Source organism: Varroa destructor, unplaced genomic scaffold (genome assembly GCF_002443255.2).
Source record: "Varroa destructor unplaced genomic scaffold, Vdes_3.0 BEIS01000001.1, whole genome shotgun sequence".
Lineage (NCBI taxonomy): Eukaryota > Metazoa > Arthropoda > Arachnida > Mesostigmata > Varroidae > Varroa > Varroa destructor.
Genome location: NW_019211454.1, coordinates 57,255,901 through 57,327,700, shown reverse-complemented (window position 1 = coordinate 57,327,700; position 71,800 = coordinate 57,255,901). Strand labels below are relative to the sequence as shown.

General features: G+C 40.8%; 4 protein-coding genes, 1 long non-coding RNA gene and 2 other non-coding genes across 17 annotated transcripts in view; 5 read left to right on the top strand and 2 right to left on the bottom strand.

Annotated features, from left to right (window-relative positions):
* Positions 1-7,106, bottom strand: part of LOC111243218 (actin-5C) — a 10,669-nt gene extending 3,563 nt beyond the window's left edge. The window contains exon 1 of one of the 3 annotated variants that reach the window (XM_022788437.2): positions 6,963-7,106. The gene's annotated coding sequence lies outside the window, so the exon portion shown is untranslated. Of the gene's footprint in view, positions 1-2,141; positions 2,291-6,828 lie in introns of those variants that run through there. The other 2 variants (XM_086978452.1, XM_086978453.1) reach the window with 2 other exon arrangements.
* A 14,511-nt stretch (positions 7,107-21,617) lies between these two features.
* LOC147758853 (uncharacterized) lies at positions 21,618-29,267 on the top strand. Its single transcript, XR_015323172.1, has 3 exons — positions 21,618-22,002; positions 23,101-23,199; positions 25,982-29,267. It is a non-coding gene; the product is annotated as an uncharacterized LOC147758853 (long non-coding RNA).
* A 788-nt stretch (positions 29,268-30,055) lies between these two features.
* Positions 30,056-62,750, bottom strand: LOC147758852 (uncharacterized). 3 transcript variants are annotated; one of them, XR_015323170.1, is made up of 7 exons: positions 62,683-62,750; positions 58,389-58,421; positions 45,216-45,247; positions 44,207-44,353; positions 42,365-42,614; positions 40,041-40,140; positions 30,056-30,383 (listed from the first exon to the last, which is right to left on the bottom strand). XR_015323170.1 is itself a non-coding variant. In XM_086982764.1 (7 exons), exons 1-6 carry the CDS (start codon positions 62,691-62,693, stop codon positions 40,071-40,073), a joined length of 402 nt encoding a protein of 133 aa, XP_086838890.1. In that variant the 5' UTR covers positions 62,694-62,750; the 3' UTR covers positions 30,056-30,383; positions 40,041-40,070. The 3 variants fall into 3 exon arrangements, 1 of the variants encoding a protein (XP_086838890.1); XR_015323169.1 differs by lacking the exons at positions 58,389-58,421; positions 62,683-62,750 and adding exons at positions 36,869-37,393; positions 50,933-51,347 and having other exon boundaries at positions 42,506-42,614; XM_086982764.1 differs by having other exon boundaries at positions 42,506-42,614.
* On the top strand, positions 38,158-38,229 carry TRNAA-UGC (transfer RNA alanine (anticodon UGC)). The gene has a single exon. It is a non-coding gene; the product is annotated as a tRNA-Ala (tRNA).
* Positions 38,667-62,712, top strand: LOC111255602 (uncharacterized). 6 transcript variants are annotated; one of them, XM_086982753.1, is made up of 6 exons: positions 50,070-50,186; positions 58,285-58,342; positions 58,908-58,986; positions 59,874-60,016; positions 60,643-60,735; positions 61,974-62,712. In XM_086982753.1, exons 1-5 carry the CDS (start codon positions 50,151-50,153, stop codon positions 60,651-60,653), a joined length of 327 nt encoding a protein of 108 aa, XP_086838879.1. In that variant the 5' UTR covers positions 50,070-50,150; the 3' UTR covers positions 60,654-60,735; positions 61,974-62,712. The 6 variants fall into 6 exon arrangements, with proteins under 6 accessions (XP_086838865.1, XP_086838872.1, XP_086838879.1 ...); XM_086982754.1 differs by lacking the exons at positions 50,070-50,186; positions 58,285-58,342 and adding exons at positions 52,185-55,572; positions 56,318-56,438; XM_086982739.1 differs by lacking the exons at positions 50,070-50,186; positions 58,285-58,342 and adding an exon at positions 38,667-38,841.
* Positions 38,857-38,928, top strand: TRNAA-CGC (transfer RNA alanine (anticodon CGC)). Its single transcript has one exon. It is a non-coding gene; the product is annotated as a tRNA-Ala (tRNA).
* Positions 62,751-65,655: 2,905 nt separating the features above from the next.
* On the top strand, positions 65,656-67,891 carry LOC111250498 (putative defense protein 3). 2 transcript variants are annotated; one of them, XM_022805867.2, is made up of 3 exons: positions 65,656-66,083; positions 66,609-66,761; positions 67,188-67,891. In XM_022805867.2, the coding sequence occupies exons 1-3, from the start codon at positions 65,796-65,798 to the stop codon at positions 67,464-67,466; spliced, it is 720 nt and encodes a 239-aa protein (XP_022661602.1). In that variant the 5' UTR covers positions 65,656-65,795; the 3' UTR covers positions 67,467-67,891. The 2 variants fall into 2 exon arrangements, with proteins under 2 accessions (XP_022661602.1, XP_086838859.1); XM_086982733.1 differs by having other exon boundaries at positions 67,157-67,891.
* Positions 67,892-71,800: the final 3,909 nt, after the last annotated feature.

Below are 71,800 nucleotides of genomic sequence, written 5' to 3'. Positions count from 1 at the left end.
CAGCACAGTTCATGCCCTACGCATGCCAACTATGTATGCCCCACATCCTACGATAGGTTGGCAGAAGCTTTAGAGCAGTGAAGGAAAGACGCCGCTTCTCCACACAAAATAAATAGCCCCCTTTCTGTGCCATGACGCGGTAAGATCGTATGAGTGGTAGATTTTCTAAAAGCAAAATGCTACTACTAAAAAGCCACGTACAACGAGTCGGCATTGATTTAGCACAGCAGCACTAAAATAGAAACTCTGCTGCTTCTGTCGCAGATCTAGGCTCTCCATCGCCGGACTAGCGCGTGCGGGTATACATCCGACTAAAACTAACAGTAAAAGCTTGGTTTTATGTGCTTTAGCTGATGTGATAATTTCACCGGTTTTTATCGAACGCTTTATTTTTGAACACGAACTGCCGGCCGAACTTGGCATACATGTCAACTTACTCCGAAGGTAAGTGATCCTAGCACTGTCTTTCGATGTTTTAGAGAGTCTTTGTTACGCAAAGACAAGCCGAAAATTAATTATCGTCACTAAGAAGAGAAATTGTTCTTCGAACTTGCTGATAAGAGCAACGGAAAAAAGCTATCAATTAAGATTGAACTATAGGATAGGTTTTAACGCACACGATAGTAACGTATAAATAAATTTGTTTGTGATTTAGAGTTATTTAACGGAGTGTTTAAACTGAACGTTTAGTATAAATAAAGGGAGAACGCTTTTCAGTTCCTCGTTTTTCCGTAGTACCGCGTCGTGCTCGATGGTAGATTAACACTTTCTCTAAGTCTTAATTTAATAAGCACAGCACATGGTAGACTACACTGCATTAACATATACCTATCCTTTGCGACAAATCCTGCGTCCCGCAGAAATTTTGCTATCTGATGTAGCACTGCCTGTAATTCAAATAAATAAACGAACAGTTTTTCCTTCCCTGCGGTGTCGACAACGATGATAGAATACTAAGCAGCTTCGCCTACAGTCACTTCCTTATGAAGGGCATTCGGCTCGTTTCGTCTAGTTCTTAGCAATTTTCAGCACCGCCAAGACAACACCCCACTGCAGCCGCTGCTGCTCTGGGGTCAACGATTAAGCCGGCAAACACCACCCTCAAGTAGCACAACTACAGGCTTCCAATTTCCCTCCTCCAAAGCAGCGCGAGTTTGCGACGCGCGCGTACGAGAGGGAAGCTAACTCGATAGCCCGATGGGTGTCGAGAGCGTCTGCAGCCGTTTGGCCGAATACCGGCCGGTACTCGGCTCGTGGCGGCTGCGACAGAAGTAGCGGCCGTTGCCCTTACCGGTGGTGCCGGCAACAGTCAGAACATCACCTACCGCGCCCACTCTGCCTCACAGCCGCTTCGTCCTATCCAGGCATTCCATTGAACCCCGCCCTAGGCCTGCACAGCCCTTGTTTCGGCTTCCGAAAGGAAACACCATTTGTATGCCCTCCCCACGCGCAGAGCCCAAAAGCAGAAGGCTCCCCCGCACACCTCCTGACTCAGAAACAGCACTAGCTAGACAGTGTGAGCGAACATTTTCTTTGCTCCAATATAGTGCGACCCCATGAGACCGCGCCCAATGGGCCAGGCACCCAAGCACTGAATAGGACGAACACGCCATGCAATAGTGCTGCATACAGATTGCAATTCACTATCGGGGACCGGTTGAATAGTAGGCCGAATCTTTCGCCCGGGGACGTTAGTAACGACGACAGCAGTTGTCCTACAAGCTAATCGCTTGTAACGCAAGGTGCACAGAACGGCCAACACCCCAACCCCAAGCAGACTCATTTGGCTCACATCTGAGAAATACAAGCTCCTGTAATATCACTCAAAAAGTATTTAAAAAGTATTTAAGCATTTACCAAAGACGCAGCATCATGTAACGAATCGATGGTAGCAGTTGTTGTCGCCCGTAAAGGTGACTTGTAATCAAGATCCAATAAAGACCATGATAGGTTCTTCATATTGGCGGCCCAACTGATTAACGAACACTACTTTTTACTTGATAGTGGCTATAGGGCGAGGACAGCAGGATCACCAAGTTGTGTAATATACTTCATAGTAATAGACAAGGAAAATTTATGTAACGCATATAATGGAAAGATAGTACGTTAAGGTAGCTCTATGAATAGGTAGGTCAACAGACCGATTCTTGTATGCCGTTTGTTGTTGAAAGCTAATCAAAGAGATCCTTCTAGAAGCAATGCTGAATGTTGTCGCACGCATTCACTGCTCCATTCAACAATGACCAATAACTGGGGAACACCGAAGGAACACCGCTGACGACTCACTGGCCTAAACAACGACTAGCAGCACGTGAGTACAATGCTACTCTACAAGCACCATAAGTCACTACACGCACTGGCAGCAGAACGCAGCACGATCCACTAATAACGACTGAATAAGCGACTAACGGCTGGCGCCGGTATTGTCGCCAGGGGACTTTGACACTTGACGTTTGTCGTCTGACACACACAGACCACTTGACCGCCGCGTTGTACATACACCAAGAGACTGATCAATAGTACCACTAACACAACGACGACGTGACGACAATGAACAGAAACATCACGGAATCTACCAACGCGCAAGAGCTGCGTACGAGACTCTTTCCAATGGCTACTGCCACAGCCGGCGGCGACAGCAACAGCGCTCTTTTACCGGGAAATGGACACTAGCTGTGGTTGCTTGCTCTTGTAACAGTGTTAGTAAGCAGTGGTAGATTGTTGGTAGCGTAGGAGATATTATTAGAGCTACGGATTGCAGCAGCAAATATGTCGACTTGTTTGGTGCCGTTGTCGCTTGCCGCCGCCGCCGCCGCCGCCGCAGCGGCGTTGGCTTTTTTGTTGCTGTTGTCTGCTTCAATTATGGCGTCGTTCCTCGTTTTGGAACCGCCGCGATTGTCTCCGTTGATGCTGATCTAAACAGCGATTCATACTCGTTCAGCAGATATTTGCCGTTGTTGCCGTAGTTTGTGATCCGCCAGGCAGCAGTCGCCGAAAATAAGCGCCGGAGCAGGTTCGACAAAATCGCTAACTGCGGACAATATCAATGAAGCTCGCAAAAGCCAAGTATATAAACATCACTATAATACTTGACGTATACAGATTTATGTGTATATATAAAGAATGCAAGTACGTTTACGTACGTTGTGTTGAAAACAAAATCGCTATGAGGATACTAACCGTACACCGTAAGCATCACAATTTGGGGACGACTGACCGAACAACCAACGCACACCCGGGTGCGTTTATAGCTAGACGATCTAACAAATTAACCGAGGAAGAAATTGGCAAGTGTATACAACTTTAGCTGCACTTGCTCTCTCGCCGCCAAAGTTTTGAAATGTTCGAATGTTGTCCCGTTATTGATGCTACCACTGCCGGTGATGTTAATGCGGTATCAAATCGAGAGAGGGCCGCCCCCCGTTCCACAGTCAAAGAACGGCAGCAACAGTTAAATGTTGGGGTCATCACAGGAAGATGAGACGCGAGTGGACGACAAATGCCATCACGCCAGATCCTCACGCACAACGATCGCTGCCGTCGATGGTGACAACTGAAAAGCGACAGAATCGAGACGAAAAACTGACGCTGCCGCAGTTCTGCTATGCGATCAGCGCCCCCTACGGTAACAGCGGCGCTCGCCGAAACGCCAATGAGCGTCCACCATCCACGAAGTGTACATGGCGTCACCATCTCCCAAGCAGCAACGGCAGAACTAAATCCGCAGAACTCAGAATCGTCGACGTTGACGCTGTCCTGGTTTTTCCGGCAGTGGCGGTGCTCTGAAGTTTCTGCTGCTACAACTTGTGCCACTAGCGAGCTTCCGAATACTCTTATTGTTACCACCAAGTCAGAAGTGGAAATGGAGCGGCAGTTGGGTGACTTTAGCTTCGCACGGTCAATTCTCCTGGTACTAAATGAGGCAATGATACTGCTTCGCATTGCCCTAACCGTAGATATCGAGAAATAATCAAGGTAAATCATGAATACAAGTGTTCATTACTACGACTACTACACAGACTAGTATGAATCTAATAAATATACTGCATCACACAACGATGCAAAATCACATTTTCTACTTGTTCATTTTTGGCTCTACATTCGCTCAGTTGCTCACCCAGCATTCAGCAAAACAAATGCAAAGGTCCTACAAAATAACACAAGTACGTAAACATATATGTAAATGAAAATATAAATATTAATGTTTGCTCCTTATATACGCGAAAAGCACCGACCAACGTGCTTTAAAGGCCAACCACGTCGTAATTATCGTATCTTTGGATATTTTGTTTGAGCAATAGAAATTCGGCTGATCTGGGAAGTCTCTATTATTTATGCTGCTGCTCTTAACTATTGCTCTAATATATTTTGTTTAATTATAAACAAAATATATATATGGATGAGCAATAAACAGTAAATTTTGTGAGCCACTATCAACTACTAGTAACAATCCCACAAAGTTCTATTTCTGTGGAACTAACAGTTCACCAAAAGAGCGAACATAGTATTCTTGGCGATGCGTCGCTTACTTCTCTATTGTCCTGACAAGTTCGTTAGTCATCGCTCCGGATCTCGTGTTCCCCCTATACTTGCAGCTATTTGTGTGCGTGTGTGTGTGTGTGTCTGTAAGCAAGTACTAATGTCTGGATCAACCGACAGCGTCCAGTTGCCATTCATTTACCCCTCAGGCAGACAGACAAACAGACGGAGACAAGCACTTTGCAAGCCAGACAGCACGCATTTAGGTAGCCAGTTCCTCAAGGAGTCGACCCAGAACACTCCTCACTAGGCAAAATCTCAGACGATTGCCGATAGCTGTCCCTTAGCCGCCCTGCCGCTGCGGCCATAACTGTTTCAAGCAATCTCAATGCTCGCTGCTGAGTAAGCAAGGGAGCACTGCTGTTCACGGCATCCCTGTCTGACTGATCCGTCCGCGACTAGTGGTCGAGCGTCTAAATGGGCAGAGGCCCACGGGACAACTAGGAAACAACAGCAACAGCAAGTGAGTAAGCTTATCTTGGCATTTGTTGGGACTGCAGTAAGTGTCGACACTTGCTTGCATCTGCGACGGAGCTCCAAAACGGTAGAAACGTTCGCGAGTTGATAACTCCGTACAACCGGCAGCCATACTAGAGCTCTAGCTAAGAGCTCGCATAGCCAATGAATAGTTAGCACGCGCCAGACGCCAAAAGCTATTAATCAATAAGCTGCTTAATGAATCCGATAGCACTATTAATATACAATGATTCATCATACGACTACGACTAGCAGAAATGCTGTGCAAAAGCCTGTAAAAAAAACTGATACTTGATAGGACAATGTTTTATAAAACATTTTGTTTGGCTCACTTATCATTTTGTACGCACAAAGGATTGCTTGAAATCTGCCTTCATACTCAGATGGAATAGACTACAACGGAAAGCAACAAAAACTATCCGTCTTAGATCCGCAAAAATTGTATAATAACACAGATTAGCCGAAAGCGGATGTATATTATCATTTTCAAAACTCATAATGCCGTTGTGGATGAAAATGCGAGATCCTATTGTCGACACCGCCTATAGGGAGTTTACAGGACAGCAGCGATGCTAGGCTAGCGGCAGCTGCAATAGCGGCATAAAATACATAGCGCAGCGCTACAGTATAGAGTCGGTGTCCTGTCTGGTTTAAGCAGCCATGCTCGAGGCACGCCCAGCCCACACCGGCGAAACCACCGGCAAAGCAAGGCAAACATGCGCCGGCCGGTACCGAATAGAGACAGCGGCGCTGCACCTTCCGACCTCCGTCAATGCTATCGCATTTTCAGCCGCTCTCATCGTTCGGCCGACATGAGCAGACACTCGACGCGGTAAGTAAATAGGCAACGAACCAGGCAAGCACTACGACGAAGGGGGCGACAAAACTCACTCAAGGCACCGAAAAAAAAATGACGAATTTGTCGAGTTATCCTACTTCTTCTAATATCAGCACACGCAGCAGCAATACTCGTTGCGGCCACCGTAATGAAATCACCTCGCCTGAATGTTTCAAACCACTAACTTTGATGGAACTGTGCATGAATCGAATGGGCGAGGAAAAAGAGAGAACGAAGTAGAAATGATTCGTCGTAAATTTGTCGTAGCAGATTTACACGTTACACCTCGAGTAAAACTAGCTGAGTAAGAATCGACCAGGGACCGTCAGAGGTTTCCAAAAACGTTAAACAAGACGCTTAGAAATTTCTAGGCGGTGACGCGTCGGGCATAAAGTGAAGCCATGAAGCCGGTAGGCGTCTTCAAAGGACGCGTTGCCGAAGCCGGTGCGGCTTCGACTTGAATGGGCCGCCATGCCACGCTTCAGGCAATCGCTACCAGCAGCCACAATGGCTGCTTGCTCATGTTCGTAACAATGGCATACACGCGTAACATCGGTAGCTCATCGTCGTACACTGTCACATATCGCCAAATGCGCGTCGCTCCGAAACGAAACGATGAAAATCCGCCAAAAACAGACAACAGTGAATATAATGAAAAGAATTCACGCACGCGCAGCACCAACATACACTAACTAGACGACAATGCGGTTGCTGCTGCTGGTCAAGCTATCCAGGGACGATAGCACCACACTAAGCCGGCATCGGGCGACCTGAGGCGCAGCCCACGCCTCACACGGTCAACGATTCCATGACCGGTATGAGAAGGCTCCACCACACGGCATGGTATGATGGATTTCCGGAAATTCTCCCGAAAAACCTGTCTAACGGCAATGGCCACACACGATGCCGGCTAGTTCGATTGGTGCACGATGACCCCTGCACTACACTCGTGTCGCTCACACTATTACAATTACCTCCGGCAGAAAACTTAGCAGCGGACGAGACGCTGAGGGGACGCCCTAAGGTAGCGATGGATCGGTTCTACTTTGTAGCCGACGTGTAGATTAGAATGGTAGCAATGATGTTGGTTTAGCTATAACGAACTTACACGAACAACGTCACAAAACTGATGCAGCTCCGTGTGCTGGCGACGACCAAATGACTGAAGCCTTATACTCCCTCCGAGCGAAGCTAGTCGCCGGCGTCAGTGACGTCGTCTCCAAATAAGGCGATCCGATTGGTTGAGGGCGAGCGGGGAGTCGGTTCGACCAATCAGCGTTCGGCAAGCGACTAGTGCCCATATATGGTATGATGTTGGAGCGGCGCGCGAAAATTTGAATGAGCGCTCCAACGCTGACAGGACCTGTCAAAAATTGGCGCCAATCAAGCCCAACCATGAGACGAAACCGCGCTTCAGCTAGTTAGATATTCTAGATGGACTAACAGCATAAACGTGATTTCTGTCACGTCCTATATTCGATATTTATTGCTAATATAGCTCTTATTATTATTGTCATATATCAGGGTGTCCAAGAGAATGTACGATGAACACATGCCTGCTATTGGCGCTGCTGCCGGCGCAACAACGGCGCCAAGATGGCGCCGTCTCTACAGCGTATACACAAGGAAGGGGTAAGCGCTCCAATAGGTGAACTCCGAAGCGAAGTGCCGGTCTCAGCAAATAGAAAATGTCATTCAGCCAAAATCGTGTTGTGCAGTAAAGAACCAGCAGATTAAAATAATGATGATAAACGCAATGTCAAAGCCAACTGAAAATTCAGTGCTTTCGGCTTACGCCGGAGACGGAGTAGGAGGGGAAGCCCAATGCAATTGGAACCGCTGTCTGACGGACTGGCGGGATCCGGGCGATAATGGCGGGATGGCGGGCAGTTTTGAACAGGTCGTTAGTGATTTCGGCGTGCACAAAGCGACAAGCAAACAAACCGGCAGATAGCTGTGTCGCCCAGGAGCCGTTTGTCTTCACGTGTGGCGACTAATCGTTAGAAGACAAGACCTTGGATCTATCGGTCCCGAACGATGCAGAGAGCCATTTGCGAAATCAACTAACGGTTCAAGAGCTTGTCGGCCACTCGGAAACCATCGTATGATGAAACCGACGAGTCAAGCTTCCATCTATCTAGAAGCAACCGATTACCGTACTAGCAGAGGTGCGGCAGCGACGAAACGAGCCACAGAGTTAAACCGCCGGAAATCTTCAGTGTCCGGTTGACGGACAGCTGCGGCCTCGATGCTGATAGTCATCGTAGCGGTCGCTGTCGCTGATTTTTATTAGATAACTGGAAAATAAGCCGGTGATTCTGAGCCATGCGTGACGTATTCGGGATAAAAAAAATTGTGGTTAAATAATTTAATGAGATAAAATATTGCAATCACAAATGCTAACTGTCTCCGTGATTTCGTTTCATTGTGAATAGAAAGAATTCAAAAGTAGATCAAGTTTGTGCTACACGACATCACAGTCTTATTCAGATAATATCCTGACAACCATTTTTCGTCGTTTCACTTTTAGAAGAACAATGTCTTCCAAAAATAAAGGCTATTTGCTTGCACGATGATGCCTGAACAATTTCTGTTTCAAAATCAAATCATGTGTAATATATGAACGTTTATATTTTATAAAAACAATTTTATTTTAATATGTCATGTAACGACAGAAGGGCCAATGATCGTCTAAACGAAATGCTGGTGTTTAAAGGTTAGCTTTACCATATTAAACAAAAATATACGATTTGGCGGATTATAATGGAAGAGTCAAAATGGAGGTTCTGTGAGGCTTGCAGTCTACTCTAAGAAAACTTCAATAACAGGATTCGACCTGTCCGGTTTTAAATTGTATACTAAATTCGACTTTATTAAATCAAATTCAGAGAATACGTGAGACTTGGCTTTCAACGTAGCTAAAAACACAACACCAAAATACTTTGTTCAAATTGTTTAAATTTACTTCTCGCTAGACTCTTGCCAGTATGTTATTTTTCATTACACACATTCGAACTGTGAACCAGGTCTCTTAAAAGCTGCCGTCTCCTAATCTATTAAATTTAACACCCTGTATAATTTAATTTAAAATTAAGTTGGAGAAATTATCAAACTTCACAGTCGTTACTATGATTAGTTTGGCGTATAGTAACAGACATATTGAAGTCGTTGATTTGACACGGTTCAAATGTACAGCGTGTTGGCTTTGGCCAATCTCTAATGTTTTTTTCAGTTGATTCGGTTCTGTTTCAACTTAGTGTAAGTTTAACGTAAGTAGAGTCTGGGCTCTTATTCATGTGTATAATAGTTTGAAGTTCGTTTCCTTCGATTTACTATCGATTTTGTTAGAAATGTATGCTACTATATAATATACTTACCTATTTTTTTTTCTTTAGACCCAGATTTATGTGTAAAAGGTGTAAAAGAGGTGCTCAACTCTGATGCACAACATATCTGAACGACCACGATCCGACTTTACTGGTTTGATCAATAAAGTTTTTCAAAAGTTAAGGGCATGTTAATACCACGTACGAGCCCCTTCTCACTATAGTCGAAACGTCCTAAGTTTAACATTGTCGGTGTTTTTATCAAAAATTATTACTTTTAATAAAAGGAACACTATTTTTGTTTTTCTAAGAATAAGTATTTGGTTTATTTATTCTATTCGATATGCCAAATATTTGTTCGACAAACTATGTCACTTCTGAAATATAAACATCACATGTGCTCTAATTTATTTTCTTTTTATAGCTAATTTATTTTTCGATAAGCGCAATATATACTTTTACAAATTCATATTTCGGCGAACAGCACATTGGTAAGTACCAGTTCCAGTAACACCGCTTAATGTTGCTATATTGAATCCGTACAGCGTCATCAACTAATGCTACGATAATGGAGTTCAATTAAACTATTTATTTGGTATCAACATTATCGCATTGCTATGATAATCATCAGTTACCTTACTATTTACAATTTGATGTCTAACTTGGCATTTTCTACTCAAGTGAATGAAAAATATTGTCTGAGCTTTACTGAGACCTCCGAGTGTATGATAAAGGTACACATGCAAACGAATTTCAGCAACAGAGCGCCTCTGTTCTATGTTCTAGTTTTTCGTATATTTGACAAACATATAAACTATAAACACTAAAGTTAATAACAGCAACCTAATTTGAACATCTACGCTATTTCCTGCGCCAGTTGGATAGTTGACAATAGACGCAGGCAGAAAAGCTAGTTTATTAGCTAACTGTTTGTTAACGTTGCAGATCCGGATATTGTCAGCATTATAAGCCTCGAAACAGGGCGCCCCGTTTCGTATCTCCTGGCAAATGATGGCTTAATGGCAGCGTCCGACTGGCGATTATTATGTATTCATATTACACGCTATTAATTAAACCGCATGACGACGATTAGAGTTTTGCACTCATTATGGAGTTCTCTCTACCTTGCAAAATCTTTGAGCGATTCCTTCAACGTATCCAGCTGTCTCCTCTTCACGTACCGCACCCCTACGATTAAATAGAGAAGCAAATCAGGACCCTTTTGCCCGTTCACTCAGCTATATGTATCTGTATATATATATCACGAACATGGTCCTAGCATGACAATGACGCACGAGAGTTAAGTAAGGCCAAAAAGGCATAATTAAACCTTCAAATAATTAATCTAATTTTTAATATATTATTGAAGTTTTTCAACCTTTTCTTTAAGTTGCGTCCCACGTCCATTGTTTCTGTTGCCGTCATTGCCGCCGGTTAGTAATTACACCGTCACAGTTTTCACCGTCACAGGAATAGGCAGGAAAGAAGTTCTAAATATGTATTTGGTAATACGTGCTGTCTTGCGTTCCGCGAGCGTTGTCTCTGGTATCCTGAGAGGTAAAAGACAGACAAGTGGTGCATACAGGGCGAAAGGTAGCTGGAAAGTAGTCCTAATTATTTTTTACTCTTTGCCTTTTTACCTTTTTCATTACGTTCGGTTCAGCAGTCAGCAGCAGCAGCAGCAGCAGCAGCAGCAGCAGTAGTTACAAAAGCAACGTCATTTCTGAAAATGCACCAGGCCAATCTGGTTTTTTCTAGCAGTCACTTACCCCTTTACCAATTAACGATAGACAAAGTCGCATAAACGTCAGGATCAGGATCTAGGCTTTCCAAAAAGGAGAAATGCACCAAAAGTACGAACTTAGATTAGTGTAACAACAAATAGCAGGTGAAAGTCAGAAGCGCTAAAACAAAAAGTAAAACGTTATTCATTGGCAAGCAACACTTATCTGAAAATATTTCGAAGCATTTATGAAATGCTCGATGATCGAGAGAATATAAACAGTTCCAGATAGTAAAAGAGGCAGGTTAGTATACGGCTGTTTTATATTAAATGACACTTCAACGTGGTTGCCATTAGAGACAGTTGTTAGAACGGTGCAACGACACCTATCAATATGATAATGGCTAATGACTTTGTAATAATGTTAATTAGAACTTAAAATAATGTTAATTTGTCTGGTGAAGAATGTACCAGGTAAAAACACGATACTGTAAGACAAGTCAAAAAGAAGTTTAAAGTTAACTAGTACGACTTAGCTGCATTCATAATGTAACTAGGTAGCCACGTAAGAGTGATAGTAGAGATAGTTATATATGGATCTATAAAAATTAATAATAATAATGTAAAATTTAAAATCTAACCCAAAACCTTTCAATTAGTAACGTATAGATACTTCGACGTATATCTTAACAACTCTTCTTAACGGTGTAAGCTCATCTAGTAATTATCGGGTCACGAGTCAGACCCGTATTTAACAGTGTATCGCCGCAACTAATTTGACTCAGCCAATTCGGCCTTATATATGATATGGATAGCTCAGAGATGCGCAATCAGAGGTTTTACGAAATGTTAGTGGCTGTAATAGGTGATAACAAAGGTCTCGCAAAGTAATCAGCTCAAGCACCGCGTTTAAGAGTCTACCTCATTTCTGATGGCGACTAGAGCTATTATGTATTATTTAATGATACTTCGGAGGTTCTGATCTGGCTTCTTATCTATTAGATATAGACCGAATAATCCTAAACGCCAGAATGATGCTTATAAAATGTGTACGCCACACTGTCTACTAAAAAGCGTAGGTACATAGCGTAGTGTTAGAAAAATCGGTAACTTGTTAAATGCTTTTTTTCTTCATCTCGAAATATTTCTGATGCGTAAATCGCAAGCGGTCAAGTCCTAATGTTGGAGTCGCCCTTTGTTTCTGATACGTGGTAAGCTTAAGACAAACTTATCACAGCACCAGGCGACAAGCCTCATTTCAGTGTGATCAACAGATTGACCGAATTCGTCAAATCATCAGCAATCTCAAGACCGGCCAACTCACACTTTCGAACCTCACCAAGATTATCACAGACCGCTCGCTTCAAAGGTTTTATTGTAATTATCGTTAGAGTCTTATAATCTATTGCTTTTCACCGGGTATCAGGCTCTGAGTGAGTAACAAGACGATCTGAGGGCGGTAAAGGGAAGAAATCTAAAGATGAAACCTTTGTTCACTTCGATCCAAGATTTTTGACCGCGAGTTGATATACAGTTGTGTGGCCGGTCAATTAATGGCGTTGGCGTCGCTCGCAAAGTCGTTCAGGGCGGAATATGAATTTTGAAGCTTAAAATTAATACAACACCGAGGATATATCTGAATGTTTGTTGAGTTGTGGATTAAAGCTCAGTGTGACGTAGAGTAGTAGATGGCTCATACGTACGATGAGGGTTATGGACGATTTACAAGAGTGGACTCATTTTGAAGTGCCTGAGGTGGCATACACTATAAATGATCTCTATTTAAGCGTTGCTTAAACGTGTGCCTTACCGTACGGAACAAACGTGGCTACTGTAGTATTCCTGAAAAAGTCTCAAGGACCCGATTAAATTGGAGCCGCTGTACGGACGATATACAGTACATCACCATATTTTCATCATGTGGAAATTCTCAATTTCAATACGTTAATTATTATGCATAATAAAGTGTTAAAATCGTAATAAAACGATCAACTCCTTATATTGCTTATAGTCAACTAAGTGTTTCAATCTTAAAGTCCGGTATTGCCTTGGGTATTGTTTCAGACGGCTGTCTCCTTCCAGCACGAGTCGAAATTTGTCAAACCTGGACTACCTTACTTGGCCCTTACGCCCCCATTGTAATTGTTCTGATTTTTCTTTAGCACTTTTTGCACAAATACAATAAACATAGGATAGATTCACAATTATTTTTACAGTAAAATCTTTGAAGATATTTGCTGCTTCGATACAAACCTATGGTCGAATCGTATTAAACGCGTACCCGTGATAACGTTACGATCAACGTGCTTGCCCAGCAAAATTAAAAACACATTGTAGTCAAGGCTTGAATCAGGCCGTAAACACAGAGAACTGGTTTCGTGCTAGAGGCTAGCCGTTCAATGTAATGTTAAACGGCGTAAGCAGCCGACGTGATAAACACTAAAGAAAAACAATATTAAGTCAGAGTAGTTTTCATTAGCAACGACACGCCATGCTTGAGACGAAAGCACGTAGTTTCATAAAGCATTATTTATTCTCCTGGATCACTTTTACAGCTATATTAGTTACTGATACTGTGGTTTAACACATGTGTTAACCCCGCTGTTCTGGGAGCGTCTTAGGAAACCCGTCGTGACTTTTGCTTTACGCTAAATACAGTTGATTCAGTCAGCGTGACTGTATAGACACGCCATAGCTGTGAGCGTCAACATCGTACTTATTCTATTACGATGCTCCTACGCGAAAAATAGTTGTACTTTTTGATAACTAAGGTTAATTAGTCTTCAGTGATCATTTCATTATCTTTGCGTCTCATCGCCTAACCTATATAAGTGAAGTACTGTAGAAATGTGACTTCATGCAATTGGACATGAGGAGTAATTTTAAACGTTTCGATAATCTACAATTATTTCAACTTGTTGTTTCATTTACAAAAGTAATGAGTACCCCTTATCGACTACCGCAAGATTACTGTGATTACGGTAAACGCTGAAGTCGGTAATTTAAGCTCGATACAATCGACTAGTTAACTTTGGGCAGCGGATTCGAAAAAAAAATCCTCAAACCTTTATTAGTCTGAGTGAATAGGCTGTTTTGTTTTCTGGTGTAGAATACTCTTTCAACTCTTGAAAAACGGTACACGTTTTAAAATGTATCGTCACAACATCTATCTATATTTGGAAACTAGGGGAGACATATTATGTAGGAAAGTGAAATCTGAGCAGAAGCCAAATGCTTTAGTTAAGCTCAAAGATCAAGTTATTGGTTAAATGTCTGTTCCTGTGTTTCGAATCGTAACTTTGTCTTTATTGAAATTTACAGATATTTGTGCGTGGGGTGTTGTACGCGATGCTTTTTACGTTACGTCAGCTGTAGGTTAATAGAAACAGTTTATTAACTAAAGATTTTGTTTCAGGCCCGACAAATGCTCCTTTGAGTATAGTTCAAAACCTGTACTAGCTGTGATTTTTTCGGCTGCACGTCTCCTGCCTGGCCTGATGTGAACTAGCCAGATAGTTTCATGGACGGCAAAAGCGTAACTTTCCATGACGTTATCTTATCATTCAATACTGCCTGCATTCTATGTAGGTAAGCCTTTGGAGTTTGCGATCTTATCGGTTGTGTGTTATCAATTACAAGAAAATTAACAGGTCAATAAAGCTGTAAATCGTGACACGCGTATGAGCAAGCAAGATCAGCCACACTGGGGTAAAATGTTAGCACATACGCAATACCACTTACATCATCTACAAATGTGGTCTAAGTTTGTCGATTGGTATCGAATCACTTGGTGGCATCAATTGCTTGCTATATGATTCTACAACAGCCGTTAATCCAACGTTTATTTAATGCACACGTCAAATAGCTCGCACGTTACACAACGTCGTTTAATTCATAAGGTTGTTTCAATAATTGACGAAGTTAACGTATTGGCCGATTCAGGCACAGTAACCTGTTTAGGCTACAAACTTAGATACTACAGGAATAACTCATAAACCCTATGGGGAAAAAGGCTTGGATTTTATCGATCGTTAATGATACTTCAATTTGACAAACTCGAAAGGGTAAACGTAAGCTACCCCCTAGACACTGAGACATTTTGTAGGTGTGCGCATATGCTCTACTGTATCACGACGGCAGAATATTAAAGAAAAACAAGTATTGGAAGAAAGCGCGTTTACACTATTTCTAGTATACAATATTATATATATATATATATAGCCGAAGAGGCTGTCGCGGCGGCGACTATTGACCCTCTATCTGTGTGTCTGCCTTTCTTAACTGTCGTTTATGCTGGCGCTGTTATTGCTGTTGATGTTGATCTGCCCTCTGCGTCTTCTGCGTTCTAATGGGTGTGTGCATGATTCTGATGTTGTATGGTGTGCTTATTGCTGTTCTCGTCGAGTGCTGCGTTGTGCCTTTCTCTAAAGAGAAGCTTCTGGCATTTCGACTCCTTGCATTCGATGTATATGATCCTGGTCATGTAATCGGTCGTTTACTATTGCCACAGTATCAATTCAGCACCGATTCAGCGGACCGCTGATGAAATACAGTCGCTGCTATTTTTAGTGAGTGCGAATAAACTGATGAGGCATTTTTTTTGGAGACAGAGGAAGTGGGTCTGAAGATGACATGATTTCGGTTTTTGAACCGCTACTGTCGGGCGTTGGGAATAATGTCGTAATAAACGAAAGCACACATGGCGATGCTCTAGTAAAAAGGAACAAAATAACGGGAAAAAAGACCTCAATCGGTAAGATCAAACAGAGGGCGCAACCTGAAAGTTCATTATCCTTGTAAATAACTAGAATAAAGAGCACAGTTGTGGCCGGAAGAATAAAAAGGATTATTTCGAATTTGCTTTTAAAGATGTGGTATTTCGTGGAAAGGCTGGAAGGATAAACGCTCTACAGGACAAGTAGAATGATAAGTGTGAATTAGTAGCAACGAACTATTTATGTCATGCACGTTAAAATGGTTTATGTCATGCAACGTCATGCACTTACTTGTTATAGCGGGAAACAGTCGTCTTGGCTGATACCAAGCGCGTTAAGGATTTTTTCAATCAGTGTAAGAGATAGAAGGAACTCAACGATTGCATTACCACTTACATGTAATGATGGAACGTGAATATGGATTGACTGCTAGGTACTAGTTTTGCTTGAACTGGCTTACATGATTATTTAATAGTTAGAGGTTAATTAATTAGCTTCACTGAGCTAGAATAGAAAAAAACAACGTTCCCTTATTCACACATTTGTGTTGATTATACTGCATTATATAGAAATCTCCGGAGAAGCTTTCCAAAGCTTTTCCGAATGTTTGTAAACCCGTCAACAAGCTGTGGTGGCACTTCTCGCGTTGACGCCCACACGTTTGTTTCTCAAGAACGCAGATTGGTCGGTCATTTTGCTGCACGCCCAGTTACTCAGTCACACAGTAGAAGCTTTGCTTGATTTGTGGAGGCACGACTTCTGCTGACAGGGCTACCGACGTTGTCCACTGCGTACTCCATGAGGATAAACAATCAAACATTGTACGCATAAGGCGATGCACAAATGGAAGCTACCACAATGTCACAATCCGTATTGGCGATCCTCTACCCCAAATCTGCTCATATTCATTAAAGTAAATATTTATCAATCTGTTTCATGCATAAAGCATCACTGTCCTTTTAATACTTACAATACATATCTGCATAAATATAGAGTTGCTGTAAATAAGAACTAATACTTCAATCCGGAAGACAAATAATAGCAGGACTGCCATTAGTTCAGGACTCATTTAACTCAATGCTGAGCCTGCGTTTCAACAATGGCATATACCATTCGTATGGTCCACATATTTTTTTGTTAGCATAAAGGCCCAGATATTGCTCAGGCCTATAAAAAAAAAAGAAAGAAAGAAATGGTTCAAAGACGATTTTTTTGTCTCGTTGTGGAAATTTTGATGTGAAAACGCCCTTCGTACTGTCAACTAATTACGAGAAAATTAGTAGAAATACGAGAGCGACACACGAATAGACATGACATCACCAGGGAACTAAGCATCCACCGCTATATACGAAATCGAATTTTTCGTAACTTTAAATGCGCTTGATCAGAAATAATAAAAAAAAAATGGGTAATGGACTGACGCCAAAAATGATGGTGTTGTATGTTTGAAAGAGGGTCGCGCACTGTGAGCTGCTGTCGACTGGCAAAACGATTGATCCAAACCTCTCCTGTCAACCACTAATAAGATTATAATAAGCCTTAAAGGTCGACTGGAACAGAAAGGTCTTTGTCTTCCCCAGTAACAGTGCCAGATTACATAAATTTTTAGTGACCTGGGAAAGAAAAATTGGGAGAACTTGTAGTGGAAATTTGAGTGCATTCGCCTCATAAGCCAGACCTTGCACCGTCATCAAACTATCATTTGTTTCAGTGTCGCTCAAGCTTTCTTAATGGTGTTAATTTAGTTCCTTTTTTTGTTTAGGTATCGCAAGAAATTACGGTGCTGCCAGGAACGTGGCAGAAGATCATGCTTGAAAGCAGCGCATATTGGCTTAGTAGTATTACCTTGAAATATAAATAATATTTGGCTACCTTTTTAAGCATGCTATACCTAATAGGTATCACGAAGTTTGTAAGCAGACTTATCAGCCGCAGCGAACCGATTAATTAATGTTGACAACTTTTCGAAATAAAGCATATTCTTCTATATGCGCGACCGGTTTAACACGTCACTTCCATGTAGATACCTGAGTGAAATAAAGTTGACTTTATGACTTTCATTACATGATTAGGATTTTATGCCGTTTTTCTTACCGAAAAGTGTTTAAACATTAGTTCCGGTTGATGTATTTTTATAAACGACATTCAATGCAACACAGCAGGTATACGTTGCTTTCGAATTATCGGTGAGCAAGACAAATCAGATCTGATTTTAAGACCTTCACCAAACATTTTTGTATCCTTAGGAAAAGGTTCGAAGCTACGATACTGAAACGATGTGTGTATCGTATATATATTTTTCAAAATATTTTGATGCCCTTAACATTCTCACAGCATCAAGGGCCAACGTTGGCGTGGCATGCACGCAAAGTCCACTGGTAGTTTTTTCCACAAACAGATCTTTATGATATTGTTCGTATGAATGAAGCGGACGTTTTTACGTTTCCGCTGAGTGGACTTCTGCCCTTCTACACAGAAACCCTTTAATTGTTTTCGTATTCATAGACGATGTGCGTACTGCGTTGATACGTCTATCGCATCTGTATTCAATTCAACTCCATAACTAACGGTCGCATCATTTTTACTCTAAAATAAACTTGTGATTTTAGCTGTTCGCCCGTTCACCATCGCTGTCCTTAGTCGCTATATTCGACTGACTCCTTACGATTTACGCTTAAGATGACGTGTAGATATAGCAAAAAGGGCGACACTGTCTATTGTTACGGCAATGAAGACTTCGGGGACAGTCTCTACGTCGGCAAGTGTGAACCACCATTGAACTGATTTGCGAGGCCAGTCTGTCTGGCCATTCGTAGATCCGACCGTCCCTTAGGGCTGCCCGTTGTTATTAATAACCGATATCTAGCCGTACCGCTGGCGAAACCTGTACGTGTGCTGGCACGCAGATACATGCGCGTTTCAGGTTTACATTGCATTTCAGTTAGTATCTCTAGAGGCCTGCCTATACGTATTCCAGTCTCATTTAGATCGCGTTAGTGGTTAGACCGGGGTAAATTGCAGCGTAACAGCACTTATATCGTCAAAAAGCGTTTGTTGATATTTGTCGCGCGCGGCAGTGGCGGTACTGTCTAGACTGTCTTTAATATCAACTGTATCTTCGCTTTAATCTACCTTAGTTGTAAGTCCATATAAATGTGAATCCATATACATACATATATTCACCGAGAACGGTGCCGGCATGTTTATCTTAGTTAGCGGCACCGAATTCTCGCCAGAATATACCACTACATAGAACTGATCTATCCGGGAATGATAATACTCCGTTAACCGCATGGCTCAACGACCACCACAAATTGATTTATTCTCTCGGCAATTGCCCTTGTTTACTATTGCCGCTGCCCGTCTGTCGTGACGTTGGTATCGCGCGCAGTGGAGTGTTCGATCGGTCAAGTGACGGCGTACATGTGTGAGCAAAATGAAACAGGAACTCTTCCCTGTTACCGACTGTCAGACAATAACGGTCAGGTAGCTCTGTGGCTGATTCCGTCTGACGCAAAATCGTTGACATGCCACTTGACAGCCGTAAGCGACAAAAAATGACAACTCAATAGTCAAGCACAGCGTCAAGAGAAATCAACTCTACAATGCAAGACGAGCTGATGACTGTGGTTCACACAATCGCTTTAGACTTTGTCTAAAAGTTGTGACAACGCTCGTGAAGTTGACAACCATCCCAACAGAAGCAAAAACAGATCCTAGATCTTCTTTGATTATTAAGTCCCTCTGTTGGCGCCGAAGTGAGACTTCAACATACGTATGGAATAATTATTTAAGAGATTGCCGCATAGATACCGCCAGAAGGCCATTGAAGTTTGATCAGAAGATTAATGGTTTCAAAAATTTTGGAAACTGCTTTTCTTTTTTTCTACCGTGGATCGTATTGTGACTTGACGTCACCTTATGTCTGTTTCAACATACAGACAAGTATTGAAAAATGTCACAGTCTGGGTAACAGCACTAACGAACACTCAACAAGGTTTAGTGTATAAGACAGCGTGTACTTCACCCCATGGCAGCAAAGAGCTCGGCTGTTTACCGCTATAAGGGCAAATTTGTTACGTTACGCCAAAGCGGTCTATAACGAAGAAAAGTACTGCGAGCTACTGTTGCAATAGATACTGATCTTGATTACGGACATAATTTTTATGGCAACATTTAAAAGCAAGCTAGTGACCATTGCTTCGACTAGCGTTTACGAGTCTCTTCTAAGCCAAACAGAGATGAAATTACGCAATTCCGATAAACTCAGCCAATTCGAAGCGGACGTTCCACTAAGAAACATACATGTGTATGTATATATTAGAAAGGTACGCGGTTCGTTTCACTCGAGCCCAAGCAACGCCGTTCGACTGCGTTCGAATAGAATGCGTTTCGAAGACGAAATGTACTATGACAAATGTGACCTATTCATTTTCAAAAAATATTCGATTTTAAAAAATTGACATATAGTAGTTAGAGTGCCTGGGTTCTTGTATATTTTTTTTATCTAATAATACCGTTTTTTTTTCTTGTCAAAATGTATCTGAAGCTAAGCAAAAACTAGCCCCCTTGTTCACGAACTGCTCGGTACATATATGAACCTGAAATCGTGGGTTCTGCCAAGTTCAGGCTCTGAGCATAGAAATGTATCTATAACTGGGCGGGCCATAATTTGCAGAAAATTTACTTTACTTATTGTTTGAAGTACTACTACTACCAGCACTACTACTACTACTACTACTGCTAAAGTAATATGAGTAAGGTTCAAGTAGACAATAACGACCCTGAACAACGGCATGGGAACGGTTGCTTGATGCCTAAAGCTAACGTGAAACCTTCTACAAATCCTATCCCCTGTTTGATAACTTTAAAGACACGAAACCTCTGATTGAAGTAGAATACTTTGTAGGACAGACACTTCGTAAGAAAGGGGAAAAGTCTTCCCTCTATGTAATGCTTCGAGATGCAGTGGACCCTGAAGTTCCATCGTATATTCTTGTTTCGTGCTCCGATAAACAGAAACAGATATTTAAATAGATCCAAATTATTATCTTTATTTTTAGTTCTACTCGAACATATTGCGTAAAGAATCAGCTAATCTCGTTATCTGAAAGGTCTCAATGATAGAGGCACTTGTGCGATAACTGGTTACCGTTAGAAAAATACAATTCAACTTAGGCCAACGAACTCAGCTACGAAGACCTAAATCATTAAATTACAGAAAAACAAGATCAACTATTTTTACTCATAAAATGAAGTATGCCACTCAGACTATATTCTGGTTGGCGTATTCTATTCTGCCTACTTGCGTCGGCTTGCTTGCTCCGACGATTTAGCCCAGTTTATGCGCATTGAATTGATATGAGATGCTTCAGCAAAGGCTCTTCATACGTTTTCTAAAAGTATATCGCATGTCGACCTTCATGCCAAGGCTCTCTTGGAAGCGACATCAGTTATCTGCTTTTAACACTATAACGAACACGTTCTCAAACTTATAGCAAGAACTTCTAGATAGAAATTTCATTTGGCGGTCATTTTTCACCCTCGGAACGCGGATCAGCCAGCTTCAGAATCAGTCTCCAGCCAACATCTGGATTGACGCAGGACTGCTGCATCCGCTAGTTAATAAATTTAAACAAACCTAACCTAGTTTAAATAAACTATAGAAAAATGTATCGCAAAAGCATCTTGTAGTAGCCTGAGTTCAGCGGACTCAACAGACCAATCATACCTTTCGTAATAAACAACATTATTTATTTAGATCTATTGATCGTTGAGCCCTTCCATGCTATCACAATAAGAAAAAAGCAAGCTTATTAGCACCACGAACTATTAGCCATTTTCCTTTTTTGTGAGCCTGATTTGATTCGTATCATTGTAGGTTTTGTGTAGCCAAAGCCTACGTCGCCTCCACATTGCGTCCAAACGGAAGTACGTAAGAAGGTGCTGAGATTGGCTAGTATGAGTCATATCCTTGGTAACGGCAACGGCCGGCCAGGCGGCCACTGCTGCTGCTGCTCTGACATCACTGAAACGACGTGTCAAACTAATAAAATAGCCACTAACTGTGACTGAGTGAGCGTCGCGGTGCCTACATTCGACAGTCGGAAGGCGTCGGATGTGGCTCCGTCGTTCACGAACGTACGCTTTCTCGCCATTCTGTTTAATGTTAGTCGATTAGAAGAGAAGATTTCGAGTCGATTTTCCCTGTCGTCCGCGATTCTTTTGCAATCCATTACTGCTGCTGCTGCAACTTTCCACAGGCAAACGAACGCTGTGAATCTGTACGGTAGAAACGAGTGTGTGCTACCATGTGATCACTAGTTGTTACAGAGTGATTATCCTGTCGAGTATTGACAGTTCGTCACCACCTTTAGATGCACGGTATGATTTGTACTTTACATTAAAATAGCTCTTCCCTATACAATGAAGCTAGACGATATCATTCATTTTAATTTGTCTCCTTTCGCTGGATTAAAGACGGACGAGATGTAGGGGTAAAATTTCTGCGATGAGAGAAAACGGGCTGGAAAAATTGAGCCAACCTCACCTTTTGCGTTCAACGAAAGTTCGAATTGTGTGAAAATAAATATGGTATGTTTGATCGCTTTTAGACTAGGCAAAAGTAAATAGAATGAGGAAAAGCAGATCTTTGCACAGCAGGACTAACTTACCAATTGCAAAAAACGACTCTTCAAGTTACGCGTCCGAAGTCTGAGCTACACGAAGGGTCATTTGTATCTCAACGAAATAGTGCCAGCCGTTACGGTTGTATATAAATGTTAATTTTGTCCGAACGGATGCCAGTGTTATTTTTGTGTCTTTTCCTAATAAAATCTTCGCAGTGTTTCTATACTTACAGATAGATAGATATATGACTACTTCTACGAACAACCAACAATATGCACCAAGCATCCCAGAAAGGCTCGTTGTTGGAAAATAGAGACAACAATATGTTTACGAGTTTTTGATGCTTTCCAGTCGCTCGTATAAATTGCACGGTAATAATCACTCACATATCGTTTATCGACGAATAGATAAGAGTTTATCACTTAACAACCGTTATATAGATTGACTTGATTATGTTGACAAAATAAAACAGCTTCACGAATTATTAAAAGGAGCAACTATTTTAGCTCTTTTTTGACCTTTTCAAGTCGCCTGCCAGCAAAAAAAGTGTGCATTGGCAACCTGTTTAATCTTTCGCCAGTTATGCACGCATAGGCTCATCTCGTAATGGAGTCTAGTTGTAATACAGGAAGAGGATATGTTACTCTTTTTATTTTTTGATGTTTTGCACAACTAAATGTGTTATCTGTTCTTGACTACTAAATGTATAATTGATTTCAGTATAATAAGAATTTTTGCAGTTAGTTGAGTTGTGGGAAGCGTTTGCTTCTAAAGCGTAGCTTCGCTGGCCTGGCGATTGCCAATGCGAGATTCTCCGTAACGCTTGTTCAAACCTGAACGTATGTATTCTAGGAAAACTGTTCGCCAGCTGGCTTCCACCTGGAGCACGGTATGGGCTTTTCGTACGAGCGAGTGCCCCAGGCTTTGGTGTGCCGGATTCGGTTCGATGGGGTCTGTGTTTTCGTTTATGATTAATGATTTCTTGTAGGGTCTCCTTTTTAGCCATGGCATTTCAAATATATTGAGAGAACTTTCAGCGATGCAGTCGAACTTGTTGCCAGAATTACCTGCAGCTTTTCCAGTTGGAGTAAATAGCATACGTAAACATAACGTTACGCCAGTTATACAAACACGAACACTGGATGAGCTGGTTGGGTTGATATAGACAAGCATGTCTCAAAGACAGATAGTAAAGCGTTAGCCAAATTCAGTACTCTGAGCACCTATTGCCTATGGTCCTCGACGGACTGCGTCTGACAAATGCACAGTTGTCTATAATTAGCTGCGGCTCCAAGGAGTGACTTATATTTGCAGTGTAATCTCGTACTTTGTCAAGCGAACTAGATGCGACGAACATACATACCGCTATTATTACACGAACTAACGTTATTATTTCTCCGCATTAGGCTTTTTTAAACAAATCAATTACCTTACTGATTAAATAAACTAATAACCAATACTTCTTGAAATAGAGTTCAATGGCTCAATTCAAGACACTGCATTGGAGTTTAAGGGCTTGTGAAACGACGGTGGCCAGCGATGCCTGCAGAGTTAGGGCGTGGGTGGGGCTTTAATAAAGCGAATCAATTCCAATTAGCATTATAATTCCGTGTGGGATATTGGCAAAACCCAACGCTTGCATATTATGATGTATCTTGCTTAGGCACTGGATATATTACATCGTGCTAGGATTGTCAACTCAATACGGATAATTGGCCTATATGCACAATGTATAAGTCTCGATAGTAGTATGTCGCGTACTCAGCATTATCTCTTGTAGCGGTGTTATTGAGTCGAGTTAGAAAAGCCGATTACTCCATTCTTCTTATGTGGTTTTGTACGATTCCAACAAACGATATTTTGCTTTCTAGTAACTACACATGCCTGCTTGAAAACATGTGATACGTGGGTTTGAGGCCAAACGACAACATCTAATTTCTATAGAGCCTCACAGCTACCAGCTGTCCGCACCGAATCCATGTAAACAAAGCATGTGTTTCTGTAGAGAAAAACGTAAGTAGTTTGTATTGTGATAAAACAAAAATTTGAAAAAATGCTGAAATTGAACTAGTTAAGCTAGAACAATACCTCTCTAATATATGTTAGAGGTACTCTCCTTTAATTTTTACATACTTATTCCGGCGCCATCTCGACAGCCATATGTCTATCATTCGTGTTCGCATATGTAATTTATCTATCTGTGTTTTTTTTAGGTAAAGCAGTCGTGGGATATGCTTGCCTGTTAATTATCTTGTTTTAGGGTTTCGAAAGCCCCATAATGGCATACACTTAAATCGAGAGTATAAGCGGGTTGAAACCAATCTTTTTGCTCACATTAGGAAGGTATTGAAGCACAGCAGTGTGGTCTGGTGTTATCATAGAGCAGCCTGACTGCGTACTTTCGATTGCTGTATCAATGGTTGATGAGCTTCCGAGGAGCTTAGAATTGACGCACTGTATTAACTGCTTCATTTTGGCGATTATCTCAGAATAGCAGATATTCTTGATGATCGCTCTAAGTATTTTTCTAAGTAAGACCTAAAGTCATTTTAGGTCTGGAGCTACCTTATACCGGCACTGAAGTCGATTTCTTTTCAGGGCTACGCTATTCTCTCGCATGGTTTCCCTCCACCTGGCAACAGAGATCGACCTATGTTTTATCTACGGCGGCCGTATTCATCAGAAGCGGCCTTTGTTTATCTAAGCTTTTCAAATTTCCCGTGAAATACACCACGTACATTTCCAACTGACCTGGAGTAAATCTACGGAAGACCCACCTTTTACTTAATTTCCGCATTTTCAATTTCGGATTATCATTACGTAGCACGTTATAGGTGAAACGTAAGTTTTGTCCAACCAAACTCTTAGATTCCAAGCCTTGTTCTCGCGAAAAAGGCTACTGAATTGTGACAATGCGTCCTTGCCTTCGGGTACGAACACCCGGTCATTGCCTAGCAACATCTTTGTTCTTGAATGATTTGCACCGCTGTGCCTTCGTTCAAGGCCGCCTTGCCTAACGTTTTTATAATCTTCGTTAAATTTACAGAGCGCTGTGGCTTTTGAGGAAAAAAACTCGGCCACTGAGCGTCAAATCTCGAGACTAAAATATGTTTTCCCTTTTGAACTCACTTCTTGTGAAATAAAACAAACCCATTTCTATTCTAAAGCTTCTAGTGGACCAGAGTACTTCTAAACCGAAGCGTGTACGTCAAGATCTATTCAATCTTAAAGTTCGCCGTATTGGCCTATAATATCTGTTGTGCCTCACATAGAGCTGCTCGGGTCCGAAATTGCTACAGCCCCAATCGGCAAACATTCAACTTCGGTCGCTGGATCATTTACTGCACTTTTGTTTGTCTTTCTTATTCTTTTCGCTGTCAACGTATTGCGCCGGGTTGATTGTCCCAATGCGCCTCGCGCGTAATCAGGACTATTGTTCTCTCGTGTGGCAGTTTCCAATCACATCAACTGGAAGTGCTTAGCTGCTCACGTTTGTAACAGAGGATTAGGGTACAATATGTTTGGGTATTAAAATAATAAAATTCGAAATAATGATTCCTAGAAACTGCAAACCAACGAATTACTCCGGCAGTCAATTGAAGGTATTGAGGTCGGCCTGTGCCACTTGTTGACAATGTAAGCTAACCGAGACTACGTCATAATTGTGTTCCAATGTAGCGCTCACTTATATTTGGTCAGTCAATCGAATCGTTGATTGTGGTTTCTGTTACAGCTTTATCGGATAGGGCTAAACGAAAAAAAAAAAATACGCCCACGCTGCTTAATTGTTAGCTTCGGTTAGCACTTCGCGTATTCAAGGCATCACGAGAACGGAATGTAAATCCCCCATTTAGCAATAGCAATGGGTCGGCGTAATTAGTGCGTCATGAACGACTGTGACCTTCTTCCTTGTACCATGCTTTCGTCGCACAATCTCTTCGATAACAACGCAAGCCATTCGGATCGTTTGAAAGACGGATGATTTCTCTGAATAAGTTCTTCAGGAGCCTGCATGCATCTTAGTGCAACAATATGCTATCTAATACGTTAATGTCACATTATTGTACGGATGTTTCTATGTAGACTGCGCGGTGACCTTTCACGCATGACTCTATTAATCTGGCTCCTTTACAGAAAAAAGTGCTAGATAAAAATAGCGGATTAAAAAAAGGACTCAGTGATACAAAAGTCCGAGATACAATTGGACTTCGTAAAAGCTGTTAGAATAATCTAGTAGTAAGTTGGACAAGCCAAATCTGACAGCGAGTTATTAAAGAATAAAGAGATTTATTATGTCAATGTACTGATACTCGGCTAAAAAGCTATACAGAAGTGAGAGGTCTGAATAGGCTCTACAGCCCATCTGCGTTCTATTAGGTGATTTGATGAATGATTTTGTTATCCTAGACACTGCGTAGACGAGAAGCCAACAAGTAATCGACCCATTACGAGTTACGTAATCGTTAAGCTCGTATAGCTGAACCCCTAATCATAAGTCAATGGCTTTGACGGCAATATTTACAGAACATATGTGCCGGTACGAAATACTAATAAGCGTAAAACAACTATACAACCCAACATACACTCATGGATAGCACATCTAAAATTCTGCTGCTATAGGTTGAAGTTGCACACATATACCAACTTGGCCAAAGTAATTATATTGAAAATGTTGTATTGCCTGTTTTCCTTCAGGTTCAAACACTCAACACTTAGAACAATGTTAAAATCGAATCGAAACTTGCCATGTTTTGTAAGTGTTAAAGCTATATACTTAAAGTTTGTGACTGAGAAAATTAGAGTCCAGTCTTGAAAAGAATATGAGGGGAATACAGCTGCCCAAACCCCCGGAGCGTTGTTACCCGGATCGAATCGAAAAGGGTCAATACAGAGGGTCAACGCTAAAACGGTTGTCCCAATGGCCAATAGCAGGGCGGCTGGAATTCCGATAAAGTAATTGCCAGAGTAGATGAGTTTAGTATCAGCGTTCTTCATTGTGTGGGTGTGTGTGTGTGTGTGTGTATATGCGGATACTATAAGCTTACAGAGAGAACGACGTATTTTTTACTTTAAAATACGCGCAGTTGTCTTTTGATTCTATGTATCTACACAGAGCATCAATAAAACGGATATAACAGTTAGAAAAAAACTCGTTTGTATAAAATCGTCTCTAATTAGCATAAGACAATATAAATGTAGATCACGTCGAACGACTCGTTACATTTCTGCGTGAATCCATCTATTCTGATAACATTGTACTCTAACGTGAGGCTTACGTGTGATTGTGTCCTTAAGTGGCTGATCTCAGTTGATCTTAGGCTCTATTCTGAGTACGCTTAAGTAACGGTGACGGCGAGCCATGACGAAGTACGATGCGGCAGATACCGCCAGCTTTCCACAGTGGCAGTACAGGTCCAACGACAGGCAATGAAATATGGAAACTGCTTTTTTGTTTGCGCATCATGTCATCGGTGTTGAGCTTTTTGGCAACTACTTTAGTTATGGCATTAGCGGAAATTGCCATTAAGGCACAAAGGTTTGGATGCTAAATGTCTTGAGGCGGCGTTCGACGCTCAGCTGCCCTCCCGGGAATGGTTACACTCTTTTTGCTGCCTGTATCGCTTACTTGTGATTGATTGTGTCCCGGTATGCGCATTCGTGTCTATGTGATCTATGCGTTGTAATTATTGCTACATGCTTCTAGCTTGGTTGAATACGGAGCTCGATGTTCCCACTGCTGGCCCATGAGCCTATGTGCGTTCTCTGTACATGGCCTTTCGGATGCGGAGCTGCCGCGATCCCAAGCAAGGCGACTCTGACTTTATTAGAATGCCTCTTCGTCACAAGTGATTTGTGCAGGTGTTGCAACTGATACAGTGATTTTTTCCGATCCACCGCCGTTATTGTTTATACCAAAACGACTAAATTACGAAGGGGTTGCCCAGTACAACGCAGTCATGGTGAACTGCCGACGCAGCGAAAATACTTTTTATCTAAGAGATGATAAAGGGCAAAGGTAATATCTTGAAACGCCCGATTGGCGTGAAATAGGCCGTGATGCTTCTATAAGGACGAAGACATTTATCGCCAGAAGTGTACGCGGCATTCAATCGAATTCACGCTACTAGAATGTAATGATTTCAGTTACGAATCATTTGCAGACGACAGGAGACGTTGAATATGACGATGAAGAAATAGGTGATATTGAACTGTTTAAACGACAGGACGACAATGTGTCCCAGCCTTAACATGCCGTGTACCTTATCAGTTCTTTCCGATTTGATTACATTTTTTCTCTAGTTAACCATAAATCATATTAGAGGGTTGTCATATATTTGATATTCTGGAGTGCAGCGGTCATTTGAGATAATCTAGTTAGGTCACATGAGCATCTAAAAAGCCACGAAGACGAAAGTGAGCTAAACACACGCAAGGGTTTTAGGATGTTTGCCCGCGGATAATTTCCTGATCCTATCTGTTGACAGAGCTGAACTAGCGTCCTAGGAGCGCGTAACGCAACAGTCTGCAGTTCAGGATTTAGGATGCGCTTGTTTGTTGTATAGTTGGTTGTATGGGTCATCGAGTGGATGTACTGCGCCTATTGCTAGGGTCCATGTTACAAAAAGGGGCGTCAGATGATTATCAGAGATGAATAAAACGACAGATTTTAGATACGTCTTTAGCTATAATTACATTTTTTCGTATTCGAATATGGGGCAAAGCGACGCAGTTGCAGCGTAATAGACGTCCCAAACGTCTATGTAATAAATAGCGCGTCTGCATGTCACATTACGCGTCACATAGATACTTTACCCTATTTAGTAAATAGCAATTCTGTGTTAAAAATGTTAAAGTTTGCGCATAAAACATTTGTGCGATGTAAAGCTCTTACGAATATGGTGCTTAGTTATTTGCATCTGAACGAAGATATTTGATATGCTTATAATTTTCCCAAAGCCAGACTGTTCAATAGTTACCACCGAACGCTCGCTAGATACTTAGCAAAATACGTTCCGCATCCGCAGTCTTATTAGAGCACCTTACGGACCGGATAAAGGCACCACTGGCCGAACTCAGTCGCGAAGTCAAAGGATAAAAAAAATAGTCAAGCAGTTAAACCCAGTTTGTATGACACCGTTACTACAATCACGAACGGCATCATGATGATGATGATGATGATGATGATCAGCTTCACGCTACGATGAACCGAGTGGCACGAAAGAACAGTGAACGTCGCCATAGTTAACGATGTAGCGGTAATAGGATGACCTCGGAGAGGTCACATAGGCTGTGTTGTCGTCGCTTGTGAACATCATCACTATTCGAAACTCTGCATAGCGACATAGTATATTTCGTTAATACGTGTGAGTAAGAAGACAACACTATTGAAGATGCAAACAAGAAAAATTGTCTATGGATCAAATCAATAGAGAAATCACCATAACCACGGAACAGCGTAACCGCTCCATGTCTGCTATCAGTTACACTATGTCCAGTACAAGGCACAATCGGTAAATTATCGTAACGTTGATACTGATGACTGATGGCATAATCTACATATATATATATATATATATGATAGGATATAAGATGAATCAGATACTATCGTAGAAAGCACAGACAGGAAATACTACTATAGAAAAATAATAGACTAATAATCCTGATCAAGGCCTGCTCTAAGGTGCTACCCAACGGCACTGACAATGTTCAGAAACAGCACGTACATCTCGTTCTCATTGTTAGAGTAAACAGATCACTTCTCGTCTGATCGCCTTCCTCTTTCCTTAGTCAACCACAAACGTGTATCTTAAACTTGGATTTAATTTGGTTTTGTTTATTCTCACATTTTCAGAGTAATTAATACAAAACACGTTAAAGTTTGTCATCTGCCGACGGTCGTTTACTGAACGCATTCCGCCTTCACGAAGACCGATTGATAAAGATCGATGATCGTAAGCACATTGTACGCGGATGTTGGCACTAGGTCATTATGAAAGCGAGTTACCAAATGATGAAATAGTTACTGCCAGAATCCTAGTGCAAAATCATAGGGAGTAAGCGGGAAGGGCCGAAGATAGACCGGAATACACTGGATGAGGTCATTCATCTGCTCCGGCTGATCGAAGAAGATAGGTCTGCAAACGATAAAAGCAATTGCAGAACGTTTCCTAAGTATCCATAGTCGATAAATATTGACAAAAATATGCTGATGAGATAAACTGAATGAAATACAATTAGGGTACTCTGTATGATATAAATAGGTAGCCCCTAAACGTGTGATGGTTCGAGTTGCGAACGTCTTTTGGCTTTTTTAACATCACCGATAACAAGACCGTCTTAGCATTAGCATTAGAAAACAGTCGAACATTGCAACCCAACAGGCCTTGAAGCGCGCCTTTTTGAGCTGTTTGCAGTTGTCTTGGTTATGAACTTCGGCATATTTAAGCACATAATTAACATAGATTAATTATACGCTATATTAACATTTACCAAAAACATGGAAAGTTCCCATAAAGAGAGCTTTGTGTGTACAAGGCTACGGATAGAATAGTAACGTCTTGTTATTAACTTTTATAAATTTAAGAAAAAAACTTTTTATTAATTAGCCTAATGCCTTTCCCCCATTGCGTTTTTTCTAAAACAATTTTCTGTCATTGGCTCAAAACTCTTAAAAGAGATCCTAAAGCTTTATCGTTAATATTAGCAATTACTATTCGGTTGCGTGGTTACTGCGTTTTACGATTACGGTAAATCTGTACGAAATTCTCATGAAACGATCGTATATTCGTTATAGTTCCACTCTACGTAGATGGTGGGCATGTAAGTCCCAGGACGTTAAGCTTATTCCGTGGTCTACTATCTACCGTAACGTGTATTCTTATATATGGATGACAAATTGTTTTAAGGTTCTTTTTAACAAATGCTACTTTTAAGGATTGATATGCTGGATAGCGCTTCTAAATGATACAGACAACCTGCGTTTGGCTTGAACCTTAAATATCGTCGTTAAGGTAACTAAACGTAGCCGCCTATATGTAACGGAACTTTATAAATATAGTTTCGAGCTTGATTTTAGTATCTCTGCAGAAGTACTTGAGTTTTCGAAGCAATAGCCGTTGGGCTTTTCTAGTTACCTTTAGGATAGACCTGACTGATACAGTACGAACCATGAGTCAGAACTGAGGAGCAATCTCGGGCATTCATAGCTCAGATACTGATTAACTATACACATGAGATTACCACACCGTCAAAACGGCTAAAAAAATCCAACAAGTATTTTTTTCCATTATTCCTTTAATTTCATGAATGACTATTTGTTATATGAGTGCAAAATCGTTTACCCCCCCCCCCCCCCGCCCATTGAGCTTCTCGGTGCTTCTAATAAATGTTGATCCGATACAATTTGTTAACGCCACTTCAAAGGACAGTTGAAATGGAGCGCTATTATTTTTCTAATCCGTATATCTGTATGCAAAATACATTATGGTAACCGGCGAAATTAATACATCTATAGGACAAGGATTCTGAAATAGACAGCGTTGGCCGTATCAAAAAGTACACGCGTTTGTACTCAGTCTGTGTAGTGAACTATAGTCATTGTGACGCATGTTGTACCCATAGACGGCGTTTACCAGCGATAAGTATGATTTTTTTTTTTGTAAAAATTATTGTGTCTAAGAACATTGGGCTTTACTTTGAGAAATTTATTGCTAAAGCATGAGGCTTCACCTGGTGTTTCTTAATCGTAATATCCCCCCCCCCCCCCACCTAAACTCTACGTCTCATTTTCTCTTTAGTCTTAATGTGGTTTCAATAGAACAATCGGTGTTGTTCGAATAAAAACATAAAACACGACCAAATGGTCACATTAAAATGTGTAAACAAAGCGCTACATGAAAATGCTGAATCTGCATCATATATATACTGGAGCAGAAACGAAAATCAAAGTTTTGTTAAACGTCAGAGAAAAGAAAGATAGAACGCTAGTTTTATGTGGTTATATCTACAATTTTCAATTAGAAACTGATATAAAAATTAATTATCAGATAGAGAAATATGAATGAATTTAATTCAAATACTTTTGATATAACTAAGGCACAGGTGCAGATAAGATACCCTTCATAGCAACCAGCAGAAGATAATATCATTGTATCATGGATTTGAGTAAAAATAATGACTTCATTGACCTATGAAAAAAACATTTACCTCGATTTTACCACAAATTTCAGGGTTGGCGTACCGCACTTTTCGAAAAGTTTTTTTTTTTGTCTCCTCCTGGGCAGAAGCTTAAAACGACTGGATTTGCTAGTGTTTCCTAGCAAGTTAAGTGCTCACGGAAAACTAATGCGGAGGAAGTCGGTAGAAAAAAACGTGTTCGCGAGTCCGAACGTCCTGGGTTTTCATCCATAGGAAAAGTTGGTCTTGTCGTACGGTGCCATGTACAACACAAGGGTCTCGGCGTTCAATACTATAAAATTAAATTTAAGCTCAAGCTTATTTCACGGGCCATAGATTGCAAAGCTGCCGACATACAATAACTTTTATGCCATCTACGAGAAATTATTCAGTGGCGTTACAATCGTCGTACGATGCAAATTCTAAACAGGGTTGTTGCTTAATAGTTTTTTTTTTTACCACCGAGTATATTAGGGCGTCGTTTAACTAAAACTGGTATCTTTAACTTGAACAGCGCGTGGGTCCAGCGAAACGGTGCCATCTACTATTGCGTAATTTAGAAGGGGTGCATCCTACTAAAAATGTTGCCAATTATATCCGATTTATATTACAAAAACATAAAAAAGTGCCAGTTTTATAAACAGATTCTGAGGCACTTTTTGAGTGACGTAAGATTCAAATAAAAACTATTCATATGCTGCTGATGATGATATTGCGCCAGATTCCATGAACTCTCTCACATTTCGAAATTGATATATCTGAAACGAATGGCCCTGCAGGATCTAATACGAGTACTATTCTTAAATATTAGTTCGTTCGAGTTAGGCCGCATTCGAGTTAGGTCGATTTAAACGCGCTTGTCTATCAGACGTCGTTTGATCGAAACCGATGTGTTATCTCTGTTATTAAGGTCGAAAGGATAATTTATACCCGAAGCGTCTGCCGAAAGTCGACTTGAGGCTAGGGCGAAGAGTCCAGCTAGTATCCGGCCAATATTGAACCAATCCATTAACCACTGAAACGATATTATTCGAAAATTTTCCTTCAAGATTTAAGAAAATGTTCCAACGAAACTTCTATGCTTTCCATGAATCATCACCTTTGTTATAGGACCTTCAACGAGATCAACCGACTTTCCAGAGTTTTCCATTAATACTACTACGAGAATGTAAACATACTATGTTATGCCAATTCGGGCTCCAACTTCACCGTTCTATGCTCGTTGTCGCTAGATCCGATTGTGAGCGAACTTGTTGTATTGCTTTTTACTAGACGCAAGCTGCGTCTCGAGATCGAGGTCATCAAAGTTGTTGTTCTTCAGTTTCTAAGGTCTGTAGAAACATTTACACCCTTGTAAGGGTAAGGAAAATCGAATTAAAACTTGATAACGGGCGATTAGAAAAATGCGGGACTCGAGCGAGAATACCACGTTAGCTCTGCGATAAGCTTTTCTTTCATGGTAGCACTCTTTCGAGTCTCTTAAAACACTCAAAGATTTATAAATCGTCTCAATATAGCTGTTTCCCTTGTCTATACATTTAAATTTCGACCGACCTCCTTTGTAAGTTATTCTCGTTCTTCCGCAAAAGCAAGTTCAGTTGTCGACACCCACCCCACCAAACAACGTGGTGACCCTTAATTGTTCTCTGGAACTACTGCCTCCAAAGGTGTCTTACCGGGACTAAGCTAGAGGTACATGTGTTCACCACCGTATTTTTCAAAATAAGCGTATGTAGTAAACCTGCTGTTACCAAATCATTGCGTTCGAATTGTGGGAGCCGCCTACGAGGCTTACGAGGTAAACTTTTTTTTGTTAATTTTATGTCGAAGAAAACACAAAAACAATGAACAGTATTGTAAGGTAATGTTATACACTGACTACAGTGTATCAACAAAGTTCCCGATATTATTACTTCCAAAGCGGAAATCTTCCGATGCTAACTTCAACAGATTGAATGGCTCCGTTTTCTGTTAATTTGCCAAAATAGCACAGAATAGTTCCCGATGACGAACGACCCTGTATAACGTAATTAATTTGTTGAAAGTGTGTTTATTTTTTTGCTTGTTCGACCTTTGTGAAAGCGCTTATTGCATGGCGACACACTTCCTTAGGATCGCTACGGGTATTGTATTTTGAAAATACCTAGCTTTACTTCTGACTGCCGATAGCAATTATGCATGCTATGTTAGCGTAAACCTATTAAAGGCCCGCATTGCGCCTCCAGATTTACCGAAATAACCTTAAAAGTCTGCGTTCGGACTGGGGCAAAGATACTGTAGGCATCGCTGCATGCTAATAGTTAAATCTAAAACAACGAGCGCACGTCCTTACCGATCTTGAAGCGCTATGTAAACGGCATAACTTACTATAGAATATGTGCTCGAGCCATAGCATAGCCTTAAGTTGTTGCCACGTAATATATCCGAGAAAAGGAACTTAGGGTTCATTTATGACTTGCTTCAATAGGAATAAATATAGCAGCTATGGCTTAAATTTATGATAAATTGAGCCGTATTTCGTGCAAATTACTATGATGAAATGTTCGACTCTTGATCTTAAACGAGCCAACGTAATAATCGCGAGCCAATCCTAAATTGCTTCCGATACAATTTTAGCGAAGTACATTTATTACAGGTTTATTTGTCTAAATCATCATCGCGTTGACTTGAACGGCCAAGCTTCTGGTTGAAAGAGATTAGGAGCCGCCGCATCAACTTCCGCAAACGATACATAAATAAAAGTAAACGAGAGTAATGTATTTATCTAGATGTACGTGTTCAGTTTGAAAGCAGCGCTAATAGATACCTAGTTGGATTTTCAGTATGGTGGCCATTATATATGTATGCATATATATGCATGTGTGCGTACCGACTGGAGCCTGCTATTCAGCATATTAGCTATGATGGCCTATCGCCTTACTGCCTGTGGGTACTATACAACGTGATATGTAGTGCACGAAAATTAGCGGAAAAAAAAAGGTCACGGATGCATCGAATGTTACACTTAATTTCTTAGTGCACCGCGTTTGTTTCATCAGGTTTGTTGGCAAGCGCAGATCTCGCAACCTCACATTTCGCGCCCACCGCACCGCACCACAGCATACCCTTAATCGCCTTTGTCGTCGGATGGTGGCGCGACTTTTTCGTCGGCTAACCCTATCCCCTGTATTAGTGCGTCTGTTTCTACCATGAGACGGCGCTGTATTTGAGGATAGTAAGTTTTCCGTTGTTCTCATAGGCCGCTTAGCCAGTGTGTAGTAGCGCCGACTCCTCTCGTCAGCGAACCGGTCCTGAACGCTCATGAATTAACGCTCATGAAACTGATTCGGTGCCACTGGAAGTTCTGGTGCAGTCTTCATAGAGGAATTCACTGGTAACGATAGTATCGTACGGTGATTGTTGTTTTTTAATTGTTTAGCTATTAAATCTCGTCCTGCCTTTTGATGAGCATCGACGTAGCACATAGGTATAACTGAGAGCAATCGCAAATAGTTCTGCTGTACATGACTATTGGTATCGGTAGCGGCGGCGGCGGCAGCAGCAAATGGGGACACAAACATTAAATAATATTAAATGGAGCAATACAAAACAACGATGAAGCCTTTGACTGGCGGTAGAGATGTGAGGCCAATAGAAGCACAATGGCTTGCTTTTTTTTGTCGGTGAAGGCGTTGGGAGCCGTCTGTTAAAACGTTCTCGGTCAGATAGTACTCACTCGGCCACGAGGTCTTGGGAACGACGCGTCTAATTGATTGGCGCATATTGCCATCCGCCGTTATTGCTACTTGTCCAAACATAAATCACTAACTATAATGTTTTTTGCGACTACGCTAGCAGCGTAAAGGGGTGATCTATTTTCACTGTTTTCGCTCCTGCTCGATTTAAGTCCTGCATATTATAATAGTCTTCGTTTTCCTTAGAAGTAGCCTCGTAATAACATCGTTATAATTTTATCTCGGTTAGAATAATTCCACTGCTCATCTAGGTTGGTCATCTATAAAAGTAAAGTAAACAATTCTGTTACTGGTCGAAAAGCATTTAACAAGCCACTCAGTCATCTCCGGAACAGGGCACTGATTGATATTGGCTAATAACACGGACGAGTATCTGTAAAAGTCATGGCACCACTATCATGGCACGTTTTGTATCGAAGTTTCATAGTAGATTCTCTTCCTAGTATGGACTCTATTTCATTTATGGGCTACGTACACTGCGTTCCGCATATGACTATTGATGCCATGTTAAAATTTTCTGTAGGTATTTACTTCAGATCGAGTATACACACTTTTCTACTTATTTACGAAACGTCTCGTTTTTCTCCTACTAATACATGCGTGGTTTTTGCTGCCACATCTATTCTAAGTACGATATAAACGAAGCATTAAACCACAATTAATCTACCCACAACACAAATTAGAATGACACTAAAGGGAACAATTATTACGCCAGTATCGCTGAATACGAGTCACTTGGTCCATTTTGACAAGGCCACTTGATCGCCACATCTGATTCTTGCGAGTCGCCAGGTCCATTCATCCACAGTTCGCTCGGTCTCACTGACTCACCCATTAGCTCAAGACAAGAATTCCTTCATTGCCTTTTGCCTGCTTTTTGTTTGTGATGGCTGTAACACTGCTTCCTAACTGATGGGCTCTGCAGGACGCTGTCAGTCGACTTGTGAATCGGCCATGGTAGATATTTCTAGGCTTATCGCCTGATACACCTTTACATCGTCAACGGTACAAACATTAACATAGGCCGGCCTGCATACTCACGCTCTAAAGAATGCCAACAACTCACAAAAACAGTCTCGTAACAGCTAGCTGTATACAGTAGAACAGCGCTGGAAAACGTCACGAACCCGGCGCACGTCGACATTAAACCGTTGTTGCCACAACAGACTAGAATAGGTGAAGCTGGGTAGCTCGCACGTTATCCACACCGCTGCCGCCATCCAGCTTATTAAGTCCTATTCATTGAAGGGCGACAGAGCATGCTTTCCTGTTAGGTCATAATAATAACAATGATGATCTAGCGACAGAGGTTACTTTGATAGATAATGTTTATTCGGCGAGTCGACGCTGGTCGTCGTCGATACCGATGACCGATCGCGGGTTTCAACATATGGAAACTTTCTGATAAACCATTTTACACCACTGTCTCATCGATAACGCTATGCCGGCTTCAAGAAGCCTTTGTAGAAGAGCCCATAATATCTAACGAACTCTATGCTGGTTTCTAAAGGGATACAGGTCTGCTATGGAAAAATTCGTTCCAGATTGTTCCATGTAATTTACTCAATTAGTATATGTATCTGCGTGCATATATAAAATTCAGTTGTCGAGCTAGCTTGAATCCCCCTCTTCTCGAACATTGCTACGAGCATCGTCTTATCTATTAACCTTGCAATAAGCATTCAGACGACCTGTAAATGTTTAAGGTAAAGAAATGGATAAATTTCTGCAGACCATGGCGAAAAATTACCAGCAAGAAATCTACATAGTTAAGGGGTCCACCCGAGTACGGTCTGGTTATGTATATACACTCTTTTGAATAAAAAGGCCCTATTTCTGGTTAAATATTTCGCAGCCATCATATATATATATATGCATTTTGTCTCTATTATGTTTCACCCTTTCCGCCAACGTTTCATATTAACCTCTATTTTTCTCTATGCATTTTGGCTTAGAACGTTACACCGTATTGTATCTATAATGGGGTACGTATATCGGTGGGGGTGTAGCTCAGTGGTAGAGCGTTCGCTTTGCATGTGAAAGGCCCCGGGTTCAATCCCCGGCACCTCCAATTTTTACTCAACATTTTCTTTGTATTCCAGTTAAAGTAATTGTTTCTTCCACTAAAAGTGACTAATAAAGCTGGTTTCTAAACATTGTTTCTAGACCCTACTATTATCGTCCAAATCATCTGATAACGTAGAAGCTTAAAGATGCGACATTTTTTCACGTGCTTCCCGCATTAAAATGCAATCATTACAATTAAAGAAGAAGATTCAATCGTCCACTTCTGTCTCACGCAATGCATGTATAACCGTGTGTAAATGACACAGGACGGCGACAACATATTAAATATATTTACGTTACTCTCTCGACATCAAAGATAGCTAGATAAAGACAGCACCGCTCGTAACAAATGATCGTAGCTGGCACTAAGCCAATGCGCTTCTTTTTAGGAAACAACCACTATCAAGTACTGCAATCTTGTGAGCCAGTCGGTCCTGTACAATGCAGCAACGGCTTCAAGCGTCAAAGTTTACGTCCAGCCGAAGTTGCACTGCAAGTTTCTGCCTCCGGAAGTGTATCCTAAATTGGTTTAATCCAATAAGGTCCAGTTGGATCGTTTCGAATCCCGAGCTGTTGGACGATGCTTCTGTTTCACTCGCGCTCGATTACTTGCCCGGTAAGATCAAACAATGGGGATGTAGCCCAGTGGTAGAGCGTTCGCTTCGCATGTGAAAGGCCCCGGGTTCGATCCCCGGCATCTCCAATTTTAAGAGGTTCGGTCAAAGATTACACTTATGAACTTACGTACCTGTAGATAATTGTTCTCATGCGTAGCTGGTTTTCTTTACATTTATTAAAACCTTTTTTTTCCACGTTCAAAAGAAATTGTCATCGTAGATCAACTAACAGTTCCACAATTAACCGTTTTGATCATCATTCGATTATTCTTCGCATGAATGTATATATACTCTGCCATGCTATTCTTATATAATACTAAGATTTTAAAGATTTGATTTAAAAAAAAACAATATATATTTTCTGTTTAGTTAAAGTAGGATTATTTGTGGATAATCGAGAATCTTGGTTGTTGTTAAGTCTTACACAATTATCTATAAAAATCGCGCAGGCCTGTACGGTGTTGCGCTCGGGTGAGTACAGGAGCTTGCCGAAGGTTTGGCAACAAGTTCACGCTATTTGAAATGAGATGCGAAAAGTCTTTTAGGAGTGTTTATTAGGATTACGCTGTTAGGTAAGGTAAATCAGCTAGAACCTCTCCGGACGGATTAGGTATTCGTGGAAGATATGAAAAAAATAATTAGTACAAGGGAAATCAGTGAATTTGAATCAACTGTATGCTTTCTGATAAGTGCATTGTGTCAACCCTAAAAGGTAATTATGAAAACTTATCCACACAATAGGGCTAATGAGGGTCAGTTAAGGCAAAAGGCATATTCGAAGCTGTGCGTCTTCAGTTGTTTGAGGGCTCGCAACTTTCACACCATAAATCATAACTAGATAACGACCCAGGCTAAAGCTATGTTTGTATATTTTCCGAGTATTCCTACAAAAATCAGACAATCATCTCAGACGAGCACTATCAAGTAGATGGCTAATACAATGCTTTAAGTAAATGAAAAACATTTTCTAGTACTGTTCTAAAAAATCATTTCTTGAACATCTTCAACCCTGCCTATGGGGCAAGATACAGGATGATATATGTAATTGTTCAATTTTTTGCCGTCGACTACCCCTTCTATCAGTTTGGGCTTCTTAATGCAAATCGCTTATAAGACAGAGTAGCGCTATATACAGTAGCGCTGAACAAACACGGGCAATGCATCCACTTCAGATGCGAATTTTTTGCTTCTTACCTACCTCTTCATTGGCTTGACGTCTTTTTCCCGGCTAATCCTGTTGCCGTTGCGGACCCGCAGTCAACTGTGACGTTAATGTAGAGCTCCAGAGTTCCAGAAGGCTGTAATAGGAAGTAAATAAACTATTGGCTCCCAACGATACTTGTTTATTATTAATTAGCCTTAAGAGTAATCATATGGAAAATTAACAAAGCAATGTAATAGTTACGGCAATACTATTGTCGAAAGTGAATAATCTTTTATATTTCGAATGAGTAGTAGAAGTCCAATAAAAACAGGTTATGTTTCGAAGCATTCCGATCATTGATCGGATATTCCTTATCCAATCGTGATGCAGTTCATGATAATTTCTCATTCAATGATTTCTCTGGCTGCACGAGCTCGCTGGGTCACCTTTCAACGGCAGAAAGGAGTTTTCCGCAACGACCACAACCTAATGCGCGTTATTATAGTTAGGGAACTGCTTGTAGGAAAGCAGATTGATTAGTTCGCAGCAATTGCTTCCACGGTTAGCGGTATTTACGTTGGTGCGCCGCTGCTACCTGTTGCTTACTGTTACATCTGCAGCTGCTGTTATTAGCGTCAACAATTTTGGCGATTCTTTGGTCAACTTTTGTTTCTCACTGATGCCCCCCCTTCCCCCGATGAATGTTCCGTGTATCCTAGTGCTGGCGTAGTTGTTCGCGCCATGCCCGGGTTATCGGCAGCACAGTCCGACACGTGCAAACAGAGGTCTGCGTAGGTTGTGCAGACACAAGCGGCGCTCGCGATGAAGCGATTTTAGCCACCTCAGCGCACAGGAAGGAGCTGGAAGTGGCAGCCCAGACGTCGTCTTCGATTCAACATCACACGACCCCACCAAAGGGGATGATCGCCGGCTCAGCATGATAACGTCTTGAAGGGGTCCGTTTGTGAACGAAGAGATCCCAAAATATAGTCAGTCATATAGATGTATATGTGTACTAGCCGTCCTGCCACAATTTCATCCTACTGCACTTATCTGCCGCTGTCAGCGTTGGCGCCGTGTCTGGTGCTACGATTTTGTAGCGATCGCTAGAGAAACGGCTCAAAGGAGCATGTCAGGGGCTGTCTGACCGGAAAGCTTTGTTTCCTTCGTTTGTTTATGCCATGATGCTTCTCTGGTCATAAGCTCAGCTGTATTTCATTGTCTCGTATTTAAGCAATTGTTGCAGCCTTTGCTATATTTAGGGTGGTATTGCAGCGAAAGACGAACTGGCAGGTCGGTCCGTATGATTAGCGTCTCCTATCTGAGTGATCGTTTACGATACTGATGGCGACGACCATGAAGGCAAAATATGACGAAAATGATGCCTCTTTGGCCTCCGACAAATCAAGTCTAAAACGCCAACGGTACCTTACGCCGCAAAATTGCAAGACGCGAAAAAACTACGTGAGCGCTCGCTATCGGATGGCGTCGCCGGCGGTTCACGTAGTCGCGAGCGCCTGAAGTAACAAACGTCCATTTAAATAAGCCTGCTGCTGTAACGGTGGTAATTATAAGGAGTTTCAGTTTCACTTGTGTTATAGACAGTTCCGCAAATATGCTCTAATCATTTTTGAGCGAACCTGTAAATGGGTTATATATAGTGCTGGTGTACTCCTTCAAAAAGGGATCTGCCTAAATATTCTTAGTTACAATTGTTGTTGATGATGATGATGTGCAAGCATGTATCTATACCGCTGTTGACTTTATTTTTCTTTGTGAATGTAAAGCCATTGCTTTGTTTGGGGGATCGTTTGTGACTATTTGAAAACAATCGGTATAAGCTTATTTAGGGAAAATCGTTTTATGTAAATCGACTATGCTTAGCACGCCTTGGCGGCAGACGCGGCGGTTTACCGTCATGGCGAAACCGGACCCGGCAAAACACCCGTCACATTTCGCACTCAGTATCATCTTATCGTAGCCCATCACGGTTTTTTTCATTTTGATTGAAATTGCACGTCACCGCGTTAAGAGCATACCGCGGTCAGCCCCAGTCGGTCAGTTAGATAGACGGTCAGTGTTGTGCCGCTAATAGGTCATGCTAATGTCCGTATTTCGGTGAGCCATGATGATCTTGAGAACTTCCTGCTTTCATTAATCCCTGTCAGATTTAGATTTAGGTATTCTTGCCCCGCAAAAGATATCCGTCTTCCGTTTCCGTCGCGCTGCTGTTTTTTTTACTCGGTCACTGGCGGATCGTGTTCCACTCTTATAGTCTTCTGTCTTTAGTCAACTTAACAAAGTTATCGGCTGTTAATGACGCCTTGGCCCGGCGCACGTGTTCTGCATAATGTTGTTGCCATTGTAAAGGAACCCACCTCAACAGCGTTGACAATTATAGTGTTACAGAGAGAAACCAGGTTAAAGCCGTTTATCGGTAGTCTGAACGTGTAACTCCGAACCCGTACACGTTCGGCAACCCTTTTCGTCCTTTTCTGTTGTTTGTTTATGTAAGATACCTGACGATCTTTGTTCGGGGACACGCCTTGTCTTCAAGATGAGTGCCCCTACGATGCTTCGTCAGCGTCGCCTGTGATAGCGGCGAAAACAACGACAGCGTTGGTGAAACTGAAGAAATGGCAAAAAAAAAACACATATATAGATGAATTGATAAATTTGGAATCTACTATTAACACTGACAGACCATAGAGACACGTAAGCTCGAAAAAGCGAATAAGTAATAAAGACCGTACCACGATACTTCCTTTAATTACAAATAGACTACTATGAAAGACCGGTAAAAGTAATACGAGGGCGTAAATAAATCAACACGATCATCATCGTTTTTATAATCAACATTATCTGATGCTCATTTAAATAGTATTGGATAGTTGATCACATTGGTTGGAATTGTATGGCCATAGAGCCGGTTACGATAAACGTGAAGGAAAACCACAGCCATGAGGGGTTGGGGGTGGGGGCAATAGATCTGCCAATGAGATAATTCGTTTTTCAGAAAGAACAGAGAGAAGAAGAAATGCCGTTTTGTGTGCTCAAGTTTAAAACGAATTTAAGGCGTATATAATCGTTTTGAATTAAGCTCTGCATATATGAGCTTTGCGTTGGTATCATTCTTCATGAGCGTCACACATTTTACATAAAAGAGCTCATAAATTTTTTATTTATTAGTTTATGATGATGTGTACGGTGTACGATGTACGATGTGTTAACTGTGTCCCACTAAGGTAAGTAAAGCGAATGACTAGTGTAGCTTTTATGAGACCGTCGATTAAGTGAGTCAAGCATAAAGCCTGTTGTAAAATGAAGTTCAGCCCTTGAAAAAGACCTGCTGCTCTGCTCTAATTATTGAAAGTTTACATAGAGCTCTCTGCAAACTGTGACTGATAGCACTATGGGTCATCCCAGACTTCCAATTTGTATTTCTAGAGCCTGACGCCAATGCTCGCTTCGGTTTTCCGAAATTCGAGTCATAATGGGGACGTGCTGATGAAGTCGAACCATGCGCTGTCGATCGCTACGTCGCAAGTCTGTGAGGCTCTTCGAATATCTGCCAGTGTCAATCGTTTCCTTTCGGGCAACATCCTGTAATAACAAATATCCCTAATATCTGATGGGAATAGAAGCATCAGCTCACGTGCGATATAGTCTACACTGTTACGAAGGTTGCTTTTTTTTCTTGTGTTGCCTTGTTCTCTGATTAACAGTGACCAATGGCGATAGTGTGCTCCAGGCAGGCTTTTTATTGATAGTAAAGAGTCGGTCTTGGCTTTGAGGTTTTGAGGTGCAGTCATTACTTCGGTAGTCTTCAACCTTCCTATTTCTGTTCTTAAAATAATTGCACCAGTAATGCAGTGTTGTTTCACCGAAACGATCCCACTGGCGCTTTTCAAGAAGCGAAAATCTAGTCACTGTACATTGATGTTTACCTCTAAATAATATCTTACCCACTAAACTCGTTGATGGCACCTGTATCGTCGTAAACAACCAAAGACCTAGAATAAATAGTTAGAAAATTCCATCTGCTAATTGTAAGTAACTTGAAGTTTGTTCAAATGTTCCCGCCTGCAAAGTTGTTCCGGGTGATAAAATGTGTTCATGTGCTACGTTTGAAAGTGGCATAATTTACATTTGACTCCTCAAATATCCTAATGATCTTTGATAATTACTTACCGATATTAATCATTCTTGTATTGCATTACCTCTACGGTCGATCGATTTGAGCCGTCTGAAGCAACGCGTCCAAAATATACCTAAAGCGTCGCGTGGGAAAAGCGTAGCGATCAGACGCAAGTAAAACTCCGGCGAAGTATTGTTTTCCGACAGAAGCGCCATGTTGCACACAACGGCTAGACCATTGTACCGAAATGACGCACGAAAATTGCAACGAACAAAAATACGTTTCAATATGGTAAATATTTGTATCCTTGCATACGCTGTCAACATACAGCGACGGCCCAAAATCTACTATTTTTTGCTTTCTCTAGAAAAGCATATCGACTTTTTAAATGTGTTCTATATGTAATAAATTGTCGTTATAATCAGCTCGTCCAAATTTATTAGAGATGAATGTCTGATCCGTTAGGCGATTGAACTACAATTTCATTGGGAGACAGGCTATACAAATTATTAAAAAAAATTTGTGGATTTTATGGTATTCCTTTTCCTGGATAAGAGTTGCTCGTTTGTTTCATAGGCTTTATTAGCATAGTGTTATCTAAGTTAAGACTAAAATGTTTCCAGATGTATAGTAAAGACGCTATGACCTGTACGGACCACAGTCTATAGCAATAACTTAGTTAGGCCGCCGATAGACAATGCTCAGATGATGCACCCCCTGATCGAACTTGCTCTAACAACTCACAGAATATTTTTTCTGTTAAGTCATCGAACAAACACTTTAGCATTAGAAAATGGATTGAACTAAGTTAAAAACGCCATTGGCAATAAGGGATTGCAAGGACTAACCACTATAACGTTTGGCAACTTCTGTATGAAATTGTGATTTTCACCGGCGTAAGCGTTGTTGGCAACATTTTAACCGACATTAACTTTAGCCCTTCGAAACCAGTTAACTTCGGAAGCGTAAGAAGATGAAAAAAAAAAGAGAGATTATATATTTGTTTAAATATAAACCGATTTAGCCAAACTAGTTAATTGCAAAGATGTTCGCAGAGAAAAAAATACCAACAGGTGTGCGTTCCTCTTTACCTGGCACGCTCAATGCTGACGATTCGCTGAAACTAAATAAAACAAAAAAAAAAAAAAAAAGAAGAACATTATAAACGAGCATCCAGGTTAGGGTAAGTTTCTTTTCATTATGGTGAAGTTTATAAATGGCCTGCTTTTTTGTGTCTTCCAATAGGCGGCAATCCGATTTTTTAGGTAGTACCGAATAATAATAATAATAGAGGAATTTTCGAAAGTTTAATTTCTTGTTATTAGATTATGGTTTTGTCGTAAACAACCCACAAACATCTCATAAACATATTTTTTTACTCGAATCTCTATTCTAACGGATCGCTGTTGAAAAACGCCCTAGCATTAGATTATCCAGGGAAGGCTATGGCTCCTTCTTAATATATCGTCCTTTTTATACGAACAAACAGCAAGGATGAGCGACTAATTTTTAAATGAAACTATAATACTTTGCGTGCGGATAAACGTTAGCAGGCAATATGATCAAAAAGATTTCTTTTCCCAGTCCATATTTTCGAATGTCTCGTTAGTAGCTAAGGGCATCCATACTATGTGAACTCCTATCAATACACTAAGCGCGGAAGTAGACGGAAAATTACCTTAGCGTGGCCAATTTTCCAGATATAATAAGAGAATCTTTCTATCCGCGTGGACGTTGCGGATGCCCAGACGATAGAAAACCCATTTCGACCAACAAATTGTCCACAAAAATAGATGTGAACTGTGAAGGAAATCTATTTTTCGAGTGAAATCACTTTGGCATGGGAAAGGAGGAGAATGATCAATAACCAATAACGGATGAAGGCAAATGATGCAACGACGGTCATTTTGTGCTGAAACCCCTATACCGGTTGCTATAAAGTATCAAGATAATCTCTGAGTCGAACAGGCCAAATCCCATCTTTTTTTACCGTGTAAATTGTGATTTACGGATATTTCGCATTTTAAAACACAAACAGTCTTTATAGGTCGACCGTGTTAATATGGCAGCTTTGTCCATATCATCGGTTCCACAGTTCGATTTAGTATCTACGACAACTGTAGAAATTTTCATTCCGTTTTCTTCTTTGTTACAAATTACATTTATAAGGCATATTGCAGTGGCATACAATAATAAAGGCCTGTGCGACGAGGTAACACGAATTTCGTCCGAAGCAGGTCATATTATGGTCCTAGGAGTACGCCTTTGCTTGAATGTTACACAGAAGTAAATCGTTTACGTAGTTCTTATATACAAAGATATATTCATCTTAATGCTTAATTTCAGTATGTTCTACCAAACAGAAGCAGATTCACCCATTTAAACACCTAATATCGAAGAATACTTCGAAATATTTTAGGTGGACTTACTTATAAAAAAAAAAACCGTAACTGTTGATGGCTTAAATACGATACCTTCTAGCTAAAATACAGAATCACATTACGTTCGAAGTTAGTATAGCATTGCAATAGCGTACGGTCTATTGACAAGGGTATCAATCTACAATGATGTCGGTACAAAGTCGAGTAGGAGTCATAAGAGACGTTTGCGTATTCGGCCCAAAATACTTACTGTGAAGTACCAAGATATCATAGCACCTTTTTTGGCCGAATATAAATGCTGCGTCCATTTTCTCCCTGACGATTACGATCCACTATGACCTGCTTGTCGTTCGTTTAAAACTGTTTACAATACGACATCTGACGTAGCCGTTATCACTGGGGCTCGCGATGGTGAAATACTGACCAGTGACGATGCGGCTCTGACTAAAGACTTTCAGAGCAACAATGGCTCTGTTAATTGCGTGACTTCAAACGCGACATAACTCCAGAGGGGGTTATATTTGCGTTTCATTTACTGATCTATCTAAGGTCGTTGTAAAGCTATTTAACAGTGACGAGGGGTTGAAATGATCATTTTCGATTACTTCCAACTTCTGGGCCTTACGTTGCCCTAAACACGCACACTAGATACTGAACTCAGATCACCTACGGTTAGTTAGAAATGTTCGCTTTACTATAGCATCCTTTGATTTTGATACGTTACAAAAAGAACAGCATCAGGTGCCATCTCGAAAAGATCTTGAAAAGACCAGTATTATAAAGTTGTTATTGGTTCTTGTTAAAACCTTATGCAATAAAATGAAAAGTTAGTTTTAATAATGACTTTTATTGTCGGAAGAACAAGCAGCCCTTTACTAGCCTGCTATAGAAGGTGAAGGATCAGGTCTTACTAAAGGTAGAGAATTTTCCAACGAAACCAAAGATAGGAGCACAAGGGGCTTCTCTTGACGACAGTCACGCGACCGTGATGATTCATGAAAGCATCACGAATAGCCGATACAACATGTCATAGTATATACAATATTTTATTTGATTATTATTTATATATTATATATAAGTGATGTAGTCGTTCGCCCAATAATTTTCTCGCTCCGCTAAGTGCCTTATTCAAGCAAAACAGCTATAGCGTAAACTTAGAATAAACAGGGGCACGCTATCCGCCCTACAAAACAAGTAAGGACTAGATGTTTGTTTGTATTTAGTCAAGCAGCAAGGGTTCCTTAATAAAATCAGTTTAATTTTTTGTGAAACTATTGTACGTAGTACTGCCAAAAGTGCTTCATGATGATAATATTCACAGATGCATTTCTACTATATCCATTCCAAAGACTCTCAAACTGTAATGTTAGCAATGTTTTGGCGAGCAAGCTACTTCTTTCCCCCTAACGCAGACTGAAGCTCGATCATTTGTATCAAACATCTTCTTTGAGTGCGGTTTAACGTGTAGCATGGAATATATCACCTAACTATTTTGCATGTGGTACAGAATACTAGCATATTATACAGTAAAACGTTTGCATATATATATATATATATATATACAAGGTTATATTATTGTATACGAAGCTTTGCTTTGTTATATAAATGTGTATATACGTGCCAGATAAAAAATGATGTGGCCTGCTTTTATGTAAGGGATGTTTTCAACATAAAACGACCTCATGAGCTTGTTTATAGCATATATTTCTTAGTTGACTTCAGAGAATCATATTTACAAGCGAGTTGTTCTGAAGACGTGAATATGATGAAAACAGTTAGGTTGCACAAGCATGTAACACTCGTGGAAAATCGTTCATACTTTGTGCTTGACTCCGTTTGTGTGTGTGCGTGAGCGAATGTAGCTATTCGTGTTGAATAAGGTTCTCTTTTCGAGCTTAAGTACGCCACTGACGCAATGGAAGAACATCGAGCTTGAAGTTTAAGGATATTATCGTTACCGCGACAAAGACAGGTAGAAGTAGCCATTTCGCTTTACGCTCTGCGATAGCTTTTTCGTTTGTTCCACAGTATGCCGAAACTTCTACAACAGCTTCAGCAAATTATCAACTTTATTCACCATTATTATTATTATCATTTTATTTCGTGTTGTTTATAACTTGCGTCTTGATATGTGTAATAGTTTGAGGATGTGTAAATGTTAAGGGATGTCTCCCCAGCCAAGTTTCTGGCATCGTGCGCAAGTTAGAAGCTATAAACGATTCTTCCGGTTCTCCCTTCCGATGTTGCTGGGGCGCTGAGATAATTTGGATTTTCCTGACCTGATAACTCTGTTAGTCTCGTCAAACGATGTTAACACTGCCGTTACGGTCTAGACAAGGCCCCTAGGTACGCTTCATTGGTAATCCAGCAATAATAATGCATGTACATTATATCACTGACACCATCTTTGCTACCGTAGACAGCTGATACACGTTGGTCAAGACATTAGCGTAGGGATATGAGGCCGTTTGCGTGCGCCAAGAACGTTAACTTCGGTTTCTGTTTAAGTAAATGTTTACTTAAGACAACAAAATTCGGAGCTGAACATTCAAGTGATCTAAAAATGTCTTCAGTTTAGCCGAAGCCTAGAAACAATATGACAATATATGGTTCTATGACATTGAGGGTGGGACAGGAACCATGGGCTGGCTGTCGAGATAGTTGCATCGAGGAACAGTTTTGCGAAAGTGTGAGATCCTTCATCGAAAGAGATGATTTGAGAAAAAAGATCGCTTAGTTTCTTCATCGCCATATGCGCGCGACATAAAGATGTTCGTTCTCTGTCAAACAAGAAGACAAAAATCAAATAATACACGCCGACACGCCTTGGCAGACACTACTGGCTCATTAGTGACACATAATTACAAATGATTAAATCAAATTGTTGGAATTTCATGTTAAAGGTTGGAATCACGAACTTACTCCACTGGGATCTGTACGCGCCAAAGCCAATCGAAATAAGAGCGACCGTGGTGTTGAAACACGCAACGAAATGGCTGGCAGCGCTTCTCGATAGTGAAATAATTCTATTATTATTTCACAATGGCTTTTAAACTTGGTGTCCTTTCAGGTCAGTTAAAAATTAACGCGTCTAGCAGTATAGCTAAAAGTCTAGAGCAGATACTAATAATGCGAAGTGGTCTTAATATATAATAACATAATCGATAACTAGCACTCAGGAAGAAACACATCTCCTCTTAGAAACTACAGTTTCGACAGCAACGGTAGTGGACGACTGTTGGTAGCACCTACACAGAGGCAAACCCAGCGATCTGCCCAGTTCGTTAAACGACGGAAGACACAGGACCGACTAATTTAGCTAAGCCAAGAACGAATACTATGCTCAGGATCATAGGCAGCCTTCGAACACAATGGCTGTCCAATCCACCGGATCAATCGCGTCCAGTATACACCATACATGTGCTCGATAGGTGTATCTGTGAAGAACTGCCGCTAGTTTTGTTGATTTTCCTACTGCCGTTCTGTGTTGAAATGCCATCATCAACTGACGCAGCAGACGACAAAGAGACACTGACAATAACTTAACTTATCATTGAAATGAATCGTAGATGTACTCACTGTGCGAATTAGATGTAATGTTAAATACTCCACCCAGGCACGTTTGAATATCTTTTCAAATTATCCATGCTAAGATTGCAACAAGCAAACAACGGCGTTAACGTATGTACAATGAAATTTTCGGATTCGTACATCTACATGTTTTCAGATTTCGACAAAGCACAAAACGACTGCTAAATGTATATACTCCAACAACTTACAAATTAAATAATAATATAAAAAAGCAAAAAAAAAAACTTAAGAACGTAAATAGGTGTTTTTCACATTTCTGGCTACGTTTTCAACGTAAAAGTATCCACAACACTCTTTCTCCTAGCGAACCGTGAGTGCCGCGTAACGGAACCTGTAGTTCAAGTTCCGTTACGCGGCAGATCCGGAATCGCCGATTTAAGCTCGCGAGATCGTTATTGATAGGCGTTATGTTGTGTCGTCGATCAACAACGGCAATTTTTACTACATCCTCATTGTCACCAGTAAACAACCATTGTTTGTACTAATAAATTTGGCACCAATCAAGAATTTCACGTATACGCATGCCAATACGTATCCAAATAGTTTTAATTTTTTCATTCTACATCATTTCCGTCCGCTCACTATTAATGATCGAGTAGTCAATTATTAAAAAACACGCTACAAGGAAACGTTTCTAAAAACAAAGTGATATTGGCTAAGGACGCAGGCGCGGTTCTCAAAGAGGCGCTCGACCAATTGAAACTCGGGTCGTAAGTTAAGCCAAACGTTGTTAACGTCAAATTAAATACTTCGCCTTTGTTCTAACGAGTTACTGCTATTCGCGCAAATAGAAAAGCTCGCCCTATGTCTAAACAGGTGTTCTATCGTTTACTTACCACATCGCTGTCTAGTGATCTAGAAGCGAACACTGTAGTCTACAGTTTGTTTAAGTCTTTTCTATTTTTAATCTCAGTCATGAGGAAGTTCTCTCAAAGGTTGTTAGGACCGATCCTTCATAGCACTGTTCAACAGCTGATCGCGACTTAGTTTCTGGGAAGCACGCGTCGTGTAACGAACGCCTACGTCGTTTTGGTTTCGTGCGCCAGACCCTATTACTATAACACATCGAGATATCTCGTACATTGCTTTAGTCACGTATAGGAAAAGGTGGATCTGAACCTATTACGCGAAAAATATCACCACGTTGACTCAAACAGGCTCAGTACAATTGATTCGTTTTCAAAAAAATAGAGAAAAGACAGGTCATAGGCCTCACAAGCTAAAGAAGTAGCCAAGAATAGGGTTATATAGGCCATTAATGATTCTGTCGTAAATGGTCAGTCATTCAACAAAATCAGAGTAAATTGCCTGCTTTCTGAGAACGGACTGTGGCTATAGTTAGAAGAGACAAAGCTCTACGATAATTTACTGGCAAGTTAAGCAGGTTATGACTCGTCTACCATAAGTCCACATGGAGTTCTGCGATGCAATGGAAGGTTGGGTTTTTAACGGGTCAACTATTGGCACGTTGAAAAGTCACATCTGTTTGAAAAGTGAATCGCAGTGCTCTAAAGCCAACTTGCATTGAATCCTGTGTATTTATAATGGTTGTGCATGCTTCCAGTATAAATCATTATCTTAGTTTAAATAGACATTTATAGAAAATACACCGGCTGACTGAGTTGTACTCTGAGGCTATGTAGTTACTTTACTCTGAATTTCAGATATGGCCGAACTGCAGTGGCCCACTTCACCTCACCTTAACTTGGCCCATATCATCCTTAGGATAGCTAATGTTATACAATGCGATATACAGAATTAAGGTCTAACATCGGAGTAGGCAAAACAAGCTGTGGCAGAAAAAAAACACAAGATGGTTATCTTGCTTGTTCAACAAAGGTTACACGTTCTAAAATTTTGATAACAAAATAAATTACCAGTAACATATTCCGCAGTGAATTTTTAGCCAGTGTCATTGAAAAGTTCTTTAATCAACGCTCGTGTGCTTGTGGACTTGTAGAACTGTATTTGTTATAGTGCAAATATGCTCTCACTAACCGCCAGCAGGGTCTGGTTTCTCTGAAATAGACCTTCATGGTCCACTTTCATCTGCGGGATATCACTGCAGGATAGTTTCAGGTACTCTTTACTGATGGGCCTTAGCAGATGTATCCTTGCTCTAGGCCGATCACTTTACTAGAACATTTGCCTCGGGAATTAATGTTCCCCGAGTAGAAGGAAAAGCATAATTCTGTATGAATAGGTTTCCAATGATAAATTCAAGGAATACGGAGGTGACCCAAAAGGAGTTACAATGGACAAGTCTTCCAGCGAACACCCTTATTTTATTATAAAATTTGTTAATCGTACCTTCGCTGTTTGACGCACAGCGAGGCAAATCAAGTTACTACGGTAGTTACATATGTATATATGTGTGTGTGTGTGTGTGTGTGTGTGTACTATTTTCTGTTTTCACTTGCCATGGCATACGGTGCCGATATCTGGCATTGCGCAAAGCGCTGCGAGCCCCAATTATTTTTATACTAACATACAAGCTATATGAAAATAAGCAGTACGATTTTTTAGAAATATACAAAACTATGTTTGTTTAGGAGAGTGTGCTAGATAGATTAACTGGTGTGAGTAGTTGCCGTCCTCAGGGGTACCAGAACATCAGCGTAACAGTTGCAAGTGCCTGATCGTTGCAGTCCGGAGAAAATATATTTTTTTCTGCTAATCTCCAAACGGTGCTGCATTCGCGATTACGTTCAATTTAAAAACTGCGATTCGTTGTAGAAGCTATCCACCGGCGCCGGGACCAGGTCTAAAAAGTGAGGTTTTTAAATGATATCGCACTCATGTGTGCATTGGCGAAAGCAGCAAGTAAGAGACATGTATGAGGGCAAAATCTTCTTAAACTTATTAGTGAGCAAGGTATGGAGACAGTATTTATTTTTTATGGTGATCAAACCTATTTACGAAGAGTTCTAGCCGAAACAAATGGGTCCGTTTAACAGAAAAGTTTGACACCAGTAGCTATTTCGTCAAAAGGTGCATAACTTTTCTTGAAATATATCTGCTTCTCACTCATCGATATCAAAAACAAACCCATCATATAATGCCAATTTCATTAGCCCATTCCTACGAATGATGTCAGCCGGTCGGAGTGTTCGAGTTAAGGGGCTCTCCATGTACCAAAGACTGGTATCTTTATTCTGCGCTGTGTTACAAATCGCAGATGCTTTCTTGATTGTTACGATATGACTAACTGTTTACGTAATTAAACTACCTGTCTTGCTGGTGACTACAAATTAGGTTATATTATATTTTTACGTTTTCCGCTACTTGAGCCGTTACGGGTGACTTCAGATAAACTAGATTATAGTGATCGAGCTTGACCCTCGCTCTACTTATGTTTATCCACTGTCCACAGAGTTGTCGGTACAGGCCATGGTATTACCATGCTTCCGAACATCAGATAATCACAACGGCTATAGCTTTTCGATGCGGCGTATTTTCTCTTACGCAGCTATTGTTTTTTGAATGAGAATCTTTAAAATGGCCTCGCCTGCACTGCGCACCAGACTTCAAGTCGACTCGAAAGAAAAATGCAGTGCCCATCATAACCGACCATGAACAAACCTGCTACTTAACAGAAAATGGAGTAAATACAAAAAAGAAAGAAAAAGAGATAAGCTACCCAGTTGACGAGTCCAGCAAACCCATCGCTGTTGCCTGTACAGCTGTTCCTGCCCACCGCTCCAGTAAATATGTCCGCGCTCGTCAAATAGTCATCCTGCCCATATAATTTCGCTACACGACCCCCCACACTGTCCCCCTTGCCCACAAATGCCATCGCGGCTACCGCAGCAGTCAGTGTTGATAGCAGCTGGTTTTTCAACAACGACACGTGGAAAAAAGGGCCAGGAATCCGAACGTTGCTGATACTATATAATAGCAGGCCGGTTTGCATTGACCATGGCGGGCACTGTTCCTTTGGTTTTCGCTAGTGGCTGTGCCGGCTGTAGTAAAGCTTGCACAGAACTTCTCCTTATCCCTTTCCTTCGCATTTTTCCTCTGCTAGTTCGTTGCTGATCGACAAGCAGTGCGGGCTTTTGCAGCGCATGAGTCTGCGAAACAATACTTGTATCTGGTTCAACACGACGCCGGCCGTCTGTCGCTGCAACGCCGCACCAGCGTGCGCCATATGAGTTTAACTCTTTGGTACTTTCGAAGTCATGGAAGCGTTGGTCGTCGTGGCGGCGGCGGCGGCGGCGACGGCGACAACTGCTGCCGCTGCCGCCGTCGTACGGATTTGAGCGGGAGAAAGAGATTTGACGTTGAGTGGAGTTAGTCCGGCCCACTTCTTTTTATGCCTGGTCGCGGCTTTTTTGTCTTCAACTACACGGAAATCCCGTTAAGTTAACAGAAAATAGCAGAAGTGCAAGAAGGAGGCAACGTCGAGGATGCCGTTACCGCTTCTGACGACGGCAAGCAGTGGATGTGGTGGATGAATAACGGAAATGGGCTTGGAGACAAGGGATGCTTGAGTTTATAGGTAGTCTATGATGTGTGCTTGGTGCGTGTTGTGGGGTGTCAATGCTGTCGCTCGTTCCGTTTGTCTAAGCGTGGCAATTTACTGCTCGTATTGCGACATCATCTATCTGCGATAGCTGCTCCGGCACGGCTGTGTGGATACGAGCGCCACGAGGTTCGGTGAACGCGCATCCGACGGCGAAGTGCCTGGTCTTGTCGGCGGCTCATCGACGGCTCTGGCGGTCAGACGCGAAGGACTGCCGGAGCTGTGTGAGCATTTTTATAGTTGGCTTGCGTGTGTGTATCCGAAAGTGCTCGGGATGTCGCGACTGCTCATGCAACTGCTGTCCCCGTTACTGTTGAAGTTCCAGATTATTATTATTATTATTACTACATTATAGAATAACAATAGTGGGTAAGTTATATAAAAACAGACGTGGTTGAAAAAGGCAACGGCCAAATCAGTAGTGTCGCCGTTCGCTCATTATCAGTGCAGGGGGAGCAGGAGCTCTGGCTCCCAACGTTGCTCCGCAGTTAGCCAAGCCGGAAAAGTTCATCTTCCAATTCGTTTTTCTCAAAAAATCAGGAACGAGCACTGAACGGAGCGACAGGACCAGCCACTGCGGCAGCGCCATTAAAGGTACTACTATACTACTGTTAATAGTAATAATAATATTTGGTCTCTTCTCGGGAAAAATGTTTGGGTGAGGATCACCAGAAAACTCAAGATGAAAAAGATTCCGGATAATACGGATGCTACAGCTGCGCTGCAACGCATCGCTACTGTTGTTATCGAGAGACGCTGGCGTGGGTTCTACCCGCAGCGATATCAAAGCTACTTAAACAAATTTCAACGGCGAGGGATTACGATGACTCAGTATGGAAACGAACAATGCAACAGTAATAGCAACAATCATCGTGATGATGACGACGGCCATTATCATCATGGTGAAGATAGTGTCCACCACTCGCCACTGCCAACGTTCAAGAAAGCGCTCCGGTACGTTAAAGGAGTTGATGCGAATCTTGTGCTATTATATAGCTCCTTTTTGGCCATTAGTTGTTATTTTTGGGTACCGGTTTACACTGCCACAAGCACCACACCCAAACTCATATATACGGAGCCTGTGTAAAAGCTATGAAGTGTTTTATAGTTAAACATTAACTGACAGGAGACAACAGAAAACGGGTTTTAAAAAACGTATGTTTAAGGGCAATTACTGAATACTAAGGGAAAAGAGTCGGTTTTAAGAGTTGCACGGCTTTTTGCCCGTATCGAGCACAGTATTTTGCCCCCTAGAAAGACAAATTTGTGTTAGATTTCAGCTGTAAAAAGTAAGATTGATATTATACACAGCTGTTAGTCGCAAATGTGTGCATGTTATAAAATATTATAAGAAGAATGAAAATACTTAACAAAAGATAATTAGCTGGTTATTACGGACAGAAAGGAGGTTGTCAAGGTCACAAATGTAATGATGTCCTGCCTAATGTTTTACGTCGAAACTGGGCGACCAGATTCTAATTTATTTGCACGAAACGTTTGTTAAAAATATCACTTTCTCTATGTAAACATGTTTTTAAAGATAGAGATTTGCGAAAGGAGTTCAGGCTTGGAAAACCAATGAGTAACCGTAAACAAGATCGTTCGTAAGATGTAAAAAATAGCTCGTGAGTACAATCTATTAAAGAAAAATGAATGCTGGAGCTTGTTATTATATGATGTTGATGTTTCGCTCGTGCAGGTTTATCTCCTGCCAAGTTAAACCTAGTCCTTAGTGGGGCAAGTAGAAGGCACCTGTAGTCGACGTTTCGTGTTGCTTTGGTGTCCGCCCGTTGCTTGGTTAACGCGCTAGGTTGAATAAGGTAAGTTTGATAAAACGCACGATCTTCACTGATCCTTATTACAAACCTAATCCGAAACCTACACCGAATGGAAAATTTGAGTACAATTTAATTCGACTCAATTCAGTTTAGGTTTTGAGAAGTTCGTGTCTCACAGAAAGGATCTAATTAGCTGTCTTCGGTAACATTTTAGCTTCAAATTAGCATCTATAGACAGCCCAGCTAGCAATTTTCCCATCGTGACTTCACATAAATCAAGATGATCTCTGAAACCATATTTCAGCTAAAACTAAGTAAAACATAGAAAATGCAACGACAAACAAGCACGAACTAATTTAAAAGTAACCCATGCGATTTGTGGGTCGGCCCGCAGAGCTATGGCCATAGAAAATAAAGGCAGTTGTTAAGTATTTGGCCGCACTGTGAGAGTGTGCTGTCCGAATGGTTGGTGTGTATTTGAGAACTACTATTAAGACATACTTTGAGCGTCTAATATTCGACAAACCTTGGAAAAAGTGGATGCCAGATTTTCTGTATGAACAAAACGAAAATTATGGTCATCTTGCTTAAACATATCTCGTGTGGGAGCTGCTGTAACAGGCGACAGCCCCCGAGACTTTTTTTTAAATACTTACAATGAACTAGAGTATCTTTTACTACAAACTGCGTTCCACCACGACGAGGCAAGACTCCAATATAAACCCAAGTTGAAAAACCCAAGGAATCGTTTGCCTTTGATTTAATGAAGACTCTCACCCCAGCAAAACACGGTTTTTTTCTGTATTTTCTTGCGGAAATGCCTAAGCGCAAGCCCCCGTGTGTGATTTACTAAAAAACAGAATACAATAGTTCTAGGTTACCAAGGGACGGTACAATACAACAAAATCTGGTTAATTTGATGAGTTTTGTTTCGAGAACTGCTTTTTTCACCCGTGCTTATTATATTTAATAAACTTCAGAATAAAAACTGGAACTAGTCGGAGCCCATATTTGGATGCAGCTCTTAGTTAGAACTGCAGATAAGGCAAGACTCGGATTTATCGTACTGTCTCCAAATACAACTTGGCGCATGCAACATTTCTATTTTCGGTTCTCATTAAAGAACAGTGTTAGACTGATGGGGGCCCACCAGCCGCTCTCAAGGCTTTAACCCTGCCTGAAGGAGCGCAGTTGCACTTACTTCAAGATAATGGAGCACACGTTAGCTACTGCTACAGCCGATTTGCAGGAATCATTTAGCGCCGTGGGCATTAGGCCATTCAATTCTTTTCGACCGAGTTTTTTAGATTGAGCCTACTTATGTAGGGGCGATATTTTTCATATTCAGAGGACGGATCCTAACTCTTGAACAAGTGTCGATTGAAACGATTTTTCATTTAATTCATTATTATTCATTTTTTTTTTTATTTATATTTAATTCATTAACGATTCATTTAATGAAAAGGACCCTACCAGAGATATGGCAAAGGAATGGTCGAGCACCACCGTCAGGTACGTCTAGGAGTTTTCGCGAATAGTTAAAAGCGTCGTGCCACATTAAAGTCTAAGACGCGGTAATTGCCGAATTCCTTATATATAAATGAAATTATACATAATGAACATAAATTCGTGTTGTGTCCTTGAAGCCTACTGAGAGTAAACTGTTACAGTAAGTAAACTGGCTAACGCTGTTTTTTACTATAATTACTAAGTAAATAGATGGCTTCTTTATGAACCACTTCTTGCGGATTCTAATAGATACTAAAGCAATATATACTGATAAATTTGCCTGCTAGATAAAACTAACTTAGTTGTTGGCGTCACAGTTTTCAAATAGGTTAAATCGGTTACTGAAATTATCTCTGTTTTACCCTTTCGGTTCTTACAGCGTAATAATCAGTTTAATGATGATATTGGAATCAGTTTGTTTGGAACGGCATTAACGGGTAAAGTCAAAAAATGCTGACAATAGCATTACGTTGAGTAACTTACCTGATATCGTGCAGATCGCAGATGCTAATGTGTCTATGGCATGTTTCCAATAAGGTGTTACATGTAATAAGCACATAAATTAGCAAACACAATAGGGTTCTTAAAAACAGGTCCAAGCCTTATCTATCATTTAACTTCGACAAATAGTCCAGACACTAGTTATCGTCATACAAAATCAGACCCCCAAGGGTAGCTCTATTGACCAATTAGGCAAAGCTGTCCTGCAACGCACAGAGGGGGCGCACTGTTGCGTAGCCAGCAGTGCTATCAAAGTCTGCCGAAGCTTGTCTCAACATAGTGTGGCCTTGCTAAATTGCGACCTTTGCCCAATTGTTCACGTGCGACAAATTCGACGTTTTGTTGAAGAAGTGTCAATAAAAATCGGCCAATTTTTCGCCGCTTCATAGTAAAAACACATAGATTCCAACCGGCCAGAAATCCTCCTTTTTATTCTGACAATCAGGGCCAAATGGAATAACCGTCGTCACGTGAGCTAACAACGTACTTCCATTTTTTTAGGGTCGTTACATCTCACAGTACGCGTACGAGGCTTCGACATAACAGCAAACTCGGGAAGCAACGGAAGACATACGATTAGGTGAACAGTAATGCCAATGTCAATCATCAAGTTCAAACTATGTTTTTATCTCCTTCTCTCACATTTCCTATATATATATATAAATTGGAATGCTTTGTGCAGTCTTAGGCGATATGAGGAATTAAACAGAGGCAAGATCATAGCAGGGCTCAGGGGGCTTAAGTTACTAACTCGTTCATACTATTTTACGTTATCGCGTAGAAGGATTTCTGGGGTGCAACTCACTCTTGTTTAGGCGATAATAACGCGGAATACGGTTCGACGCAGGAGACTACGTCGGCTCCTGTGCTTTAAATAAATATTATTAAAACTTTTTAGGCTTAAACAAGGTAGCTTTAAAATAAATTGTTAAACAAAGACATCATCAAGAGATCGACAACAGAATCTTAAATATTGTTTGCGTTACGAAGTCTATTCGTATAAAGCACTCACTAAAATTTGAGTCATGCCTATTACCCCACACAAAACCTAGGTAACGTCACGTAACATATGAGTAGTATTCGCCTTAATAGTCCAAGACATCCATAATTTTATATATATATATATATATATATATATATATATATAGAGAGAGAGAGAGAGGGAGAGAAGGGGGGGAGAGAGAGAATTGACTAATGGATTCTCAGTTAGTCGACTATTGGTAAATCCATTCTCCTATAGTCGTTTCCTGAAGACAACTAGGTAACTAGATCCATTTGTCAAGTAAGTTAGAAAACCATGCACAACAGCGAATGGAAATTAAGTAGATAGCTCAGAAGTATGGATAAAAAAAATGTAGTCGTAAATTGAAGTAGAGAATTGTTGTTGAACGTAAACAAAACATCCGAACGTTCAAATTTTCACGGTTGTGGCGGGAACCTGCTGATCAAGACAGAAAACGTTTTCAGTGCCTGCAAAGAGAGAATTGTATACGAGCGGCTTAAGAGCGAACAAACGGCAAACAGCATTCGGTCAAGAGCAAGGCGAACTGCAGAACTGTCTCTCCTTGACAATCGTTCAACAAGAAATCGCGCGTCAGGCTATGCTATTTGTAAGTATACGATGTGGACGGAACAATGGTCTTAGTGTCATGAGCTTTAAGCCACAGCTTAGTGGCTATAGTGGGATGAAGTTAGAGAACAGAAATAATCCGATAGGAACTGGGCCTCTTTTAGCCCTCTTTGGCCGTTTCCTGCTCTTTAGCATAAGGTGTTCAGATGCGTTTAGGCACTGTGAAAATTTATATAGCTTGTTTGTTGTAAACTTACGTCTCTAACTTTTACCAGATCTAGTCGAATAAATGACTGCGCGAGTGCATAGCTAGTTCGGTCTTTATATAAAGACGAACTAACTATGAAATAGGTACGATGTGCCACGCCTAATCAACCTATACTCACGTAAAGGCTATTCAAGGACAGAGCACATATATTTGATAGGCTCCATTTAGACTCGAAAATTTATAAAGGGAAACATTTATAGAATTAAAATGTTCACTAATATTAGTTGGGCTGATAGTATGGTCATTGGGTCGCTTGCAGTAACTTGTCTGATATTCTAGACGAAACGATATGCCGTTTAACTTAGGTATAATAATTATCATTATTGATATAAAGCTCTGAAGAAAATTTGAAGAATACTGAAGAAGAAACCACGATTATCTGTTCCATTTATTCATAGCTGACCAGTAAGCAAAAAAGAGTTACAAAGAATTACGAAGAATGGAAAACCAGGACGGAATAACAGGCGGAGTGTTTCGTCAACACGTAAATAGTACGTCTTTCAAATAAATATATTTCAAAATTATCTCATTTGATGTTATATTTGCGATTGATTAAGACTTTCCATATATTGCATTTCTGCCTTTACACGGTTCAGGGGCATATCTTCGGCAAGCTTTTAAAGTTGGAAATGCTCGCAAGGTAGCTATTCGACCCACAAGAATCTTTCTTAAAAAAGCACTACCGCATATCGATACTGTATGCACAGATAAACACGAATAAACATACAAATTCCGAGATGTGAACCGCTTGAACGAATACAGATGACGATACAGTAAAACATGTGTATATTTTAAGGCTCGTTTACGAGCTATCTGGAAGCTATCGAGTTTTTTGTAAAGGAACGGCGGGAATTGATTGTGAAAGCAATTGCTGCGTTCATGCATAACAAGCTTGGGCAGATGGGCCTGCCGAACGGCCAATGCTAGAGATTCCGCAGATAGTTTCAATTAATTATGTTGTCCTAAACTGAGGCCCATGCTAAAGGAAAAAGCGGAATCATCGCTAATTTCCTTCCCCATCGGAGCTTTCATTAGAGTGACCAATTTTTTCTCGAATTAGCCTGATTTGAGTTCATCAGAGTATGTTATGTACGTTGAAACGAAATTAAATAAAATAAACGAATTAGAAAATAATACGAACTTGTAAGCAAGTAATTATAACTTAAACAGTTAGTTCGTCTTGAAGATCGAGCACTTCTTTCAGCTCTTCATTAGGTACAAGAGACGCTTAATAACGAAAACAAAGAGTACATTTGCTGGCCCGCTATATAAGAAAAACTACTCGAAACATCCATAGTTCGAGCGACCTATATCAGTCTTCCCATCAGCAATTTACTGAATAATGGGCATTTCTACATCCAAATTAAGTTGGTGCTAAAATAACACGAAATAATAACATGGATACAATATATCACTTTCGATGCCTGTTTATTGTGTGAATTCATACGGACACTGAAATCTTTATAAGTTACGTAGTGGCGCTCCTGGTATGGACCAATAGATTTTCAGGGCGTTTGACAATGTCTACTAGAGATCCTAATTAATGGTCACCAGAAAGCGTATGATCTGATCTGACTCGGTGGTAAGATCATATAATATGCTTGCTGCCACTGCTGAGCTTAATGCGATATTTACAATATACCCCCGTGTTAGCTGAGTCTGTATGGCTTCTACTATTGGTTCGCTTTCTGTTTAATCCTGCCTCTTGTTTTTTTTTCACGTATTCCAGGAAGAGTGGAAACAATTCTTGGATATTTACCCGTCCGACCAAGCATTGTTAGAAGTTTGTATCACTTTAAGCGTAGTTTATTAACGTGTCACAAGCAGTGACATTGCTGATTCCCAAATTTGAATAACTGCTATAAAACGTTTACTGTATCCCATGTTCTTTCATTAATAGCTACTAGAGCGGCTCATACGGCCAGAATAGGAAAGGCATTGGATACTTTATAGGGCAACAAAATAAAGAATATTTACAAGATTGAAAGCAATCCGCCATAACAACCACTAACGCATGACTGCCATTTTCTACTGTAGCTTGACCGCTGTGGATGAGATGCCTGTAGGCGTCATTGGTTTACAACTGTATAACTGTCGTTAAACTAGCACTATATATATATATATATATATATACATATATAACTCATTCCATAACTGAAACTAACGGAGAGAAGAAGCTTTCGATTGCAGCGCACAAGAGAAAGAAAACGACGACGCTAACAATAGCTGTTGTTAATGGGGCCGTCAGCTCTGGCGCTACTGGTCTGAGGCGGATTGAAAGTATTTGCCGTAGAAAAAGAAACAACAGCAGAAAAGACACGAGTGGTAATGGTCGTAGTAGTAGTTTGTTTACATACTCTTCTATCTATCTAACCAGTTGCCGTTCTCTGAGCGCGCGTCACTTAGCCACCGCGTAACTGTTAAAAAATTTGGCTTACTTTTCTACCATTACGCCAGGGCGGCGCCTATTGCAAGCAGACGCTACCGTTGCTGCTGGTCCTTGCGATTTAACATGAAAATCGTCTGCGACCAAGCAGTAGCTGGCCAGGTACTTCTAAAGCAATTGCGAGCGTTGCTGTTGGTGGTGCTGACGTGGTGGTATTTCGAATCGGGGATACAGGTGCTTCATTTGTGAATGCCTGTCGGCGTGTTGTTGCTGTGCGCGTTGGCGACACCACTCGGTATCGAGTCGCTATTGTCACTTCGGAGTGACGTTTCCCGTTGATCTCTTTGGCTTAGACCGATGACTAGTGGGCCATGGCAGCAGAATCAACCCAACGCCAACACCAATGGCAGCATGGTAGAATCCAGATCCAAGCATAACGAGAGTCATTTCAAACAAAAAGGTGGTGACGGAATAAACAACGAAAGAAATAGCGGCGACAGAGCAAGCAGCTAACTGCCAAAAGCGCGGCATCTTATCTCTAGTCTCATCAGAACCATAGGATTCCGTTCCTACTAACGTCGCCACTAAGTGGCGCCGGATGGTGATGATTCTGACCTCACTGTTAACGTTGTTTTTATTTCTTGCTCAGTACCAAACAGGAATCTAATGTTAGCAAGTGAGAAAAAATGCCAGAGCCGCCAGCTAAGTCAATGTAATTATACTTAGGCGAAGCAGGATAAGGCTAGAATAGCGCCGGCGGTGCTATTGCTGATCGCGGCTTTCCGTAGACTTGAATGAGTGAGCGTAATATTGTGAGCTGGAATTAATGTTTCCCTAATGCTTTTGCTTTGTGTGCTGGCCCACTATTTGTTCTCTTCGCTCTCTATCTGTTTTGCGATTTGATATATTGCTGCAGCGTTCTTACAGCTACGAGGAAATATTAAAGGCCGTTAAGAGAAACGCTGAGCGCACCCTTATGACATAAGGGCTACCGTACGATTTAAAGGAAAAACATCGAAACTGGACAACGAAATCCGGCCCCAGGGTTACAAAGTTAGTCAAGGTTTTGCGACAGGAGATTCGTTGTGCGGCATATTGTCACAGAAGGTGATGCCGCGCAGCTGGTCATGTTTGGGGTCGGGGGGGGGGGGGGTCGCTTAGGCGGGCAGCAATTAAGTGATATGAAACTTCCAAAGAAGATGCGAACACTTGAATAAAGAAAAATGAGATTTAGAACGAGACTCATTGCGTCGGTATAATTAGTACTTGTGTATTTTTGTGGTGCACCACTGAAAGCACACGAAGGAAGATGAGTTGATTCGCTAAATATCCAGAGAAACCGATTTCGATTATCCTTAACTGGTGTTCATCGTTCAGACTTGAAGCTAAATGAAGAATTGATGTTCTGCTCAATAGACAAATGTATCTATATTGTACATAAAGTTATTATGTAGGTTATATATAGCAACCCATGCCGCCCTTCGACGCTGTTGGGCAATCACAACATAAAAAAAAAGTATTAGTCTATGCTATGGCGAACGCTGCCGAAATATTTATTTCCCTGTCGTCTCCTACCAAATAGAACCTTTCGTGCTACAGATAGAAGACTCGTTTAGGTTTTTTTCTCGCAATAGTTGTCGCTTTCTAAAACAATATTGTTGTTGATAAGACAAATTTTAACGCTTTTATAATTTGAGGCCAGTAAATTTAACATAGATTTTCGGCTTCTGCTGAGTTTGCAGTAGCTAGTTTCAGCTAACTATGGCCAAGAATCTCAGTAGCATTGGCTCTTTGAGATAACTTCGAGCGGTAAGGTGGCCATTGTTTAGATCGAGAAGCTGCGCTTTGCATATACAACATACCGCTAGAAATAAAACAATTTTCCAGACCGATAATTTATTTACATCCAATAAGCTAAATTATTTAAATTGAGCGTAGTAGATTATTTTTTTCCCATGGTTTAAATTAGTACAACACGAAATAAGAATCAGCACTGATGCAGTTTGTTGATGTTCTGCATTTTTAAATAATTAATACTGGATGTCCAATAGCGCACGATACAGCTAAGCGCCAAGAGCACATTACTCGAAATCTTACCCTGCAATGATTTTTCGAAAGATAAATGCGGAGTTTTATGATGTCGGGCCAACGCCTGGTGGTAAAAAGCCCAAATTTAATCCTCGATCCGGCTTCGCTAGATGCAAAGCTTCAAAATACAATGTTTCGCTCTGTGTTCTTGACCCATTTAGCTGTTAGATCAGGATAAATGATGTAGTTTTTTACGATCAGAAAATCGTTCTAACAAACCGTTGACTTTCTTGATTGAAAGAGTAATTTTTCGTTGTTTTAGTGAGTAAGGAGGCCGCAAACGTATCCTCAGACACGAACAACATATAGGTATTTTGTAAACACATAAAACTCACAGAGGCATACGCTTGCACGACTCGCTTGAGCCTGTAACTTTTTACTGACATGGCCTACAGGTCTAGGTGGACTGTGATAGATGGTCTTAGGTTCTTGGCAGTGTGTCCTCGCCGCAGTGCAAAAATAGTCGTCCTATAAAGAATTTTCCAACTCCTTATTCAAATACGCTGCATACCTTTCCTCTTGCTATGTTAATCAGAAAAGAAAAAACATCAAATTCAGAACGCTTCAATGAAATGTCTAATACGTCTTCGCCAACCCAAAACGATTGCCCAAATTAAACCACTGCAATGCAGACAATTTGTTTCGTGCACAATCCATCTTTTTCTATAGCTCTTATCCTAAACTACGTTGCATTACGGTGCCAGACGAATCTCGCACAAGCGGTTTTTACTCGAAGATGCTCGAAACAAATATTAAACAATTTTTCTATATACATTATCAGTTCGTCGTATACGATGAACATCGAGAGCTTCGTCTCGTACGTTACGCTGCTCGTATGTATGTGAGAATTGTCAGCAAATGTGCCATGTTTTGCCATAACGGATAGTGCTTCCTGTCAAGGGCTGGATTGGTCTGCTCAATCATGAAACGTATTTATGCCCTCTTTGTCGGGCAAAATCATGGCAGCCTCCCTTATGCCATAAGTGCTTTAGCTGCAGCGGGCGAAGGATAGGAAGGTGAACTTTTACTGAGACTATATATAGGCCATTAAGCGTTGCTGGCAGAGCGTTCTTAAAGATGTGGATCGGTTCTATGTTCTTGGGAAAGACGTTTGCCTGGTCGGCCTTCTTTACTTTAGTGCATCATTTCCAAAGCAGCAGAGGCCTGCCCAGTGGGGCTCCGTCAATTGCGTGCTCATCGATGACACCGGTGCACTTCGCATTTCAACCCCAGCCATTGGACCATTGTAATTTTACCGTTCGGCAGTCGAAGTTACGCTACCGTTCCGGAAATGACACGGTAACTGTAACGCTGACAGTTCAGAACGAAACTACACGAGAATATTTCAGAGGATACCTTGTTAAGGTTAGTAGAGGCTTTTTGGATTGATTATCAACATAGTGGATCCAGCAGATGTACGTTTTACTGTGGACGATTGCTCTAAAACTTCATTTCACCTCAAAATATTTTAGTTTTTATATTCGATAGATCTTTATAGCCATATTGTAGAGCTTGCTGCATTATAATGTGTACATAACGAAATAATGAATAGCATAACAAAAAGATATAATAATAGGATATATTGATAGCGGTAATAAGCGCGGTTTCTCAAGGGTTTCTACGATTAAATTCAATCGAATAAATATACATTATAAAAGTCTCAAAAGTAGTTCATGCGGCAAGCAAAAAAGAATCTAAGAGCCCGATAACAAGCACGAAAAAAATGTTCATAACGTACGACAATATACCTTTGTTCGAACGTTTTCGAAAAGTAAAATTGAAATTTTTTTTCTTTGATATTAAAACATGTAACTGTATGTATCTTGTCTTATTAAGTTAAATGTTTGTTCAACTTTACTCTGCGTACGTTTTCAATGAATTTTCACGCAGGCGCTCAACCCTCTGACCAATCACGCGATCGGACAATTTCGTGAACAATTTGACGTACGTCCTCGTCCCACTTGTCACGCTGCAACACACACGAACTCGAACAGCAAAAATGAAGTTGTTCTCAGCTGGATTCCAGACGATGCGGATGAACAGGTAGTGCAAAATTTCATTGAGAACAATGAATTGTTCTATGCCGCTTACCCACGTCTTTGAGGCATAGTTCTCACTCATATTACCGCAATAACACGCATCGAGTTACATACGACTGAAGCTCTTACGCTTAAATTAATCTGAAGATCACTGCGATTCCACAACAATCAAGAGACTTGAATCCTCACGAACAGTTTGGCTGTAAGGTTCAATTTGATGAAAATACAATTCATAGTTTTTATTATTGCGATCATACGGCTGTTTTAAGCGCATTACTGATATTCTCTAAAACGTTGAAAAATTGATCGTTTTTATTATTTAATAGAAAAAAATTCAGTCACAACGCACCTAACTTTGCCTTGGCATAGAAATTCACACGCGCTTTATTCATGTTGTAGACTGCTTTGTTAATGGCCCGAATGTTTATAGGCGAACTGGGTAGTATTCGAGGCTACATTTGTCGAAACTTTCCGGAAATTTTTCGTGGGCGTGGAAAGCACCTTCCGTGGGAAGCCAGCGCGGGACGTCATTCAAAAAGAGATTGGGAGAAAATCCCATCGCAGCGAGACGGAAAGCGAACTATCCACGAAAAGCAGTGATAGCGAAGGGAAAAAACATTCAGAACCGAACGCTAGTGAGCCAAGAGTCATAGATCAATCTGACACGGGCAAAGAAAAACTACAGGAAGATAGAACTTTTTGGTTTTGATGAATAGTTAAAACTGCATATAAGGCTCAAAGGCTAAAGCTGCGCGGAGCCTTTCGGTGGAATCTGTTTGAATCCGACGGTTGAGGAGAAGCTCGAATCAACATCCCAGGTCCATCGATAACAGGAAATAGTATATTACCAATATGCTGTTACACCAAGACATATTTGCGACTTTGTTTTCAGTGTATCGTCGCCTATTTTCTCATTGGCAAGTTTTGTCATGCCGAGTAGAAGCTCAAAGATAATAGGGAAAATTTGCTCAGTTTGCAAACGATATGTAACATAAATTATAGAATGATGAGTTTATATGGAAATCTTGGCTTGCGTGTTTCTGTTATCTTGTATTGTAAAAAGCAAAGCATTGCAATAAACAGATACGTGTGACAATGTGATTCTATCACATCTGTTGGTTGTATTATATTGTGTGTGTGTGTGTGTTTATTTAAATCTATTAGCTTATCTGAATCGGCTTCATTATTAACATTAGTTACAGGTTTAACATGTAGTATGTTAGGTAAAAAGGAAAATCAAATTACAGGACTACAAATACCCGAAAAATGTTGTTGTTTTTTATTGCAGGCTGTAGCTAACGTTCGATGAATTTGATTATTCAGCTGAGTAACGTAACAAAGTGTTGATTTGGTGTTTCATGAAAAAACCATTGAATTTATGAAGGCAGAAACTATGCAAATATTCCATAGTGACTAACCACAACAGTCAATACGGTTTGTCTAACGAGAATAGAATGATACTTGCGAGCTATCATTAATTTGTTTCTTATAGCATGCATCAGCAGATTTTTACCAATTAAGACCATTACCTCCTTTAAGTGTCTAAAGGATCAGAAAATGGGCAATCAGAGCACGGGACAGAGTCACATTAAACTCTCGATAAATCGATAGAGAATAGATGGTCACATATAATTTAAAATTAAAGTCTGTAGAATGCCTCCGGGCTCCCAGTAGCAACTTCCCGTGGGAAACATTCTGTGTATCATCCTGTATGAGGATGACTGTATCAACTTACGTCTTCTGCAGCGAATTTCGGCTATAGTGCTATATTTTTTCGGCTATATTTTTTCGCTCCCAGAGTCCAGGACAGAAAGGCTTCTAGTCTTTAAAGTGTTACAAATAAGAATATTCTATCTCGATAAAGGTGAGGATAGACTGCACTAACTTGAGTAGATCCTATAGCGTGTGCACTACTGCCAAAGATATTTCTTCGAGTGTTTCACATATCCCTAAGGAGTTTAAAAAACTCGAGATATAGACCACAATATCGGTCATTATGGATTTTAGAGGACTGTAAATTTAATACTAAAATTCGTTGATAAGTTGCGCTCCTTCCTGGTTGTGCATGCGTTTGTCATTTATATGCTTCGGTCCATATTTGTGGATTGAGTCCGGTACACAAAGGCACGTATTAGTAAAAAAATTTCGCTTTTCCTAATCGCCTTGCCTTGCCTCTCCTCAGAAACTTCCGAAATTTTCCTACCCTATTCTTAAATCTGTGGGAGATTTTGTAATGCTAAACCGGCTCAAAAATAATTGTCGCGCGATTCTCATGGTGAAAAGAAGCATAATTAATATAAAACGTAAATAAACTGTTAATAATAGAGTGTTAGTGTGAGTGACAAATTTCACATTTGGTTCGTGAACGACTATGAACTTCACTTCTGTTCATCTTTGCTTGCTTGTATATCGGACGAAATGCGTCGTTTTTTTATTGACTTAGTCAATACCTTTCAATTCCGTAGGCAATTCCGTAGTAGCTCTCTAAAATTATCTACAGAGGAAGCGTTCACAGACGGCGCGCGAATTTAAAGTCGTTATTTTCAGAAAACTAAAGATATTCACATTACGAAATCAAATATGTTAAAAATGTTAATAGAATATATAGCCAGCAGCTGAACGCCAGCAAAACAATTTCTGTTGTACGTAGACAACACGCAACGATGATTCTCGAGGGATGAGTTTTTCCGACTATAGGGCAGGGAAAAGTTAAAATCGTCCGTTCACATGACCAACAATATTGTCCAGTGTCACTTGCGAGTTTTTCTAAATAGATTGGAACAATCTAGAAGAGATTCCGTCTAGTTCTCGTAATCACTAAGATGGATAAGTAACAATTGAAAAACGTGTATTTGGGTCCTTCGCGTATAAGTCTTTTATCTATGAAGAAGTAGAGTCGTTGGAAGCGACTAGATATGACATTTTATTAAAACGTACCAAATCGTCTGGGTCCTACTTCGATTGAACTAATGGTATGGCACATTGCCTGTACTGGAAGTACTATAGAACTTTCCGATTAGAAACGATTAGCAAGGAGATACGTTCAGATAAAGTTTGCTCTAAGCCTAGCTAGCATCATATCCAAATGTGGGTGTTGGAACAATATTGCTGATATTAAAAAAGCCCTATTTCTCGTACATGTATCGAAGCATATTCAAGAGTCATCGGTTTAACCGATTTGGTCTTTAGCTAATAACCTAAGAACCACTGGCTAACGATTAGGAACAATTAATACATTTATTGGGTTAGGCTGCATAAAGCAGGTAGCCTCTTATGAATCAATAAAATGCACAACGTCGGGGGGCTGACTATTGGTTCCCAAAATATTGTTACGGAATAGACTTTTTAATCGCAAGGACATCTCTACAGTCTATCAACAGATTAAAGAAAATATTCTATAGCCGGCCTTTCGCAACAGGATATTTGTAAGATCACTGGATAATAAAAGGAAGCTTTTCAGCGACTGACCGAAGTTATTTCGAAGCACTTATGATAGAAAAACAGGATAAACACTGTGAGTTTACGCCAAGTGGGATTTTTTATATCAAGATAAAATAATCGACCGGTTTCAGTGCTTACTTCCGTATCAACTAATATTTCCAGTTTTTTACAGTCAACTAAGGCTTGGCATACTATGCACAAATAATTTACACATATTACATACACAAAAAACACAATACAATGCAAAGTTAACTAGCAAAGACAACCAAAATGCGAGCACAGCACCTCCTACATTTTGGTTCTAGAGACTCTGGTACTACAGAGGCCGCGAGGCCGGCGCACTCGTCCTTGTGGTCACTCAACTTCCATACGTTCTTTCGACTCCGCCTTTTCATCTTGATATGAGCATTGCTTAATTACTCTAAATTGATGGCACAACTAAATGTTCTTCAAAAGTCTTCTAATCTTATACCCACGTAGCGTGACGATATAACTCTGTTTGAGATTCGTAAACTCTTATATGTATAAACACATTTAATTGAACATGGAAGTTAATTAACATGCTGAAATTCATTTTTATTCTAGGCTACGTGTTTAAATTATTTTAGTATGTTAGTTGCTTATCTTTGAAGCAATTAACGAGTTATTTGAATACAGTGTAAAGTAACATGTATACATACTGGCGAAGCTGTTAGCGCGAGCCTTTTATTACTCTGAATATCGATGTTATGATACAGAATCCTCTACGCAAACTGCCTAATTTTTGAGTACGTGACACAGCATCGAATGAATAGCTACAAAGAGCCTTTTGGTCAAGAAGCTTGATGTAATATACATTAAGTGTTGACATGAGGTATTACAGTTTTATCCAGTTGGCCACTTCTTAGAAATATCTGAACGAGTTACAATGAGTCATACTGCGGGAGTTTGGCCATTGCTTGAATTATCGGTGGCTCTCGACGCTACACAACCGACCTTTGAATACAGGGTATGGAAAAAAGAGCCGTGATTTAAATACTTTCTCTAGTCGTACATGCAATTTTTTGCTTTCAACACCATACGACGCCTAATATACCAGTTCCCTTTAGCCGTCATTTTCGTAATGGCACGATTCTTCTTCTAAGTAACTTCTTCGCAGCGAGGTGGATCGGCGGAAATAGATCATTACGGTATGTCCCGTTTACAAGTTGAACATAACGCCGCGGTGGAGCGCGATTCTTCCAGGTCAATTAACAATAAGCGAAACCGCGAAAATTTGAATGATAATATAGTAGGAGGCACACACGAAAAATGAGTTCTTTCTTTACCAAATACTCTTATTCAACGCATATATTCGAGATAGCTAAATGCAAAGGACAACACAGATAGCGTCGGATCGACATAAAATGCAATGAGCCAAAAACAAATCCCTCAAAGAACGTCATAAAGAGATAGAATTAACTATTACAGGGAGAGAAGCATGAAGAACAGATGGGTCTACAACAAAGACATCACAGAAAACCAGGGACCTCCAGACTGGCGCCATTACAACTCTCGAGGTCGACATGCGGTACTCGGATCTCTTGTAGAGCTTGCAGTAGGCGAAAATCAGCGAACGGAAAA

Excerpts from the sequence above, each read along its gene's own strand:
- LOC111250498 (XM_022805867.2), top strand. The coding sequence starts at position 65,796 with ATGTGGATCGGTTCTATGTTCTTGGGAAAGACGTTTGCCTGGTCGGCC. Across the intron at positions 66,084-66,608 it reads TCAGAGGATACCTTGTTAAG|GCGCTCAACCCTCTGACCAA; the intron begins GTTAGTAGAGGC and ends ATTTTCACGCAG. Across the intron at positions 66,762-67,187 it reads CAGACGATGCGGATGAACAG|GCGAACTGGGTAGTATTCGA; the intron begins GTAGTGCAAAAT and ends GAATGTTTATAG.
- LOC147758852 (XM_086982764.1), bottom strand. Across the intron at positions 45,248-58,388 it reads TGCGATCTGCACGATATCAG|TTTCAGCGAATCGTCAGCAT; the intron begins GTAAGTTACTCA and ends TGTTTTATTTAG. Across the intron at positions 44,354-45,215 it reads GTCAGCATTGAGCGTGCCAG|CCGTTGTGTGCAACATGGCG; the intron begins GTAAAGAGGAAC and ends ACAATGGTCTAG.
- LOC111255602 (XM_086982739.1), top strand. The coding sequence starts at position 38,667 with ATGCAGCAACGGCTTCAAGCGTCAAAGTTTACGTCCAGCCGAAGTTGC. Across the intron at positions 38,842-58,907 it reads CGCGCTCGATTACTTGCCCG|GGTCGTTACATCTCACAGTA; the intron begins GTAAGATCAAAC and ends CCATTTTTTTAG. Across the intron at positions 58,987-59,873 it reads AACGGAAGACATACGATTAG|TGCCTGCAAAGAGAGAATTG; the intron begins GTGAACAGTAAT and ends AAACGTTTTCAG.